The sequence below is a fragment of the Lytechinus pictus genome, chromosome 12, assembly GCF_037042905.1.
Source record: "Lytechinus pictus isolate F3 Inbred chromosome 12, Lp3.0, whole genome shotgun sequence".
Taxonomy (NCBI): domain Eukaryota; kingdom Metazoa; phylum Echinodermata; class Echinoidea; order Temnopleuroida; family Toxopneustidae; genus Lytechinus; species Lytechinus pictus.
This window is the reverse complement of record NC_087256.1, coordinates 17,184,515-17,245,462: the sequence shown is the minus strand read 5'-3', so window position 1 is coordinate 17,245,462 and position 60,948 is coordinate 17,184,515. Positions and strand designations below refer to the sequence as shown.

General features: G+C 37.2%; 4 protein-coding genes across 5 annotated transcripts; 2 read left to right on the top strand and 2 right to left on the bottom strand.

Moving 5' to 3' along the window:
* The first annotated feature begins 1,082 nt into the window (after positions 1 to 1,082).
* On the top strand, positions 1,083 to 18,024 carry LOC129272987 (ribonuclease H2 subunit A-like). Its single transcript, XM_054910058.2, has 8 exons — positions 1,083 to 1,320; positions 11,277 to 11,348; positions 12,290 to 12,416; positions 13,234 to 13,321; positions 14,039 to 14,176; positions 14,795 to 14,882; positions 15,587 to 15,710; positions 16,161 to 18,024. The coding sequence occupies exons 1-8, from the start codon at positions 1,134 to 1,136 to the stop codon at positions 16,300 to 16,302; spliced, it is 966 nt and encodes a 321-aa protein (XP_054766033.2). The 5' UTR covers positions 1,083 to 1,133; the 3' UTR covers positions 16,303 to 18,024.
* On the bottom strand, positions 18,000 to 33,864 carry LOC129273614 (rho GTPase-activating protein 19-like). 2 transcript variants are annotated; one of them, XM_054910678.2, is made up of 14 exons: positions 33,616 to 33,864; positions 32,964 to 33,056; positions 31,213 to 31,422; positions 30,718 to 30,968; positions 30,239 to 30,331; positions 29,268 to 29,363; positions 28,660 to 28,827; positions 27,066 to 27,092; positions 24,211 to 24,345; positions 23,297 to 23,368; positions 22,364 to 22,498; positions 21,804 to 22,106; positions 21,195 to 21,449; positions 18,000 to 20,734 (listed from the first exon to the last, which is right to left on the bottom strand). In XM_054910678.2, the coding sequence occupies exons 1-14, from the start codon at positions 33,830 to 33,832 to the stop codon at positions 20,705 to 20,707; spliced, it is 2,085 nt and encodes a 694-aa protein (XP_054766653.2). In that variant the 5' UTR covers positions 33,833 to 33,864; the 3' UTR covers positions 18,000 to 20,704. The 2 variants fall into 2 exon arrangements, with proteins under 2 accessions (XP_054766653.2, XP_063963812.1); XM_064107742.1 differs by lacking the exon at positions 27,066 to 27,092.
* A 7,577-nt stretch (positions 33,865 to 41,441) lies between these two features.
* On the top strand, positions 41,442 to 45,656 carry LOC129270480 (uncharacterized). Its single transcript, XM_064107700.1, has 3 exons — positions 41,442 to 41,749; positions 42,669 to 42,894; positions 43,430 to 45,656. The coding sequence occupies exons 1-3, from the start codon at positions 41,560 to 41,562 to the stop codon at positions 44,763 to 44,765; spliced, it is 1,752 nt and encodes a 583-aa protein (XP_063963770.1). The 5' UTR covers positions 41,442 to 41,559; the 3' UTR covers positions 44,766 to 45,656.
* A 946-nt stretch (positions 45,657 to 46,602) lies between these two features.
* Positions 46,603 to 50,355, bottom strand: LOC129270479 (uncharacterized). The gene is made up of 3 exons (XM_064107699.1): positions 49,960 to 50,355; positions 49,196 to 49,324; positions 46,603 to 48,799 (listed from the first exon to the last, which is right to left on the bottom strand). Exons 1-3 carry the CDS (start codon positions 50,168 to 50,170, stop codon positions 47,595 to 47,597), a joined length of 1,545 nt encoding a protein of 514 aa, XP_063963769.1. The 5' UTR covers positions 50,171 to 50,355; the 3' UTR covers positions 46,603 to 47,594.
* Between the last annotated feature and the right edge of the window lie 10,593 nt (positions 50,356 to 60,948).

The window sequence follows — 60,948 nt, the reverse complement described above, 5'->3', positions numbered from 1 at the left end:
CTCCCCCTCAAACACCTTGTTGCATTTATGTCTAAACATGATTTTATACAACAAAATACCGTCAGAAAACACTTTTTAGTCTGAGGAAAAGAATATTGCGATTTTGAGATTATTTTGTTTATCACCCTTTGTTTAATTTTATGTTTTTTTTTATTTGTCTTTTGGAGTTTGCAACAAAGTATTTTGTTTGATATACAAAGATTTTTTATCACTATATAATTTTTGTAAAGATTAATTTTTGACACACTCCACTTTGTGCAGAATGTTTGCGTTTTTTGGTGGTTTTTTTTTTACTCAAAAACTAGTTTTCTTTTATTCATTTAAAAAATCAATATGAGACCCCCCCCCCCCAAAAAAAAAGCCCATCCCTCTGCAAATCAGTGACCATTCTGAAGGGATAAGTAAATAAATGATGCGTTCGTCGAGATTTTTCAGCAATGAATAGAATTTTCACAAGATGGCGCCCTTATGATTTGTACATGTACTTTGCTTCACAATAGTACAAACAAAATATGGACAAATTATCACACTGGGAAGCAGATTTTTGTTTTAAAGTATTCTTTTATTGCTTCTTCCATTGAATACAAACATAAACTGACTTCATAAGTTTCATAACTTCCTAAAATTTATGATACATCATAATAACTTCACGAATAATACCGGGCAAGGTACCAGTAAGTACTTCATGAACTATTCATTTTCCAATTCACTGAAATAATATGATACAAAAGAAAAAAGAAAATAAACACACCCGCACACATCCCACACGCAAAAAAATTATAAAATAAATCTTTGTCCTTGAGGTCCCCTCCTTCCCAACCCACCCTCATAAATTCGAATAAAATCATGCAATGTATTTTTTAAAACCTGAACCCGGATGCCGGGCCCGGATGAAATTGACAAACTCGCTTTTTATGTTATATGTTTTTTCTGCATGTTTTAAAAATGTCATCATTGTTATTTTTCTATTCACTTAAATCAGCTTAATCCAAAGGTGAAATATCTCCCCTCCCCATATCCCTCCCCACTTACCACCTATCCCTCATCAATGCAAAGTGCATTGACTTTTTCAAACCGGAAACAGAGCTAGAGCAGAGCTAAAGCGCGCGGCAAAGTTAAATAATTGAGTAATTATGGAGGAACAAAACGACACTTCCGAAATTCCTATGGAGAGTCAAGATACAGCTGCTGTTATAGATCTGACGGAGTTTGATAAGAACAATAGTGGAAATGCCTTTATTCAATCTGAAATACCCCAGATTTGCAAAGATGAGCCTTGTTGTTTTGGAATCGACGAAGCTGGCAGAGGTCCCGTGCTTGGTAAGTACCCTACGGTACGCCACGGCGCACTTACCCCGGCCCAGGCCGGTAGACTGGCGCTAACCTCACACGGCTGCTCAGTGACAGTCAGACTAGCCTGGAGGCGTCTGGGGAGTGAAAGACTTATACTGTACGTATGGTCACTCCCCTAACGCCTGGCACTGTGTCCTATACTATCCTACACACCGAGGGAAAATGCAACTATAGAAATGCGCCAAACTGCTAGTTATGTTTAGATTCTAGCTTTAAAATTAAAACTTATGTACATGGGTAAAAATATTGGTTGGCAACGTTTGGCAAAAAATAAGTGTTGATGGATTTGAAATGACGAATAAATTAATATGAATAAGAAAAGTAGAAGAGAGTTCACTTACACTTGTTGACATCGCCATCTTTGAATCCTTTTAATTGCAACCTAGTTACGTGACGCGTATAGAGGGCGGCAAAATCATGAGCGGTGCTAGATTAAAAAGTGCTAAAATGTCCCGCTTCAACCACTGAACTAGAAATACGTGGAAGCCGTGTACACCTAAGCAAAACATCGCTGGCGAACTCGATAAGTCACATGACCGCCGCCATTTTGCTAGGTCAATTGTTCGAGAACGCGCCGCGCCGTAGAAGGCAAAATGCAATATGTTTTCTCTATGTATTTCTAGTTCAGTGGTTGAAGCGGGACATTTTAGCACTTTTTAATCTAGCACCGCTCATGATTTTGCCGCCCTCTATACGCGTCACGTAACTAGGTTGCAATTAAAAGGATTCAAAGATGGCGATGTCAACAAGTGTAAGTGAACTCTCTTCTACTTTTCTTATTCATATTAATTTATTTGTCATTTCAAATCCATCAACACTTATTTTTTGCCAAACGTTGCCAACCAATATTTTTACCCATGTACATAAGTTTTAAAGCTAGAATCTAAACATAACTAGCAGTTTGGTTTTAGGTGTTAGGGGATTAGTAGTAATTAAGCACACAACATCACATGACCCATCGGCGGGAGGAACAAACACAAGACCAGTCAGCTGTACAACACACATACCCAGCACACACACTACACACGCCATTCATCATTCCATACCCAACCCCCGGTCGTAGCGGACCTGTTATAAGAGTGCCTGGATAGAATACAAGAATAAGGTAAGGCTTTCTCCCGGTGTGAAGTTTATATGTGTATAGCGAGTGTATTATTATTTATGTTATCGGCCCACCTCTTTACTGGCGACGAGGATTAAAGCGATTTTTATTGTATTTTCGGCAAAACATTTTCTTTACTTCGCCACAGCCAACGCCGTTGCAGAATCTGCGTTGGCCGTGGCCGAATATAAAAAAGCCGCCGCCATCTTGAAAATTTTAGGCTTTTTATTAATTTGAGCTGTTTGACTCTGTTTCGTCCATAATATTAAATAAAACAAAAAGTAACATATTATCTTAGTTTGAGATTTAATTTTTTGGTGGAAAAAGTTTGATTTTTAGTTCCGTAAATATACTCTATTTTTTTACCGATCGGCACTGCCGTGCTGGCCTTGAAGGAATTCAGCGGCTAGCTCGACAGGAGCTAATCGGATTTTTTTGGACAAAACATTATACGTTGTACTGTTAGGGTAAATATCCACTCATTTTGTTGACCATATATTTAAAATTTCCCTCGTTAGGATATATTTTTGTGGCCACCGAGTGTGATTAACTTTGATGAAATTTTGATTGCGTTTGACTGTGTTTACTGATGTGGTGTGAATGGATTGCTGAATATTATTGATGTTGTGAGTTGATTATTTTATTACAAGCCTGAATTTGCTTTTCTCCTTTGACCGCCGCGCTGCTGCTGCTGCTGCTGCTGCTGTTAGTATTTTTTTGTAGTAAATATATTTCTGGGTGTTTTTTGGAGAAAACACCAGAAATTTGCTGCTGCTGCTGCTGCTGCTGTTAATTATTAGGAATTTATTATTTTTGGTCACGCGTCTCAGGAGATAAGGAAATTCAGTCTTGTATTAATTAGTTTGTTGTTGCTGCTGCTGCTGTATTGAATATTTTGCTGCTGTTGCTGTGCTGTTGTATTGTTGCTGCTGCTGCTGTATTGAATATTTTGTTGTTTTATTGCTGCTGCCGTTGTGTAATTGAATTGTTGCTGCTGCTGTTGTATAATATATTTTGTTGCTGGTGCTGCCGTTGAGTGAATGCTGTGAGCTGTGCTGCTGACATTTGTATTAAATTCATATTCAATCAATTAATTATAAATTGTATAATTAAATAAATTTTGTATATATTTAGATAAATTGTACTTGTAAATATTAACTTTTGTTCAAAAAACAGAAAAAAAATAAATAAATAATAAGAATTTATTTATTTGAAATTATTTCTATATATTTTTCATATCTTTCTTTGAACAAGTGAGCGTTCGATTGTTTGCATTTTTTCTTTTCTCTCCTAAGAATTAGGAATTTTATTTTTTAGGCAAGGTAGCCTCTGGATTTTAATTTGATTACATTCTCAGGATATTGTGAGGTTAGTTCTGTTAATTCTTTTTCATTTTTTTTCAAAAAGTTAATTTTGTCCCAGATTTATTTTGATTTTATCCGCAAGACAAAGTCTTCAGGATAATTTTTGGTTAATTACAGTTCAATTTTGGAATTTAATTTTTGTTACTGATTAATTTCTACATCAAGATGGCGAGCAACATTCCAAGAATCAAAATCAACTTTTGTTCGTCTGAGGAATTGATGAGTCTGCCCGGAGTGGGTATGGCCACCGCCAACCGCATTCTACACGCGAGGGAGGCGGCTGACCTTACTCCGGATACATTCATGTCAATACCTCACATACCGAAGGCGGAACTATTAGTTTACGCCTTTGACTATGAGCCAACAACAACGGCTCATAATGTGGACCGCAGAGAAGTGCGCTCTGAAGGAGACGAGCCTTCTACGAGCGTTCCAATAATTCCATCAAAGGAGCCCCCCGTGAGCCAGGCGTTTGAGGCTTGGCCACAGCACACCCGTGCACATAGCACTCGGGGTGCTGTAGGCCAGTCTTCTCAGACACAGGACGGGGAGGCCCCCTTATTTTTCACAGGGGGGAGGCCAGGTGGCGCTTTTACTCAGCAGCCTTCGGCCTCTCCAGAAGATAGGGCTAAGTCCCTCTGGGCAAATCAATTTTCAGGATGGAACGATGGCCTGTTCCCACCGCAGGGTCCCCACCAAGTTACCCCACCAGGACCCCAGTTCCAATGCGGTCCTCGTGCCCAGGTAGCTACCCCAGCAGGACCCCAGTTCCAATTTGGTCCTCATGCCCAAGTAGATTTGCATGGTCAGGCTCCCGGTACTCAGGGTGGCCGACCAGCAATGACCAACCAAACTACCCAGACACCTCCACATAGCTTTCCACAGGCCGCTCCAAACTTCTCGCAAGCACAGTATGATGAAATGTATGGCGTGATGTTTAGGATGATGCAGATGATGCCATTCGGAGGAATTGGACAACCAGCTCCTCCATACTGCAACCCTGCTGCCGCCTACGGTGGGTATTGCCCACCATGGGCTGGAGGCAGATATCCGCCACACTACCCTAACACTGTGGCCCCGCAAACCTCTCCCCAAGGACCATGTGACTTGCAACATGGGGGTAGCAACCCTGTGTATCAAGGCGCTGGACCCCAAAGAGATGGACATGGAGGCCCAGTATACAGTGGAAATAGAAACACCACAAGGCCATCAGCAAGTCCTGGATACTTGGGGCTGCCAATAAGAAATCAGCCGCCCCGCGTCACCAGACTTACTTCGGCCTCAAGACCTGTGGTACCAGAGTATGACGACAGAAGGCCCCCTTCTAGACCAACCTCTTTGCCGAAGACCATTTCGTTCGACGGCAAGGGAAGTTGGGCGGCCTTCTATTCAAAGTTCCAACTTTACACCGAAAGACATGGCATGTCTGATGCAGACAAGAAATATCAGCTGTGTCTGGCGTTGGAGGCCGAAGCCAGTAAGTTCATGGCCCTCATCCAGGAGAGCAATCCAAATATCGCCTTCTCTGACTTGGTTACCAAGTTGGAGAAGCGGTTCGCTCTCCAGGAGGAGCCGGAAGTTACTAGGATGCAATTTCAATCGGCTTTTCAAAGCTCGGATGAAGACATCATCAAATGGGCAGATAGGCTTATGACCCTTGCAGGTCAGGCCTTCGTAGGCCTACCTGACAAGTTCGTCCAAGAACTTGTAGTGGCAAGGTTCTGCCAAGGTGCCCAAGACAAAGATGCAGGGCATCATGTCCTGACTTCTCGGCCTGGGACATTAGATGAAGCCATGACCAAGTACAAATGGTTTCAGTTTACCCAGAAGACCATGCAGAAGCATGGCCCTAGGCTGAGAAACGAAGTAAGGCAGCTCTCTGTAGGAGAAGATAAGAATGACCTCAGGGTACAAGAGTCGTCTCCTCCGGAAGCTGCCACCAAAGGAAATTCTAGCCTTGAGGCTAGAATCAGTGCTCTGGAGGCTCAGAATGCAATGTGGGCCTCCAAGATGGATTCGATGGTTGCTGCAATCACGGATCTGTCTCGGAGTACTAAAGAACTTTTGTCGGTGTCAAGAGGCCAGCCGAGTTACTCCTCCGGCCGTGCCCCTGTCACACCTGAAAGACCAAAATATACCTCCGGCCGAGCTCCGGGTACATCAGACAGGCCGAGGTATACCTCTAATAGAACGCCGGATCGGTCAGAAGGAGGCAGAAGACCATCTTCGGGCCTTCCACCAACCGATCGGCAGCGAAACTTCGCAGGCTGCTTCAACTGTGGGGAAGAAGGCCATTTCAGTAGGGCCTGCCCCAGAGGGAGATCGCCTGCTCAGAACAGACAACTTAGGGCTGTCACCTTCGAGGAGGAGGGAAATGGACAGGGATCGGAGGAGATGGGGAATCCCCGATCCGATTACAGATCCCCACCATCTCCATTCCATTAAAGGACAGCCTCATGCCACAAGACCATGGTAGCTCACGGGCACCGGACTCACAAGCAAGTCCAGGGAGCCCAAAATTCTCTGAGGTAATAGGTGTTCCTTGGAGGAATCCACCATGGCCACCAGACATTCCTGGTGAGGTTAAAGATCAAGATATTGAAGTAGTCATTTGTAGAATTATGTCTACTTCAACATTGAGTGTTGGGTTGACAGTTGGCAAAGAGCCCATTACATCTGTTTTGGACACTGCGGCAGCTGTCACCATTATATCAGATAGGCTATTCAAACGCCTCCAGCCTCGGCCGCCCATCCTTAAGCGTGTAATCCTTAAGGGGGCTGGCCGAGACATGACAATGGACGGCATGGTGGTAGGGCCTATCAATATCAAGCTGGGTGCCCAAATACTCAGCGAGAAGATTTATGTAGCTCCGATAGCAGATGAGATGTTGTTTGGCGTTGACTTGTTACGAAAACACAATGCCAATATTAGCATCCCAAATGCTATCTTAACTATGAATGGTGAAGACCTACCAATCATACAAAGAGAAGATCCATAAAACAAGGTGATATGATTGGGAAGGCTTATAAGTCTTGATTGTAGGACCTGACGTAGAACCCTCAGAATATGTCCCATTGTGGATACTCATGAATCAGGTCTATACTCTTCATCTTCTGGATCCCTGGAGCCGCTCTATTGAGGGGCTGGCCCCAGGGGAACAGGAGTTGAGAAGGTTTCTACTTAAAAAGAAATAGATTGGTACACCTTGTCGATTGATTAGACAAAGATGTGCCATTAAGTCAAAGACAAAGGGTCCCAAATGAGGCTGTTGAATCTTTTCCTGTAATGTGCATGGAAACATCCTTCAACAAAGCCAATTCATTTGAGATCCGAATAGTTGACCCAGCTGAGGTGGCAGAGGAGCCGCCTTCTGACGATTTAGTCAAGATCATGCGGAACCAATTCCTCGAGCCCCCCTGCAGGTGGTTAACATACAAGAAAGAGCCGGCTGAAGAGACTCTGTTTCTCCTCCCGCCAGAGGGAAAGTTTTTTGTGGACAAACAGGGAACTCTTCTACCATTACAGAGAAGGAGTCATCTTGATGGAGAAGGATGAGCGTGAGGTCATGATGATTTCTGAATCACTACGACATTACATCATCCAGCTTAGTCATGATCCTCCTTCAGCAGGGCATGCTGGGATCGGTAGCTCTCAGTAATATACCGATACGGCATGTCGGAAGACACTCATCTGCATATAGCCAGGTGTGCAACTTGTAAAACAAGAAAGCGACCCGTTCTGGGAGGCATCCTATGAAACGTTTTCATGAGAGCGCCCCCTTGGAATGTGTCCATCTTGAATTCAGTATCGATCCTGGTTATGGCAGATTAAAGCAAGGGAGCTCTATTGCCTCAAATAATGGGGCAATGCTACTCCCTCGCACCTGTCTCTGTCTTTTACCTTCATTGTAAGGCTATTTATTTTATATACAAAAGTTGTATTTTATATGTGTTTATTATGCTTTATATATGTAATACGGAAAATAGACGCCTATGATTTACAATTCTTATTGAGTTATGCTTTTTGTTGAAATTGGAAAATTAGATCAGATAAGTAATAATATATATATATGTATGTATGTATCGATTTAAATATTTGCTTACTTTTTTACTTAGATACATAAACAAGGCAGAGACAAGGTAAGAATATGTTTTATGATTGATAGTGATGTACAATGTATATATTGATGTATTTATGTTATATCTATGTCATGAACAAATAAGAAAAAATAAGAAAAGAAAAAAGATCACAAAGAAAAGAAAAAAAAAGATCTCAAAAGAAAATAAAAAGATTACAGAAGAAAAGAAAAAGAAAAAAGATCACAGACAAAAAAAATGAAGGAGAAAAGAAAAAGAAAACAAAAGAAGAAAAGAAAGAAAAAAGATCAAAGAATACGAAAAAAGGAAAGAAAAAGATATGATCAAAAAAAAAAAAGGAAAAACAAATGTACGTTGATGTATATTTTATGGTTTTATGTTTAGGGTTACCTTATGTTAAGTATGTCAAGTTATGCTAAGTTATATAGAAAATGGGCCACCCAATTTTTTTAGGGTGGGGGGAAGTATGGTGTTAGGGGATTAGTAGTAATTAAGCACACAACATCACATGACCCATCGGCGGGAGGAACAAACACAAGACCAGTCAGCTGTACAACACACATACCCAGCACACACACTACACACGCCATTCATCATTCCATACCCAACCCCCGGTCGTAGCGGACCTGTTATAAGAGTGCCTGGATAGAATACAAGAATAAGGTAAGGCTTTCTCCCGGTGTGAAGTTTATATGTGTATAGCGAGTGTATTATTATTTATGTTATCGGCCCACCTCTTTAGCGCATTTCTATAGTTGCATTTTCCCTCGGTGTGTAGGATAGTATAGGACACAGTGCCAGGCGTTAGGGGAGTGACCATACGTACAGTATAAGTCTTTCACTCCCCAGATGCCTCCAGGCTAAGTCAGACCTCAGGCCCAAACTAACTAAAGCCTTGGCCCTAAGCCTTTGGCTTAGGCAAAGTCGGAATAGATATGGTATGCATGGTCATGAACTATGGTAGTTGATTGTATTACCAAACACTTTTCATGAATAAGATAAGATAAGATTCATTGATTTTATTTATAGTGTATTATACACGCTTAAAACAGTAGAGACTAGAGGCGCACGGCCAATATTTGGAGACTGTCTCCAATGTGGGAGATTATGTCCAATATCAGAGACTTTTGTAAAGAATTTGGGTATCCAATTTCAGAGACAGTCTCCAGTTTTGGAGTCCAATTTCCTTTGTTTACATTTGCTGCAAAAGGATTACCTTGGCGGCAAATAAAAATGTGATAAGCAGATTCCTCATGAAAAATTACCCCTTTTCACCGTCTACTTTAAAAATTCACCGTCTACTTTTATTTTGTTAAGGAATTTTGTTGTCAATCACACACAAAACAAATGGGCTTCTGACCTCAGTGAGACAAAATTTTGGGTGGAAAAAATCATACTTTTGTTGGTGTTGTTTCTTTTGTCCTTTTGCAAAGCAAGTCTCCAATGTGGGAGATTGTCTCCCCTATTGGAGAGAGTCTCCCATATTGGCCGTGCGCCTCTACTGTAAAAAGCCGAAACAGTTCACAGACTGATTTCCATTGGGGCCGTGTGGAATATAATATATAGTTGACATAGTAAACATTTTAAAACCAGTGTTTAACGAACAATATATATGAACAAAATATGTTAACCTAAACAGAAGCATCAATGAAATATTACAAAGGAATCATTGAAAGGAGAAGAAAAAAGGAAGAGGAAGAATGAAAAGGGAGAAGGAGAAGAAAAAGACAATGGAGAAGATAACAGAAGAAGAAAAAAGAATAATAATGATAATAAGAAGAAGACGAAGAAATACCATTCTCAAAAACGTCAATAACATACAACATGAAATATCTATCGGTAATTCGAACAAAGCAGTGCATAGATGGTAATAGTAAATGTGAACATGAAAAAGTAAAATGTCAAAGTAAATTCATGTTTCTAAAATGGACAATCGAGCACAAGAAAATGAATACATGATTTATCGTTTAAAGCTTAACACATAAAAATGACTGGAAAATTTATGATAACTAAACATGCACTGAACATAATTATAAAGCATTAAAAACTTGGTTAATACTGAAGCTTGCCATATATAAAGCAAAACATATGAAATGATTGGAAAATAATACATGTACTGGGAACAGTTAATATAAATTGTCTGTTGATGTTTGATAAAAACAATTAAACAGAATAATAGTCATTGTGATCCACATTACAAAGATAATCTCTTAAGACCTGCCTTGAAATTGTGTTTCGTTTGTGCCACTTGAATATTTGTGGGCAATGAGTTCCACATACTGGCGCCTCTGTACATAAACATGCACTTTGCAGATTCAGTCTTTATTTGCATTATTTCCAAATTGAGATTCCCACTTCTTGTGTTATGTGATCTTTCTTTAAGGGAAAATCTATTGATTATGTATGCAGGGGCTAAGTTATTGAGTATGTTAAACATCATATCAAACACATTATTCTCATGAAAACCTTTGGTCTTTTGGAAGGATATTGCAAACCCTTTGCAAAGTTTTGAGCGTATGAAATCATTTTCTGACGCGTATGGTGCGCGTGTTCGGTAATACAATCACTAACTAGATTGATTTTTTAAAACCCGGATTATTCTGTAAAAGTTATATTTCACAGCAAGATGATCTTAGCTCAGTTAGCTGTAACTTTAATTACTAGATCTAAACATTGACTCAAGGGCGACAGTATGTACATGTAGATTATAATTAGATCTCATTTGTAGACCATGTAGACAGGAATAACAATTTCTGACATGATCGTGAGACTACAATCATCTCTAGCCTTGAGGACTCCATGATGATATTTTTTAATATTTTGACATATACTTCTTCATCATGGAGCCTTGAAACTCTTTCCATACATGCATAAGCGAGACCTCCACACCCGGATGGATTTCCCTAGGAAATCCATATTCACCGGGTGAAATCGGTTTATAAGTGTGAATTTAATTGATCTTTGAACCTCCAAATGCCTAATGCGTATGAAGGGATAAAAATTATTTCACTATGAATGGCAAAAATGAGAGGTTTCTTACCAGACCGATTTCATGTAGATCCCTTGATCCGTTTGTCAACAAAGCAAATACGATAGGCCTGACCCTTGAACCGCTTCGTTATGACGTACCTTCTATTAGTGATGTTACAAATGCCGTTTTGAAGAACAATTTATACATAAAAATTATTATTTAATAAATACTAAAATTAGATACGTGATTATGAATAATAATTATGATAATTATTTATAATGACGTATTAAATTTTAGTATTTGTATAAATACAATGGAAATAAATCTAGGAATTTTTCATCTTTAAGTTCTTGTATTCTCTGCCTGATACCCAATTTCTTCTTGACAGGTCCCATGGTCTATGGAACAAGTTTCTGTCCACTGTCCTGGAAAGAACAACTTGGAGACCTTGGCTTTGCAGGTAAAACTTTAGATTTATATTGATTTGAATGTCTTCTTTTAAGATTAATCTGCCTCCTTCACTATTAAAGATTCTTGCAGATGAATAGCCTTGGTAAACTGGTGAATTTCTATCCCTGGTATCCCCTCCCTCACTCTGTGTAGTGGATTCTTATCATTCAAAGGTGGTGACTCTCCTCTACACATGTCCTCAATTTAACATCCTATCTAAGGGACAGAGTTTCCCGAATGTAACATATTCTGCATGATCTACTGGTATATAACAGGAGAGGGGTTCTTTGACACACAACAGAGTCATCATCCTGGGGTAGACACCCAGTCTGCAGGGTGCTACATAACTTTTTAGAAGCACTTACCCAGTCAGGCAAGTAAATCTTTAAATAGTTGAAATATCCTTTGCCCAAATATCTATTTCACTTGCCCGAAAAAATCCTTGAAAAAAAAGTTTTACCTTTTCAAAAGAAAGTTGGTCATTCTACTGTGAGAATTTTGCTTGCCCAATTTGGGCAAGTAGTTTTGGTCTTTACTTCAAAACACTTGCCCGACTCTAACTTTTACTTGCCCTGGGCAATCGGGCAAGTGCTTATGTAGCACCCTGCAGCCAGTATTCATCTTTATTACAATCACATTTTAAATGACTTGAATATCAATGCACTATTAAACCGTACTAGAAAGAGTCTGGTGTGTTTCTTTTTGTTTACTTGGGAAAGTATTTATTTAAATTTCATTTCAAGTCGTAATACCCAGATATCATATTTGATTCTCTGAAAGATTTCAACATCACTTCAATATCAAGTTCAGAATCAACATATATTTCTTGCAGCAGCTCTCACCTTTGTAAAACATTCATCAATCATCATCTTTTCTCCCCATACTTCTTAGTCTTTAACAAGGTGATATATTCTAATCTCAGAAGAATGGTTCATCTTTAATATATTTCAGATTCCAAGACTCTAAATGAAGAACAGAGAGAAGCATTGATGAAGAAAATCCAAGATGCTAGTGACCATATGGGGTATAAGATTGAGATCCTCTCACCAAACTTCATTGCAAATGCTATGCTTAGAAGGTGAGTTCAGAACCTTACCTAATGATGCTGAAACACCGCAATGTTTTAGCCAGCTTATGCCGGCGTACTTACAGGATATGACAAACTGTTTCAATCCTATTTCTTGATATCAAGAATTGTCATTTGTTTACAATATAAAATTATTTCATAATATTAAGAATTAAGGAATTGCATCATTCATATTAAGAAATAACATACAAGTGAAATACTAAACGGCTTGCTATACCTTGCCCCTGACCTAGTGTAACCTTCAAAATTCTTTAACTCACTATTACGGTATAAAAGCACAGTCACAGAACAATAGATTTGGCCCCCCCCCCCATATTAGTTGCTCAATGAAGGTTTTGTGGTGCTATTTAAGATATTACCCATTATTGTTTGTTGAAGGAGGGAAGTGTTAAAGTGTAAAATGAGAGCCCCATTTCACCCTTGACATTTTTAGCATTGTTATCATTGCTATTATAATGATCTCTATTGATTGGGCTCAGACTCAGAGCACCCCCCCCCTCCCTCAAGATCATCTTAATGACATGTTTTGAAAATTACTTTGGTGTAATTTTCTGAGTTGAGGTCCAAGAACTATTTTTTATTAATGCATATGTATGTTTTTCTCACTTTGAAAATGTTTCAGCTTAGTTGTTTTCATTATCAGCACTGCTGCTAAAATGTATTGCAGGCAAGAATACTTGAGGTATTCCTCTGTATTATCTTCATATAATCTTGATGAGTCAGTAGTTCATGTATTCATAAGCATAATTTGCTGTTCTCATCTTGAGTAGTATTGAACTAGATATTGATTATAATGTCTTTTAAACAGGAGTAAACATAGTTTGAATGCTGTATCGATGGACTCAGCCATTGGTTTGCTCAGGTTAGCACTAGCTGATGGTGTCCAAGTGAAAGAGGTAAGAAACAAAAGATTATTTATTATAATTCAAATATAAAACATAAATTTTTACATCTTGAATATCACATTAAAACAAAAGTTATTATAAAATTTCCCATACCAGTCAGCTTGTGGATCGGGACACAGCGGCAGATCCAGAATTTCCTATGGGAGGGGTCTAAATTTTCTTTAGAAATTTCTGACAAGCAAAAAAAAAAAGTCAAGGATAACCACATTTGTGACTTTCCTGTAAAAACTTATTATTGACAAGCAAGAGAGATAGGCTATCCCTCTATTTATATGGTACTCCTTCTCCTTGACTCCAAGGAGGGAAGGGGATCACTATCGTACAGATGGATGGAGGGGGGACTTTGGGAGCCATAGCCCCCTAAAGTTTTCATGACCAAGAAAAAAAAAAGAGAAAATGACGGAGAAAAGGGTGAAATATGATATCATTTTCTGAATAGTTTGTCAAACTTAAGTCTGTCATGAAATTAGATTATTGCAGTAAAAAGTAAAAGAAGAAAAAAAAATTCTCACTAACTTGCTTTTTAGAAATGTTGCTCCATAAGCCACATTTTTACCCAATACACCATGGGGTGTACTGTGTGAGTTATCATTCTTAGTGATCTTCAGGCCCAATGATTAAATCTCATCTCTTACATTTGTTCTTGATTGCTCAATGTAAGCTGTTCAAGGAAAGAAGGTTATCATTCATGTGTGTTTATCCTTGCAGGTATATGTTGATACTGTAGGGGATGCTAAGAAGTACCAGGATAAACTATCCGGTCTCTTCCCTGACCTTGAGATCACCGTCACACCAAAGGCTGATGCCAAGTTCCCCATTGTCAGTGCTGCTAGTATATGTGCGAAGGTTAGTATGCTGGAATGCTCCCCAGGGAGTGGAGAATGTGCATACACTGTATGGTGGCACTACAGAATCTAATGACCAGGGTTATATGATATATACCTCCAAAGCGCTTTATGGAGACATTGCTCGAATGTGATTTATTAAAGAAGAATATTATTATTATTTCTTTTAATGCACAAGTTTGTATGTAGGTATTCAATATATTTGTCTAATCCATTATGTATTCCTTTGGATTTTCAAATTTTTTTTTGCTGTTTTAATGGACTTCCATGCCAACAATTAAACAACCAAAGTGAACTCTGAATCAACCGTGCAGACCAGAAAGAACGTGAAATTGTCATAATTCATGAATTTTAGGATGAAACCGACTTCCATTGACTTTGTACACTGGTCACAAGAATTAGGCATTTTGTGCAGAATGTTGACTCATGGAAAGCTTTGAAGCATTTTGATGCTACACTCAAATGTCTTGAAAGTTGCGTAAGACTTTAAAGAAAAATTCTAATAAAAGTGCTTGTTTCATAATAATTTCATAAAATGTGTGATGGAGTCGTCAATCATATATTTGATCAACCTTATAACTCGAGCCTTATTTGATCTCTTTGTTATGCAATCTTGTAGGTCACGAGAGATAGAGCAACGACTGGATGGAAGTTTGTTGAGAAGAGTGATATTGATACTGAGAACTATGGCAGTGGATATCCTAGTGGTAAGAAAACAATTCAGTTTACAAAAAATCCTAAAGTGCATACCATATTCTATTTAACTGAATTATTATTTTTTTAAATACTATTTTGTAGGATTTATTAGAAGCCCCATCCCAACCAATAGCTTTATATAGACTCATACATGTACACAGTCTTCTTACATGTTCTTCATCTTTATTTTTTTTCAATTAGGCCTACCTATCTTTCTATGTCACTTTATAGTTGTACTATCTTCATAATTCAACATTTTTTAAGATCATATTTTGTTTAGTATGTATCTACTGCTTATAAAAATATTTTTGTTAAAGCACTATACATGTATGTATGTGAATATTATTGTTATTGTTGTTGCTGCTGCTGTTGCTGTTACTGGTTACTGGTGCCCCCCCCCCCCCTGATGTATCTACTGCTGTTTAGTATGTATCTACTGCTTATAAAACAATATTTTTTGTTAAAGCACTATACATGTATGTATGTGAATATTATTGTTGTTGTTGTTGCTGCTGTTGCTGTTACTGTTGTGATGATGATGAAAAGAACATTAGGCATATTTAATAGAAAAAGTTGAGAGTCAGAATGAGATTGTATATGAAAAGCTTTTTACCTCCTCAAAATCCCTGGGACCAACAACATATTTGAATGAAAGAGCCTGAAAGTAAACTATGTCCATTCATTTTTTGTTTTTCTCCTTGCTTAAACCCAACAGATCCTGCAACCAAGAAGTGGCTTGCTGGAAATGTTGATCCTGTCTTTGGATTCTCACAGTTTGTACGCTTTAGTTGGTCTACGGCAAGCACTATCTTGGATGACAAGGCCTTCCCTGTGCAATGGTGAGTGGCTCTAAAGAATGAATCTAATTTGAAAGCAAGTTATTCGCAAGAATGTCTGGTCCTCCCCAAAATGATTTTGCATTGATATCATTCGGGTAAATCAAACAAACATGATTGTAAAATCAATCTAGATTGTATAAGAAATATCGAACTTACAGCAGGGATACAGAATAAAGCTAGAGTATTTTTCATTGATGTAAATCTAGTAAAGTGAGCTGACTTTTTAGTTTACATTTTTTTGCATGTAAACTCAAATATTACTTGTTTTCATGGATGTGTGGGATGAATTGTAGAATATCACCACACAATTTTCTGTGAAAATGTTCAGTGATTTCATTTCCACAAGGAAACCATTTACCAATTTGTCCAGTAGTAGATCCAGAGTTTATTCATGCAAATATCAATAATGAGATAATAATGGAGTCTTTTTTGGTCTCTTTATGATAACAGGGAAGATGATGATGAAGAGGATGAAGCAGCTAAAGGAAGTGCCTCACTGCTGACGTTCTTCGCTCCGAAGAGTGCAGACCCTCGACAGAAGAAACACCAATTCTTTAATGAGAGAGACTTGAAACAAGTCACTGTAATGTGATTTGTAACTGGAGTACTAGTTGAAGAAGTGTCTGTCTGCTACTGTTCACCATTCTCAAAGAGTGTAGTCCTGCAATAGGAACATCAATTCTTCAACAAGAGCGACTTGAACAAGTTACTCTTCTGTGATCTGGACCAAGAGCGGGCTAACATTCTTTGGCCCAAGAGTGCAGACATTCGCCAGAAAAAATACAAATTCTTCGAGAGAGCGATATGAAACAAGTTAATGTGATATGATGTAGAACTAGAGCATCAGCTGAAGGAAACACCTTGAGTGCACACCCTCTGAAAAAGAAACTCCAATTCTTCAATGAGAGAGACAGATCACTGTGATGTGATGTGGAACTGGAGTTCCTAAATTTAACAAAATGAAAGGGTCATTTTCTGTGAAAGGGCAAAATGTGTGTCATTTACATAGACCTCCAAGCAATATCATGTCTCTTAAAGCGTGAGCATTTATATATATTTGGGGCTGTTCCTCAGACTTAAGTGTGAGTTATGGCCACCACACACCCTATGATTGGTCTCCAGCTCGATTTTTTAGTAATTTTTTTTTATATTGATGTGAACATTGGAACATAAAACATTTGTCCAAAGTAATGATTAATTAAATTTATGAATATTGCGTTAAGAGTGTAACATCGAAGGAATTCAAATTTGATTGTTAAGTCATGGCAAACATACAATATGCTACAATTTAAAGCAAATGTGGACCTTACTGCAAACTGAAGGCTCGCTGTAATCTTTCACAAAATTCAAAATTGATATTCTGGTAGTTATGTGGCTACATGACCCTGGGGAGCAGATGGTTTTCAGGGGATGCTGCGTATGTATGTAATTTACCATAGGCAGCACTTCTAAAAATCAATTTGACCAGGTTATTGCTCCCAAAATGATGATTTGGGATACTGGGAGCAATAACTGTTAACCTATTTTTTTGCTTGTCATCACCCCCCCCCCCCCCCCCCCCCCGACGACTACCATCTGAACAAAACCCCTGCACCCCCTATTTAAAAATCATTCCCAGGGCGCTGTATGACTGGTGCTTTGATGGCCCGTTAAATTAAAACCAAAATGAAAGGTTTTGGAAGAAACCATATAAATTTAATATTCAACCTGTATCATTTTGTAAGCTTTCTTTATAGTATGTATGTAATGGTAGGAATGAAAGCTGTTTTCTCTTTTGCTTTTTCAACTTGCGCTTATGGTGCTGGGGGTGGGGGGTGAATAAAAGAAATTATCACAATTTATGAAAAGCTCAGCTTAGAAAGTTATTTTTATGTGTCCTGAAAATAGTATGATTAAATACAATTCCCAATTGTCAATTCATCACGGAGGATCATGTAAAATAACAATCCAGAAATACATGTTCTACAATGTACAGAAACTATTTACAGCATATGACATCATCCATAAGTTGCACACTGCAACCATTTTCCCGATGTATACATACATGCAGTCAAATCTGCATAGGTTGACCTGTAAGTCGAATTCTTCCCAAGTCAAACCACTGGTCCCAAGATATTCAACTTAGACAGACTTCCCTGTACATTTACCATGTTTTCCAACCAGAAAATCTAGCTGTATATGAAGGTGAATCTGCCCAAATTGAAATTGTTTTTTAACTTCCATGGAATTCTATAGGTTGACTTATACTGTCATACACATGATAACAATACAAAGACAAGATGCTATAAATTGTGGTTAGCATAGAGTATATTTATTTGCATATATACAATACTTACAAAACAAGTCTGAGCAAAGTAAAATGCCCCATTACACATTAAGAAATATGAGCAAAATCGTACAGTGTACATGTGTTATTAAATAGTAATAGCCAGTCACAGTAGAAGTACAAAATTATAAAATAATCTTTCATATTTACAGCAAGAATTACAATTTCAGATCTAATGGCAAATCAAGGAAAATTTCACTACAGAATCTGGAGAGCGTTTCACCGTTTGTCCTCTGACACGTCCGTGACACAAAAATTACAGGACCCTGGTCTAAATAATTACTCTGACTTGGGCAATTATTTCATTTTCGAGAACTTAGGGAATATTATGCAAAATTAATCGTAGATCAAATCACAATTGCCAAAGGTATGCATTCAATATCTCTTGTATATACATGTATAATATGTGTATGAAATATTTTGGATGAAATAAAAAAAAATATATTAAAAACACCTTAATTGACTGAAGCGTTCCTTTATGTGATCCTTCCTTTATCATAAAGATGGATATTAAGTAGAGGATTAAAAAAAAATCTTCATGAAATGTTGGATATGTGATTCGAGATACTGTACAAGAGGGAAGGAAGGGGTAGGTGTCCTATTCATGTGCTCTAGGCCATGCATGTGTACAGACCATGGGGGGTGTTTCACACAGATTTATGCACTTAAATGCCGACGAGTACACGATATGAAACACGCAATCTTATTGATCAATACGCAGTAGTGCGTGTCCTTTTGGCATGATCTGACCAATGTGGTCATGCCTTTTATACCGCACACAAAGTGCGGCATCTAAGTGTGACTCTAAGTTATACTTAACTCTTTGTAAAACATCCCCCAGGATTGAGGTAATAATTAACTCCAATAGAAAATCTGTCACAAAATCTATTCCAAACTCAAGTCCAATTAATAAGTCTAATTAAAGCGAACAATTACCATTGGTGAAAGTGATATGACATATTTGAGGTGATGGGGGTGGTTCTGTGTATCTACTTTCTGAAGCAAAGCTGAGATATTAAAGATAGCATACATCTGCATTCATATCCCTGCGGAAGTGATAGTTTGTCATCCAATGAGACCAAATGGTGATTATTTGCTTTATATTCCATATCGGAAATGATCTCATAGAAAGAAAAATATATTCCCGTTTTAAAAAAATTCATCAAAACTGATTTATAATTTTAGCATTCCATGACCCAAACTTGATTTAAAAAAAATGAGATGTCTAAATGAAAAATTGTCCTCAACGTTGTATAAAAAAAAAGGTTACCATTCCATTACAATAAGTTTTGTACATCATCCTATTTACAATGTTATATCTATGACAAAAATGTACAAATTGGTAGGTATACATGGTTACATTAATGTTCTACATTTTGTACACACACATGTAATAATATGTTCAAAAGTATGCTTTGTTTTATCACAAGCTTGACATTAAGTGGATAACCCATTGTCCAACTTGAGCAGTCAATATTTGTCTCATACACAGTACTGTGAACCTCATCCAACTACTCTACAAGTGCTGATTTCTATCTATGATTTTACTATGTAAGTCAACACATGTCTCTCAGTCAAAACTAAATATCAGGATTTATGAATTATGAATTTTGTCATTTTCTTCAAACCACTGAAATAGACCACTGAAATAGAGAAGTTTAATTTTCATGACACACTGATCATGCGGTGATTCTAAAGTTACCAAAGTCATCCAAGAGCACACAGACTTTTAAAAAGCGTGACCCATGTCAACATAAGTGCGTGACAAGTCTTGTACACTTCTGCATGGTGGTAGAGTCCATGTCGTAATGATAAAAGCACATGCAGGTGCACACCGAAAATTCCAACTTATCCCTCAAGAACTATTCAGTTATGTCGTGGCATCTCCTAGCAAAATTTTCAGAAATGGCAAGACAAATCACCTCATGAAAGTTAATTTTACATATTGAATTTAGCTTCTTGTGAGAGGTTCAATATTTAAAAATAACCCCTGAAACTTACGACAGGATAACGCAAGCCACATATCATCGTGAATAAACTTTTAAAGGTTTGACTGGTCCACAAATTTGTGAAGCTTGGCAACACATCATATGCATCCTCCTCCTACCACTACATATTTTGGGTCACATTCCATTCATTCAGAACACGGAATGTTGCAGAACTTTGTGGTTGAGCTATTTTTTTTTCACTATTAAAATCTGAACATGTCTTAATGCAGCCTGTACCATGTGTGGGGAAAAGACTGTAGCACTGAATAAAATCTGAATGCATTTATATTTCTGCCTTTCATACAGAAAAGATCTAATGAAAATAATAATAATAGTTACATTTATATAGCGCTTCATACGTTGGTTTCTAAGCGCTTTACATTGTAATTATTATTACCCCGGTCATAGGATCCATCACTGTCCCACACATAAAGTGCACCATCTCTACTCCCTGAGGAGTATCCTGGCCAGGCAACCATTTATCGGTGTGCACGTGCTAATCTAATCACATTGACGTTCACATCCTACCCAGTACCCATTAACACCTGGATGGAGAGTGACAAATGTGGATAAGTGCCTAATGAGACAACAGTCTTTCATGATAGCCATGGATTGTCTGTTTCATTCTGTGCATGTAGATAGGAGTCGAGCTGATAAAGATGCAGTCTTTCCTGTTTTACTCAAACAGCGGTATGCAGTTGCCTTTTATCCTAATAAAAAAGGAGAAAAGAACAAACAAGATGGAAGTCAGCATTACTGATGGATAACGTCTTGGGTTAAAATCCCAAAGCAGCATTCGCGTCCTTCGGCAAGGCATATATGTACTTATACTACTCCCTACCAAGGTGTAATGAATGGGTTCCTGGAAGTAGGAGGGAATTTCCTCTTGGGGCTTGCCATAAATTTCAAAATTGGTAAACTATCCAGAATTTGAACAGTTTGTCTTCGTTTAAATTTGCATATAAAGTAGTTCAACATTTTAAGTAATAATACTGTAATAAGAAGTATATTTTATTCCAAATATCAGATCACAGACAGATATAGAATTTACAAACATTGGGTAAGAGGGTAAGATTATGTTCAATCACGGAATTATATCTAGTGATGTGGATTATTTTCATCAAATCAGTTACCAATATCCTTGTGACAAAAGAAAGATAATTAACTCACAACTATCCTTGGTTTTGGTACTGGTCTGTGTGAGGATGAACCACAACCACGACTATCAACAACCAACGGACTATCAACTGGTGTGCCATCACTCCGGCGTTTCCTTGGTTTGGTGACGGAGACCGGTGGGGTGTTAGTTCGAGGAGCAGGAACCGGAGTCCTTCTGGAATGTGATTGCCTTGATGATGTCCCTCGAACCATCTCCTTCGGGGACGGCTGGCCTCTGGGATGAGGAAGACCTCGCCTTGTGGAATTCTGTTAAGAGCAACAACAAAATCCATTTTCTCTTCATGATCAATTTCATTGTACATATTTTTTTCTCTCTTTACACCACAATGAAATGTAATAAATAAACAAATACTAGATATTACTGGACTCCTTATGAAATTCTCAAAATAGAGATGCAAGTTTAAAATCCTGTGTAGTCTTTACTTTCTTGGGCAGATAAAACAGAAAGTAAGATATTATAATTTCACATGTTCAAGCAAAACTGGGAAGAAATGAATAACAGAACAAAGTACATAACATATCAAGGATGGTGAGTGACTTTAAATCTTCTAACATACAGTTATTCTAAATTATGACTACAGCCAGCATTGTGATTATTACCTCTGTTGTATCTGTGTAGTCCAAGTCTTTTGGCGAAGAATGGCTCCTTGGGGGTGGGATATAGGGGGAGTACTTCTTTGGGGGTGCGGTTGGTGCCTTGCGGTTTGGGGTGATGTTATCACTCTGGGGCTTGAGCACTTGTCTCCTAGTACTACTGTTTGTTGGCTTGCTAGGGCGGGGCTCTCTACTGGATGGGAGGGGCTGCTTGGTCCTCTGACTCTGAGTTGCCGGACGGCCACTAGGGGTGGCGTTACGCCGGTGGGACCCTGGGGTGCGCGGCGCAGGTGAGGGGATGTTTAATTCCTAGGTACAGAGGAATAATAAGGTACAGACATAAAGTGAGTAGGAAATCTGTTTTAAAAAACAGATTCATTGCTATTGACATTACTTCAAAGTTGCAATTTTGAATATTGTGGTTTAAGTAAATGTGCTTCTAGTGTATGCTCCAGATTAATATTGTGATGATGCATTATTTGATTTTCAATCAGGATCATCATCATCATCATTATCAGTGTCATGATCTCAATAAGCATGATCTTAAGTGGAAATTGAACACTCACCTTTGTGTGTTTCATTGACATTCTAAACGGACTGCATGGTGTCATATCTCTCCTTCCTCTGGAGCTGTTGAGGTCATTCATGCCATGTACCAGGTCATCCTCGTACTCTGCATCCTCAACAGAACGTGACGTCGGCTAGGTTCAAAGACAAAATGAAATGATATTAGAAATGACAGGTAACACTCTACATGTATCATTACAGAACCTGAAAGGGGTATCATTGTTGCCTCCTCTTTAATAGCCATCAAGCCTCAAGGTCATTCATACCATGCACCAAGTCATTCTGATACACAGAATCATCAACGGGCGTGAAGACGGCTAGGTTGAAAGATAAAATGAGAAAGGTCATTGGTACTGCAGGGACAGCGCAGACCATGTGTCTGCACATTCACTTCTTTCCATCTCTCTCCATACACAGACACCTTCCCCTAACAGTAATTTTTGGAAAGTGAGTAAAGCGATCAATTTATCTCAGGGAGAGACCATATTAACCCCCAAAAAGCCTTTTTGTAACTTCTCAAAAGCATTTTGTACCAATTTTGTATCGGTTTCAGGATTTTTTTAAATTGATATAAAGCTATCTACAGGGATGCCAGCTGGTATTGATCAGAGAGCCTGAAAATCACCTAGAATACAACATGCTGTACTAAAAAAATGCTGAAACTATGGCCTGAATTAAATTGCCAGGGCCTGAATTCAGGTTTTGGCCTGAAAACTGGCATCCCTGCATCTACTTATATTGCTCATCCTGAAGTAGGTTTTTTTAATGATATGCTCACAAATCAATATATGTCAATGAGTACATTACAATGTATTTGAGTAACCCACACACAAAAACATTCATGCACACATGTTAACATACCCTCACATTTCTACCATTAGAATTTGAATATCTTTATCAGATTATAGAATTTGTAATGAATTTTTACTCACCAAAACTTTTTGAGGGGGTGGATTAGGAGCAAGCCTCTTCTTGCGACTGCTGAACGGAGTACTTAGCTGCTTCTGAAAAATAAGATTTAAACAATTCAGTTAGTAGGTTTTTTCATTAAAATTCAGAATGGGTAAAACAATTATGGCTTCAGAAAATAAAAAAACATGGTATAAAGGTATTCTATATTGTGCATGGAAAAGCTGACAATGATACTTTGCAATGAATCCAATGCTTTACCAGCAAAACTTTATCTACATTTCAAACCTGCTGCATATAATAGCAGTTTTCGGAACTGAATGCTACCCTGGGTAAATATACCTATATTATTATTATTATTACTATGCCTAGGCTAATGTACATGATGTATAAAAGAAATCTTTTTTTTAAATGATTTTCTTTCTATACTTGATGAATTTCCTACTTGATATTGTTTTTTTTTCTATTCTCCACTATGGTCACATACAAATTCAAGTATATGCTTGGGACTATAGAGAGACAGAACATACAATTCTTGATTATATCAAATATGCCAGGTTAGTTAACATTGTGCCCTTTTAAAATTATGCGATACTTTGCTTTGCAATGTACATTATTACTACAATTATTCAGTTGCGCAAGTCATGATATTTTCAATGACGATCAAGAAGGGGTGAATTTCATTCTGAATTACATAGATCTATAAGAATTACATTCAGTAGAGCTAGCATATCAAAGCACAAATGAAAGATGAGGCCATATCAAAAATGGGAGCCTGAAATGAATGATTTCATTTCTAATGTTGGGGGGGGGGGGGGGGTGGGGGCTCATAAAGATGTTTGTATAATAATTATTAAAAAACCCGGGCCACTGTATCCTAACTGATACACCAGTAAGCATATCTTTTGAGCCATATGTCTTCCAACATGAAACGCACCACAAGTAAATCCCCAGCTGATCGACTCCGTCTGTGGTGCTTGCGGTTGCGGGAACGCTCCTGAGTCTTGGCCATTTGGACCGCATCGTCCCTTACTTTGGTAGGTGTGCCGGGGAGATAGCTGTTCTGGACAAACTGGCATGGGAATGGCGGGACGGGGTAAATAGAGAATGAATATGACAAATTTAATGAGTATATACCAGGACAGATGTATAGTACATTCCTAGGCAAGGTCACAATACAAGATGGACAGATAAGCACCCTAGGTATTCTTGTATTACATGCTACAGAAATTAGCATTCCTTTATAGCAGATTACATGTGAAATATACAACAGAAAATTTGCCCTGTACTTTTGAATATGAAGCAACAAGGTAAACTACAATGGAGTAAGGGAGGCAAGTAAATTGCATGCCAATGTGATGAGGCAAGAGAAGATCAAGACCTAGAGACAAACATTGAAATCTGAAATAGATTGCAAATCAAGCTTCATTATGGCAGGTGCATTATTAATCAAATGTTTTATGGAACTATACGGATGGAACATCAGAAATCTGAAGTGTGATGAAAATAGCAATAAGATGCAAATAACTGAAATACATGCAACTTTTAGTTGATCAGACAAATTCACACTCCAAATAATCATCCAAACAATGTGGGAAATTGAATAGATTTATAGGTGAAAATGAAGTAAACGAATGAAGGTAAGATTTAAAAAAAAAATCATAATTTTTTTTAGTGATTAAAGCATGGCAATTGTGTAAAAAAAATTATGAATACAAATCTTTTCAGGGGTTGAATTTGTGAGAGAGAACAAAGCACTTATCAATAAACATAAACATTAAAGTTGTTGCAAAGAACGATTTTGAAATCTGGGATGAAGAAATGGAATTCTGACATCCACATTGATAAAAATCTACATTCTTGTACTTTTAAAAAGAAAACAAAAATGTTATTGGCTACACACAAATACGTCCATCCCAAAACAAGACTATCTTAATCAAACCAAGTAAAATTAGAACTGTGAAACTATATCATCTGAGTCAATTGGAAAATACCAGTTGCAATAAAAATTTATTTATACATTTTGTGAAAAAGTAACAAAGGCTACATGACCCAATGGCCATGCAATAACCTCACATTTCTTTCACTAGTATTTTAGCCTTTCTTTTGAAAATATAATATTGTGTAGAAATAATTTATCCTTTATGTCACAGAAAATAAAAATGATATTTTACGCATTATATGAAGAGTCAAACTTTGTTAAATTTTCAGGAGAAAATGCAATTTCTGTTATTTCATTATATTTAAACCTAAAGTAGAAAAAATGAGCTTATGACATCACCGGCCAATTAGAAGCTTCTGGTATCAACAATGCTTAGCGATTGCATACCTTATGTATATCACTGCTTCATGAAAATATTCAGAATAGTCAATCTAAATGTAAATTGCCTAAATGTAAACAATCTACAAAACAACAAAATGGTTAAAATCAATAAAATTCAAATTTACAAGAACAAAAAAGTGCTGGAAATTTAAAAATATGTGCGAGCACTGCAAACAAACTGTGTATTCTGCAATCCATGAGATGTAATCAAAACATGGAAACTTTGATCACTTATTCACAACAAATCAATCACGTACATCAAAAGGAAAAGTACAGAAAATCCAAAATGCAAATTAACAGGTGCAATATGTGATCTTTAATTTGTAACTGACATAAGGACACTGTTCAATCCCTTATTTGTCAGTTACTAGATCATATAACTGTGAAGAAAAGAAAAACATGGTTATTGTACACATGAAACCTGATAAACAATATAAATGAATTGCCATCAATGGTCCATGGGTAATTCTGTACACAAATATCCAAGATGGTAAGGAGGGGAATATCTTGGATTCTTGAGGAGAAAAGGGATCATTAGAAATGAGAATACATGAAACAAACTTATTGGGAATGAATGGTGAAAACAATATACGTGTATTTTCAAAACATGAGAGGCATTTACATTGACAGAAGAGTTCAACATGACATGAATGATTTGAGAATGCAACTGCAATTTATGTTATCTTTAAGCCTTGACTATGGTTAACAGTACGGCTCCATTACTTTCCCCAGTTACTGACATACATGTATCTAGTCAACTTTGCCTAAATCGAATCTACAGCATGGCAGTGCATATCACATCAAACCAAGGACTAAATTTGCTATTAACAAAGATTTCTTGATTTTGATTGGATGTTACCATTGCATTTAGAGTTAATGATATAGTATCCATTGATGGAAGATGATGTGTAATAGACCCTAGGCTTGAGATAAATTTGAATTACATGTCCATGTATCAGAGGAACATTTTTTGTACATAAGGTGTAAAATGTATTAGAATACACAAGTAAAGAACTTTTTAGAATAGACATCTGACATATTGTTCAACCCAGAATATTTGACTTAGGCAGAGTTCACTTAGTTGGAAAACAAGTTCAAAGTAATAGCACTAATTTAAAGGAATGCACTGTGAAACAACTTACTGGCAAGATATACCAAAATCATAATCATGCGTGGATCCAGCCGGATTAGACACAATACTATTTTAGGAGCCATATTGTTTTAGTACAATAGTCGGCCTCTCAAAACTATGATGTCTTATCCTGCTAAATCCACGCCTGGATATAATTGGTTTTGCTGTTTGTCTTCTTCATTTTGTGGTGACCTAAAATCAGTGCTACAACCTTGAAGTTAGAGAGACATGGTATGGTATGGGGTAGGGTGGGTGAACCATGGGATGGGATGGCAAGGGACGGATGGACAGACGGACAGACAAACAATCAATGAAAGATATAACCAAACCATGATACCTTGTTAACCATGCTTCTACATTCATCCTGTATGGAGAAAAATAACAACAAATGACGACAACAAAGACTGTTTCAAAATCACAAAGTCATGCAAGAATCATGCAGTAGAAAACTAGAACACTAGCGATGCAAGATAATATAGGAGAGACTAAATATTGTCTACTCAGGGTGATAAAGATAAATATGTGAAATATCTAAAAGATAAGGTACAAGTAATCTAAAGAGTATTAGCTCTATCAGCCTCTTGCAAAATTTAATTCTATTGAATGTTGATGAGAATTAGGAGCTGGCTTTTGTAATCAGAGACTATTAAAGTATGCAAGGAAAAAAATATATGACCCAATCCATCAAATCCAGGCACTCATCTGGAACTAAAATCTCTTGGAATCAAAGAAGGCTCAAGACAAACAAAGAGAAGCGTTCATGGCCAGTATTTCTTTTTTTTTTACTACAGTAGCCATACATGTTCTTACAATAAAAGTATAAAACCACATTTAAAAAAATGTATTCATAAAAATTCTCAAACAAAAGAAATTTAAAAAAGATGGTTGCTCTTATCATTTTTACACAAATTTTCAAAATTACATTTTACTCTACGGTCTACCCCCTCAAAATAATATTAAATTAACTTGTGAGGTATTCCATCCAAATGTGTGGATAACCTAAAATTTCATCTTTGTCGACAAGAGCCTGGTTTTGCTGGATCTGGTCATATATATTGAAAATCTAGGTTCTTTTTCACAATAACAATGACATATCAAAATACATGTTACAAGCTTCTCAAATAGAGGCATTTGATTGGCTGAAAGAACATTTGCAATTAAATGATTGCATTTGCTATTGATAACAAGGTTTATAACAAAGAGCCCAGGGGTGAATGTAGCATGCAAGAAAAAAATTAATAAATAAATGGAGGATATATTTGCAAACATGCAGAGTATACAATGGTTTGTGAAAAGGAAAGAGATGATACACTACTAAATCACACACAGGAAATTATCATTGTAATTCTATGAAGGAAGACATTGGGGAATGATGGGTTTTGATATAAGTGCTAGTATTTCCTGAGGGAGTTTCGTGAAACTGGATATTTATTTATTTGTATATTTATTCAGGACTTTACAATTAACTTGAGTATGGCAACCCATATGGGAAACTTTATCAGTTATAATCAAATAAGTTCAAATAAAATGTTCTAAATGTTAGAGATTTATGATCCTTATTTAAATAATCAAGATATTAAACAATAAAGAATATTGGGGCAGACTTTGAATGGCATTGGTGGTTAGACATATATAGGAAATTTTGATTATAGATAAAGAATTGGGACACCCCATTTAGCTTTCCATAATCAAGCCTTTAGTAAAGTCATGTATAACTTTATAATCTGCCTTACTACACAACCCCTCCTGGTAAAATGCTGATGATAATGATGAGAACAAGTATGCATAACATCTATCTAGAAATATTCTAGGCACACAATTGCTAACACTACTCCAGGTTAAGCTCGAGCTGCTGATTCCAGCGCCCAGAGCATTCAAGGAATTAATCCTTCCCAATACGATTATAATTCTCAATCTTGTCTATACCATACCTGCTTCATGAGCTTGCGTTTCTTGGAGCTCTCTGGCATGGCCTGAACGTCTGCATACAGCTGAGCCAGGGCGTCCCGAGTGTAATCTATTTTATTGTTGATCGTCACTGATTCTGTCTCTGGGTGGCTTATGGGTAACCTCCTATCTGATTCCAATTCATCATCAGACTGTCAGAGAAGCAGATATATCAATTTTGAATTGAATTCCTCAAGAATAAAGTTCAGAATTTTTTTCTTAGTACAATTGATATGCTTTCGTAAGTGTTTGGTTTTCTTTAATAGAACTATGTCACAAGATATAAATGACTGATAGAAAATTAAAAACATTGTTTTCAAAATGATGCCAAACCCGTTTAACTTTCCTTCCTGAAAGAAGATGATGGAGCAACCGCAACCACCGTCCATATATTTCAAGTTTATCAATTAATTTATTAGTTAATTTGAAAATTTGTTTAATACACCTTTGGCTATGAATAGAACCAGTAAGGCATTTCACTCACAAAGAGGCAGACCAAAACTCATGCATAACCCTAAACCAACTGCAAGAAGGGGGGGGGGGGGTGCACAAAAGAAGATAATTAATAGACTTATTGTATGTGGTAAATTACCTGGGACCTTCGATGGCACAAATCTTCTTCATCTTCTGGTAGCTTGCCTCCATTTTTGACAAACAATTCACACTTTCTCAGCATATGGTCTGGAACCTGCAGGTGAAGATTGATTATAACATCAAGTCTGTGTACAAGCTTTTTATTAACTCGGTGTGGACCAGGAGCCACATTTGAAGGCAAGTGGCTCCTAGGTCCCCTTTATTTTTTGGATGACCAGGGGCCACATTGGTGGAACCAGGAGCCAATTTTTTTTTTGGAAAATTCAGTCAATTCGGACGCTTTTAATCTGTCTGTGTATGGTTTTTAAAAAGTCTCCAATCACAGAGCTGCAAACTGTAATATGAGTACTATATGTTTTTGTTTTATTCTTCTTATTTTTTTGGGGGGAGGGGTGCTGAAACAGAAACAAAAATCATTAAAAATAAGTATCAAGAACATGGATTACCCAGGCAGACTGATGTAATCCATTATCAATTTGTTTTTTTCCACTGAAGGTTGCAATAAAAAAAATGCATTGTCCTGTATCATCTTCTTTATTCCTTGCACCTGACAAACATTTTTCTTACAATATCTACATCTACGTAACCACATTCACAGAAGACATTTGCCACAATTTTGTGAACAAAATATCTTATTGATATCAACTGTACATTTATTCAAAGGAACCATACAAAAAATTATATTTCCTTCAAGGGAGCTATATTTCTGCTTTAATATCTTCTTTGCTGAGCCAAATGTTAATTTACAAGAGCTATTTGAAACTTGGCTCTTTGGATATTTTAGGGGATAAATAGCCCCCAGTCCCATGCATATTTTGTTCACTGCAAATGACATAATTGTGTTTCTTAACTACTTTTCTTAAGTTTCAGGGGCTTTAGAGAATGTATGCATTTTCCAGGGGATTTAATAGCCCCCTGATCCCATACATATTTTTTCACCGAAAAGGATAGAATTTGGGTTTTTTTTACCTTGAAGATGCTGGTGTAATAGCTGATCATGAACTCAACAGCATAGTTGAGTTTATTGATGTATGTTTGATCCTTCAAATCATTTGTGGTCAACTGTGGGATAACAAAATAAGTTAAAGAATTAAATTAAAGGGCTTTTATCAAAAACTCCTAGAGGGAAATTTGACTCCTACACGCTGCTCAGCCATCGACAGATGCTCTACTTGACAGAAAAAATAATGTTTTATTATTAATGAGCATGATTTCTTCTTTTTTTGTTCATTTTCAAGATTTGTTTATTCCTCACCTCATAAATACATAGGTGGCAGAAGCAATGAGACATTGAAATCAAAAGTAACACACATTTCATATGCCAAGGTAACACTGGCAATGAAAAGAAAGAATATTCATATACACTGTACGTCCAACTTTGATACAGGGATATGAAATGGTCAAAAACCCTGCCAGACCATCTCATCTAATCTCTAGTGATTACTTACAAATCTAGGCCAGAGGACATGGGGTGCAAAGAGGATGCCAAGACTCGAGGCATTCATCTTATTCATCTCCTCATTGGCTGCTACGGTGTGAAGCAAGTCCATCACATCCCGGAGGAGTTTATACGTGCAAGGTTGGAGCATCAGGAACAGGTAGCGGAGCGCCCCCACTTGACAGGTTGTCCGTGTCGCTCTCAGCCTTCCAAGCATCTCGGGCGTTTGGTGCGGAAGAATCTCAAGCTTGTATGTGAGCTCTGTATGTAAAGACAGATTGTGGTATTCTTGATATACAACATGAATGTTAACTTCTCCAATTCTAACTTCAGCTTTATCCAATATGACTTTCTGTCTTTCCCCCACATCCGCCGTATAGGAGTGATCACTGTTCTTTACTATCTGTTTATGACTACTTAATATATGTTCTGTTGTAAAAACATTTTATTTGTATTTGTGTATTGTTGTGTAGTCTTTTGTTGCTGAATACAAAATATTTCTTACCTGCAGCCTGTATATGGGCTTCATAATGTCTGTCTGTTAGGAGAGGTTCAGGGAGCTCACTCAGGAAGGTTTTGAGGACACATGCTGCATCATGGGGAGTAAACTCTGAGCTCTCAAGGTCTACTGTTCTCCCCATGCTGAGGAATTCCTTGAGGCGCTGCTGACGGTGGGAGTTCCCGGGGATGCGGAACAACCCTTCAACGTGAACATCTATGAAAGAAAAGATGATAATAGCCAATAAAATGGAAGCTACATAACATTTTTTAAGTCTGGGGAGCATTTTATGAAAGGACTTGTCATTTTAACATGTCATATCCAACAAAGCCAGTTTTATCCAACAGTCAACATAGTGCCAGTGCTATTCAGTAAATCATAATCAAGGAAAGCTTTCAAATCTTGTCAGAAAAAAAACGTTGATGAAACACTCCCCAGGTATTACATTGTAAAGAATTGATTGTGGATGTGCAAAATTGGATGTTTATATGTGCTTGGTGCCATACAAGTGCTAATTTACAACTATCATAAAAAAGATAATAACAACTTGAGTTTTATTTACCCTATCTATGGTGGGAGGGGGGGGGCCCTTGGAGGCTCCCCTCAACGATTCGTGCAATATTTCACCGTGTGAAATTTTTTGACTGCGCCGCTTCCTGACTTTATTTTCAAGTCTTGCGCATCTTTTGAGACCAAATTTGTTTTGCTGGTCTAAATGGATTTATTTTATGCTATTTATGATCCCAAAGAGTCCCCAACAAAGTTTATTGAAAAAACAATGAAAAACGAAAGGTAAAAAACAAAGAAATTGCAAAAAATATATATACCTAAGAAATTGATCTGATTTTTCAATTTTTCATCTACATTTGCTAAGAACACCACAAAGAGTTTCTACACCAAAAATTAGAACATTTGGAGCTTTATTTAGGGAGTTACAGGAAAAAGTATGATTTTGCATACTAATTAATTAGCATAATCAATTAGTAGCAATTGGCATGAAATAAATTAATATAGAATTTCTTAGATTATGTCCTAGACAACCTGTGTGCCGAATTTGCCTATTTTAGGCACGATCACGCCACTGACGGCCGAGATCTCCCCCCCGGGCCGTATGATCTCCCAAAATACCCCGGCCTACATGTAGATAGGGTTAAGATTGTTCATAAATCCTGTATTCAACATTCAAAGCTATGATTTTTGCCAATTTGTAGGTCTTTGTGATGTTTTATATTGTTAAGCAATGGTTTAAAATAGAAATATTTATGTGTAACTATTATTTTTTCATCTAATCTACTTTAACATTGATTGGTTATTTTCAGAAACTAGGATGAATATTCTCATTGAATTCAGATAATATTGGTATAACATGGTATAACATAGAAATTCACTTTTGGATTCCTCACTTGAATAAACTACATATATTACATGAAGCTAATACCATGGTCACATTTGTTCTACGGCGGCCGTACGGCGAGTCGAAAACAGCCGTTTTAACATTTTTTGTCAAACTACATATAGGTGGTTTGAATCAAAATTAATAAAACGGCTGTATTCGACTCGCCGTACGGCCGCCGTAGAACAAATGTGACCATGGTATAAGATATCTCCTTTCCCAGAACCCTGTTACACAAGACACAATCAACTGCAATTTCTGCATAGCTATCCTTCTATGACATACCATGTACAAAGAAGATGCTATCAATTGTAAATATCAATTGTATCTCTATATGATACAGGGCCCATATCAATGAACTTACGATCTTTTAAATAGTCAATGAGCTGTCTGGCTTTACTGTAACTTTCCTCACTCAATGGTGCACCAAATATTGTCAATTGAGGCTGGAGGGCAGCTATAGAAGAAAAGAAATCAGATGCATAGTTTTACAAAATTGATATTCTCTGAACAGATAACCCTTGACACAGCTTTGCAGAACTCCAAGCCCTATGAACTAACAATAAAGATTTATTATCAGTTTGGGCAGGAGGGCTGTTAGAAAATCAATAAAACAATTACTATTTAGAACTGGGCCCCGTCTTACAAAGAGTTACGATTAATCCAATCAATCTTAACTATTGAAATCCATGACCATCAGTGTCATAATATTTTATACAGGAAATTTGCACAATGTCCTTTGTAAAGAAAGAGAAGCACACTGAATTTTTAAGAAAACAATGAATGCAATATACATCATTATTAGAAAATATTTTCATCAAACATGCATAATAGACGTTAACGTTGCTGGCCGTCCATAGTTGTGATTGATTGGATCAATCGCAACTCTTTGTAAGACGGGTACACATACATGAACTGGTACCTGAACTAATATTAATGGAAACACACAAATGTTAAATTATTCTTCAGCATATTTCAATGCTTGATTTAAAAACATATTTTACAAGTGGTCCCACCTGCTTTCTTCTTATGCCTGGTGAATTTCCTGATGATTGTCTTCCCTTGCCTGACATCCACCTTCCCCATGAGGACCTGACCAAGGCCATCAGTTCCGCTGAAATCTAATCTGTGGGATAGCTCAATGCAGCACCAGTCATTCAGTGTCTCGGGGTACTTGTGTCGCATCACCTCGACGTAGTAGAGCTGGTTACACAGAACTTCTCGCCCACTCATTTTCTTAGTAGTCGTCCTTCAAACTTCCTGATGTTTAAGGGAAAATTAGACTTTAGAAATGAGAAAATACTTAACAAAGCAGGCTTCCTATTCCACGTGTTGGTACCATGAAAGCCACAAACTGTACATAACTGTTAACAGAGGTGTTGTGGCTCAGTGGATACATGTAAAGTCTCCGGACTTTGAACCACAAGTTCCAGAGTTTGTATCCCACCGCAGTACTCGCATCCTTTGGCAAGGCGTATATTTATATTTGCCACTCTCCAACCAGATGTAGGTAATGGGTATCATATAGGAAGGAATTACCTGAATGCTCGAGCACCCGATACGCGTACATGTAGCAATGCTTAAGCCGGGGTAATAGTATGCAGCGCTTAAAAAGATTGCATTAAGCGCTATTAAACCTACATAGAGGACTGTACTTTTCGAAGGGTGTTCATCCGGTTGAGTGTAATGAACCTGTTGGACGACAATTTTCAGCAAGACAGCATTTTAAATTAAGAGGCTTTTTTTTTTTTTTTTTTATAGGAGGAAATTATAATTTGTTAACAAATTTTCGGCATTACTCCTATTTGTTTAAAGGGGAATCCAACCCAAATAAAAACTGTTTTTATAAGGAAAAGAAAAAACAGACAAGTTGATTGGCGAAAGTTTGAACAATATTGGACAAACAACAAGAAAGTTATGAATTTTTAAAAGTTGTAAATATTGGTAATCACTATACCCATGGAGACTTCAAATTGGCCGCTTATGTGATGTTATAGTGATGTAAGGCAAGGACTACTCTTCCATGTACTCCATTACATATTATGACTAAAATGTCATTTTTCCCAAAAGTTTTATTTCAAATTATATTTTTCTTTCATGAGGACATAAAACAATATACTTCCTGGGTTATATTTAGATTACTGCCCTAGGGGAATGGGTACTTGGGAGAAAACCACAAATCCCTGATAATAAAGTACATGGCCTATGGGAAAATTGTCCTTGCCCCTTGTCATAATTTACTTACTCAGTTGCCAATTTGAAATCTACATAGTATTAGTGATCTCAGTTTTAAAGCAGCTATAACTTCCTTATTGCTTGTCCGATTTCTTTCAAACTTTCACCATTCTGTTAAATTTATTTTTCTCCTTCCCAACACAACTTTTATGGCCAAGGCTGGATTCCCCTTTAAGATCAGTATGATCGATCTGTAATGAAAATCATAAGATCAGTATGCTCGATCTGTAATGAAAATCATAAGATCATAAGTCAGAAAAAATTGGAACCAGTGGGATTCGAACCTGCCATCTACTGCTTTCCGGGCAGCGACTCAACCACCAGGCTATTCTGGTTCACGGCTAAGCCATGATGAACTGGAATTCAAATACCCTCGATCCTCTTCTTTCTGACTCATTAATATTCAAATGCCGTCCGCCGTGGACAATAGATAGTAAATTAAGAGGCTTTTTTTTTTTTATAGGAGGAAATTATAATTTGTTAACAAATTTTCGGCATTACTCCTATTTTTTTAAGATCAGTATGATCGATCTGTAATGAAAATCATAAGATCAGTATGCTCGATCTGTAATGAAAATCATAAGATCATAAGTCAGAAAAAATTTGAACCAGTGGGATTCAAACCTGCCATCTAAGACAGCATTTTATTAGGAAATGACTGCTTTTCTGTTGTTTTCATCCTTTTGCAATGCCAAATGAAGTGTCCAAATATTGCAGATTATCTTGTCTCCTTATCATGCCAATGGTATTATTGGAGTCTCCAATATCGATTTTCAGTCAGCCGTGCACGCGCACCTCAATGTCGACATGCTTGAGTCAAATTTTGGTAGGGTGTCTGAAGCCCCACTTCAAAGTGTCTACAGAAAACAGGGGAAAATGGCACAATTTTGGGGGCAAATTCAGCCTGCAAGAAAAATATGATCTGTATGGATTTTCAAATGACAGGATGTATGAAAAGATAAAATTCAGTGCCTTCTTTTGATGCTAAGGACAAATTTATAGGATATTTAGAGATAAATTGGAGATAAATAAAGAGATAAATTGCAAACCCTTATTTCTATGTGTTGAGATTGCCAATAACCCATGCGCTACCTATTGAATAATTTCTGTTTGGCACAATTTTGTTCACACTGTCGCAATATTACATTATGATCTGATTTTCAAATTAAAAAGTGTTAAGGATTAACTGACACTCGGTGGACAAGACTTTTTCATCAAGAATAAATTCTTAACAGCTCTCGGAATCTAAAAATTTGGATTTGGGCAAGTCCAAGATATAAATGTCGGAAATGAAGTTGTATCCCATTTACATGATTTAGGGCTAGGCCTATATCTAGATATCAGGAATCTCAGGGGAGAAAATTTCAGATTTGTTCGCGGTATATGCACATGAATGGGACGCAATCCCTGGCTCCGCGGAGAGTAAGCACAAGTTAGTGAATAATTTTTACTCTAGGAGCATCCTGGCTAATTATCCCGCCAAAATTAATTCAGCATGCAAAGAGTTAATAAGCAAGTTTGACCCCTTCCAAATCCGGCGCCGAAGACAATTTTGTTCGGAAAATGGCTTTAGAATATTTACATATTAGAATAAGACAGTCTTTTCAAACATTAAAATTGCCAGAGTTCTTGTAGTAAAAAAAAAGTGTGTGGCTGCTTGCCTTTGTTTTCTTTTAGTTTAATTAAACTAGGTAAGTTTTACTATACTAGTTTCACTTACAAAACTACAATGTAGATCAAAAGCTTCAGTCTCTGTTATATTGGTTGTTCTGCTGAACTCCGTTGGCTCCACTCACCAATTTACAGACATGACAGAGACCGAAGTTCTAACTCGATCTGTGTACAGCTACAGGGACACATTGCCAGTCTATACAAATTACAATGTATTTTTTATGTATTATTAAGTTCGGATAAACAGTCCAGGGGTGGTATTCTGAAAATTGTCTTAACTTTTCTTGTAAGTCAGCAAGATGACAGCTCGCTAAAATTCTCTTTAATTGGTATTCTGAAAATTGTCTTATCTCTGTAAGGACGTCCCCTATTTTATCTCTGACACGCCCAATATTTCATCATCAACCAATCATATTTAAAGCTTGTTATATGCTTAGGTCAACCAATAGAAGCAGCTCTTCTGAAAAATAATGAAGCGCATTGGTGAGATGAGGCATAATATCCGTGCGCCTCCGACGCTTAATATGCTTGTGCTCTTCTGTGCTAAAAATACATGTGGCTCTTCTCAAAGACATATTTTCTCTGAAAAGATTTATCGTCTCGAACACCAATTTTTTTAATTGCTAAAAAATCTACAAATATCGCATGCAACAATAAGTTACAATAGCCCCCTACCTCTTGTAAATTTTCTTGTATTTTGCAAGAAAGTTAAGAGAATGCAAAGATAAGAGAATTTTCAGAATAACTTTTATCTCAATATGTTATCTTGCGCAAGGCCAAGGGGATATTTAATTATTTATGCACTGTTTTTAACTTTACGCATAATTCTAGCTCTGACATCATACCGCTCAGCGAAAGTTACAAGAAAATTTACAGAAAAAGATACAAGAATTTTCGGAATATGGATTTTATTGTAACTCTAATTCTAAAGGAGTAAAGTTTATAAGAATAGACTCTATTTCTTTTAATAGGGTGTCTGAAGCCACACTGAAAAGTGTCAGCTTAAAACAGGCTGATTTAGGGGAAAATATGGCACATTTTTTCTGGAAATTCAGGCTGCTATAAAAACGTGATCTGAATTAATTATTAACTTGTGTTGGCATGTATGGAAAGAGAAAATTAAGGGGCTTCTTTTGACAGTAAGGACAAGTTTATAGGATTATTTGAAATGAGGATTTAGAGATAAATTGCAAACCCTTATTTGTGTGTGTGTTGAGATTGCCATTTCTCCATGTGTTTTCTATGGGAAAATGAAATTTTTGTTTTGCACAAATTTTTTCACTTTGTCACAATTTTTCATAGTGATCTGGTTTCCAAATCTTTATAAAAATCATACCATCAGAAAGAGCATAAAAATTCCTAAATATTAGGCACTTTATGGACAAGTTTTTGGCATTAATAATACATTTATAACAGCTCTCGGAAGCTAAAAATTTGGATTTGTGTGTGTCCATTTTTTAACTACACAGTCTATAGCAGGGAAATGCTGAAAATTTACCTAATTTCATTCTTCTTTTTTGCAGCCAATAATTGGATTTAAACAAAAAATGTTATATTTCTGTCAGTCTGATGGTTATTTCTCTTCAAAATCACGAAGAAAATGGGATATTTCTTGAAATAAGAAAAAAAAAAAATTTCTCCAGACACCCTAGCCTAGCCAGGCGGCTTCTTGAGAGTAAAAATCATTTACTAACGTAGGCTTACTCTAAACGAATCCAGGGAGTCCTCCCTATTCATCTGCGTGTACCGCAAAAAACCCTGAAACTTTCGCCCCCGACTCCGAGATTTCTACTTTCCTTCTAAAAGATCTAGCTCTAAATCATGTACATTTCTACGCTCTCGTTGTTATTTTTAAACAAAAATTCATCAAAAAAATGAAAAAATATTGTGAAAAGACGGAAGAGACTTGCCCGATGCTCGCGTTCGTAACGTTGGGGAAGTACAATAAGAAACAAGATGGCGGCGTAAACATCGGGCAAGTCTCTTTCGTCTTTTCACAATATTTTTTCATTTTTTGATGAATTCTTGTTTAAAAATAACAACGAGAGCGTAGAAATGTCGGAAATGAAGTTTTATCCCATGTACATGATTTATTCGTACACAGACGGCTCGCTATCGTGCAGCCACCATTAGGGGACTTACAATGCAAAATCCCCCCGTTGGGGCTCTTCAATTTTTGTCTGTAATGAATCAAACTTTTGAAAATTAACGCGTCCGAAATGCAAATTAATATTCCCTCTTGGCATTAATTGCCAAAAAACGGGGAAAAATCAAGTTAAAAGTAGGGTGTCTGAAGCCACACTGAAAAGTGTCAGCATAAAACAGGCTGATTTAGGGGAAAATATGGCACATTTTTTCGGGGAAGTTCAGGCTACTAGAAAAATGTGATCTGAATTGATTATTAACTTGTGTTTGGCATGTTCAGGGGCTTCTTTTGACAGTAAGGACAAGTTTATATGATCACTTTAAATAAGGATTTAGAGATAAATTGCAAACCCTTATTTTTGTGTGTGTCGAGATTGCCATTTCTCCATGCGTTTTCTATGGGAAAATGAAATTTCTGTTTTGCACAATTTTTTTCACTTTGTCGCAATTTTTCATTGTGATCTGGTTTCCAAATCTTTATAAAAATCATACCATCAGATAGAGCATAAAAAATTCTATTGGACTCTTTATGGACAAGTTTTTGGCATTAATAATAAATTTATAACAGCTCTTGGAAGCAAAAAATTTGGATTTGTGTGTGTCCATTTCTTAACTATAGTACACAGTCTATGGCAGAGAAATGCTGAAAATTGACCTAATTTCATTCTTCTTTTTTGCAGCCAATAATTGGATTTTTTTCAAAAATGTTACATTTCTGTCAGTCTGAAGGTCATTTCTCTTCAAATTCACAAAGAAAATGTGATATTTTCTTGAAATAAGAAAAATAATTTTTTTCTCCAGACACCATAAAAAGGAACAAAAACAGTGACTTACCTCGGCTGTCGCGCAACTTCACCTCCCTGTTTTATCCGAACTTATATACATAAACATATGGCCATTGAGTCCACTCCTAGTACCAATGAGGTCCAACATTACATGTATGGACCTCATAGGCGACATCAGTAGTATTTTTGATTAGAAATCTCTGAGAACAGGATATTTATATATTATATCACAAGTACAAGCTATATTCCTTTCTCTTATTTAAATTATAATTTTATAGTGTAAATGCATCGTTAGCAACAACAAAAAAATGAAAGAAATGAAGGGGAACTTACATTTTCACGGCTTTTTCCTGATTTTCTGGGCAGCTGCTCTTCTCTTCTGACTCGCGATCGAAGCTGATATGAAGATCACGTGATTCGCGTTCTCGTCAGCTGATCGGTTGGTTATTCTTTTCGTCAGACGTTAATAATATATATTTTATAATGCTAGCATTCATCGCTAATTTAGGTGAAAGAGATTGAAGTTAAACAGCGCCAGGTCTGAATCATAATTATTTTGGAAGAGTGTATTTATACACTCGATCTCATACCTGACGTAGACGGCGCTATTCAACAAATGCACAATCATCATCATCATCCGTTTAAGTACAGTCCACCAGGTTGGTGTATTATCGTACTTGTAAAAAAAAAAAAAAAAAAAAAAAAAATATGCGCAGTCTTAGCGCAATTGGATTTTCTGCACCTCAGCCTTGAAGCTGGCTACTGAAGTGCAGTTAACTGTAATGGCAGGGAGAATATTCCACAGTCTAATGGCATCGGGAATAAAAGTTTTCTGATAAGTAACAGTGCGAGCATGTGGGACGTGTAACCTCATCTGATGACCACGAAGCGAAGTGGAAGTAGCAGCCTGGTTGAAGTACTGTACCTTTGGTACATCAACAATTGTGTTTACCAAGCGATAAACCATCACCACCTTGAACTGGGCTCTTCTCTCTTCAAGGGTGGGCCACTGTAGCTGTCGTAGCATATCGGTGACACTACTAGTGCGACGATGGTCTCCCATGGTGAATCTAGCATATCGTCGCTGCACCATCTCCAGCTTCCGGGTGTTGTCCTTGGTGAAGGGGTCCCACACTTCACATCCATATTCCAGGACAGGTCTGAGGAGAGATTTGTAACATAGAACCTTGACGCTTCTTGGGCATGAGTGCAGGTTACGTTGCAAGAAGGCACGTGTAGAGTTGGCCTTCTTGGTGACCATGCTAATATGGTGGTTCCACTTCATGTTCTGATGAATATGAACACCAAGGTATTTTGCAGAGCTGACCTTTTGTAAAGGTTGATCATAAATGGAGTATGTCATGTTTAGTGGATTCCGCTTGTTGGTTACTGAGATAGTTTGACACTTCTGAGGATTGAATTTCATAAGCCAGTCTGACTCCCACTTCTGCAAGGAGTCAAGATCCTCTTGAAGTTTGTTGGCATCATCCTGAGATTGGATCTTGCGGTAGAGTAGGCAGTCATCTGCAAACAGTTTGGTTGTTGTCTGAGATGAAATGCAATCAGGCAGTCTTCAATATAAAAAATCTTCAAAATCTTCAATATAAAAAATAAAACAGAAAGAACGCCTTGAACACAGGCCAAAATGCCTAACGATTTCTCCGCGGCATTAACAACTATCGTAAAGGGCGCTCCATTTATCAATAAAGATGGATGCTAAGCTGTCTATGGCGACAAAATTTGCCGCAAATATTTACGAAGAATTGTGAGAAATGGTCTGAAAATGCAACAAAAGAACCGGTGAGTACCGATTAAACATTATCAATTTATTTAATAGAACATATTTAATGACTACAATGTAACAATTTCTAGATAATATTGCTTAGTTATAAGCTAGGGCGGCCCAAATGCGCGTGAGTGGAGTCCCAGTTTATTAGCACGGGTAAGTATTCTCGAGGTCGGACATCCGGGGATTTTCACTCGTGAACGTAACTTCCGGTTAGCAACCGATCGCGAAGGTGCAAACAAAGCCTACCGGAAGACTCGCCGTACACAAGCTGGGTGCGCATACTGTTATTGATTTAGAAGAAATATAGTTTTTATTTGCCTTTTTATTAATCAAATATGGCATATGATTATTCTGATGGCCTACCTGGTGATTCATTAAGGCGATATAATCAGAAATTAGCAGTGATTGGACTGGATTCATCAAATTGCCCTTACAAGCACCCAGCTGACTCTTGGCGGAACGACCCGTCCGACTGGCCAGACGTTGAGTATCCAGACGTGTACAATTATCTTGTACACACACCAGGTAAATAAATAACAATAAAAAATGTGATGATGATGATGATGGTAATGATGAAGACACACACACAACTGTTTGATATTTAATAATAATAATAAAAGCTGGACGAAAAACCCCCTAGCCTAGGCCTAGTAGTAGGCCTAATTAAATTAGTGGAGAAGTTTAATAAGGCCTAGGCTAGGTTGTTGTGTGTCCGGACGATCAATTTTAGAAAGTCATTTGGAAAAATTTACAAGCGAAGTTTCATCAATTTTTAGTACAAAATGTAAGGAAATATCATGGAGAACAAAATGGAAGATGATTACAACTATTGAATTCATATTTATAGGCCTAGTGTAATCCAAAGACAAAAAAGGAGGCTTCAAAAATATAAAGTGTCCGGACACCCGACCCCCCATCCTACTATTTGCAATGCAAGTTGGAACTGTGTGGGGAATTGGCGGCGGAAGCAACAAATTTAGGGGGGAACCAGGAAGAAAATTGACACCGTCGCCTATGGTGTGGGGTACCTATTATAAGCAATAATTACAAATTGAAACAATATTATTTGTTGAAAGTTTATATAAAAGGGGGGTCGGGCTGACCACATGCATTTTAGTTAAATGACAAGTGTATATCTTTCTCTTAATTAAGCCAAAAAGGTGGGGGCTGCAGCCTGCGGTTCCGTGGCTCCTGGTTTGCGTGCAAGCATGTTTTACTTTCTGAAAAAACTCGCCATTGAAGCAACATACAATTTTTTTCATTTTTCATATTGTTCTTAAATCTTAAATTTTTGTTTTACTTTATTGCAGGTACTTCAGCCAATCTTTTAACAGATTATGCTGCCAGTTGGAAATCAATTGAGCCTTCACAATTACAGAAGTGTCCTTTTTTATTTCATTTTTTTAATATTAATATTTGTTTGTTTCCTTTTTTTTTTCAACAGGCATTTTCACACAGCAAGCCATGATGAACTATCGCTCTCTGGAGGCACATCGTTTCTTTACATCAGGATGGGTGCAGACCATTTTCCACAAGAAGGTTGGACATCACATGCTCCTTAAAGCAGATGTCAAGCCGTCGTGGAGGGTGACTGAAAGTCCTCACCATCCATGGATTGCAACAACCGTGGATGGAGTCGTTGTTGCAGCACACTGCGACTGTATGGCTGGGTAAGTACTTATTTTGTGGTATGATTACTTTAACTGGGAAGGCTTTGGGAAACATTTGCTGCTAAGCAAAAAAAAATTAAAAGTTTGTCTATACTACACCTCATTTTGCAGTGGTGTAGCCGTTTTGTCACATGCCCCCCCCCCCCAAATAATTCTGAAAAACAAAAGAAAACATAAAGGACATTAAAAAAAAGAAGAAATACATGAGGGGTGGTCCCAGTAATCTTGTGCCCCCCCCCCCCTTCAGTCCGACCATGCTTCACCACTGTCATTGTGTATCTGATCGTTCTGGCAATATCATGGTCAATCTTGGCACAAGACGAACTCAATTTTGATACATCCACATGTACTTTCAATCCCCTTCTTTACTTTAAAAAAATAATTGAATGTGCTGAAGATAACAAATTCTGCTGTTTTATAAAATTTATCCTTTGTTTTAAAGTCTGTACTTTTTTTCTTATTTTTAGTTACAAAAAGATACTACGGTTGTTTCAAGGTCTAATTGTCATTTTCTCTATCTATGCTTATTCAACAGGCTTGGAGAGAGCTGCTCCCACATAGCAGCTCTTCTCTTTAAGATGGAAGCTGCAGTGCGCATGGGGTACACGTCTACAGCCTGTACTGAAGACCTGTGCAAGTGGAATTCATGCTTTGTCGACAACATCCAGCCATGTCCAGTCGCCAGTATTGAGTTTTACAGTGAGGGGGCCAAGGAGAGGCACAGAACACCGCATAAACGCAAGAGAAAGGAGTCTGGTCCAGCAACCCCAGAAGAACAGAGCACACTTTTGGGGATGTTGGCTGGTTGCACAGAGCCGACCAAGGTTATTGGACTGTCTGCTTTCAGCCAGTACGCACCCAACTTCATCCCATCTGCCACTGCACCTGAGAACCCATCACTACCACCTACACTCCGTAAACTCTATGATGCCAACAACATTTCACTCAGCGCCCAAGATATGTCTTCACTCTGTGACCGCACCTTTTCTTCACTCTCCATCACTGACGCACAGCTTGAGCTCATCGACCAGTCTACACAAGCACAGTCATCATCACTCATCTGGCATGATCAACGAGCAGGTCGCATCACTGGATCCACCGCACACCAAGCACTCCGCACTTCACTCGTCAACCCGGCACCATCACTCATCAAGAAGATCTGCATTCCACATCCAGAACCCATCAACGCACCGGCACTGATTTGGGGGAGGGAGCACGAGTTGCGTGCCATTCAGACATACACCACTCTTTTTGAAGAGGATCACTTTGATGACATGGTGACTCGGGCTGGATTCATCATCTTCAAGGATCATCCATTTCTTGGGGCCTCACCAGATGGAAAAGTATCCTGCACTTGCTGTGGAAAGGGCATTGTGGAGGTGAAATGTCCGTATCGCCATCGCATGCAGACTGTGCAGGAAGCTTTAGCAGACAAGGATTTCTGCCTAGATGCCGAGCTTACTCTAAAAAAGTCCCATTCGTACTATACCCAAATTCAGCTCCAAATTGCAGCCTGCAATGTAGAGTACTGCGATTTTGTGGTGTGGACACCACGGTCAATTCATGTGGATCGGGTAGCAAAAGATAATGATTTCATCGACGCCATGGTCCAGAGGCTGACAACACTCTGGAAGACAGCCATCCTTCCAGAACTCCTGACTCGACGTTTGGAGAAAGACACTACCCCCCCCCCACCGGTGCCTTCATCTGAGGACAAGTTATACTGTGTGTGTCGCAGCGCAGACGGCACAGGAGAGATGGTGAGCTGCGACCGATGTGATGAGTGGTTTCATCCAAAGTGTCTGAAACTCACGAGGCTTCCGAGATCAAAGACATGGTATTGCCCACCTTGCCGAAAAATTAGAAAGTAGCCAAAGAACAACAAAACAGTTTATATTTATGATATGAACATTACTTGCCTTTTTAATATTCATTAAGAGAACATTTCCATCAACTCTGCCAGTATTTTGCAATAAATGTCATAACAGTATTTCATATTTGTATCTTTGTTATGTTACATGAAGATATTTTGATTTTTTTTTTAAACACGATAACATTGTCTTTATTTTTGTTCATATTTATGTGCCTAGACTTTGTTTTTGATTGTGATTCAGTCTTTCTTTTGCCTCTTGTATTTGACTAGATTATAAAATGAACAACAAAATAGTATGTTATATTTATGACAAGAACATTACTTACCTTTTTAATATTCATTAAGAGAACATTTCCATCAACTCTGCCAGTATTTTGCAATAAATGTCATAACAGTATTTCATATTTGTATCTTTGTTATGTTACATGAAGATATTTTGATTTTTTTTGAAAACGATAATATTGTCTTTATTTTTGTTCATATTTATGTGCCTAGACTTTGTTTTTGATTGTGATTCAGTCTTTCTTTTGCCTCTTGTATTTGACTAGATTATAAAATGAACAACAAAATAGTATGTTATATTTATGACAAGAACATTACTTACCTTTTTAATATTCATTAAGAGAACATTTCCATCAACTCTGCCAGTATTTTGCAATAAATGTCATAACAGTATTTCATATTTGTATCTTTGTTATGTTACATGAAGATATTTTGCTTTTTTTCAACACGATAACATTGTCCAATTCTTAAGATGTACACAACAATTTTAACCTGTCTTTATTTTGCAGTTCTTTATGTGCCTATATTTTGCCTTCAGTTGTGCTTAAAAGTCTTTCTTTACCATGTGTAATTGACTGATATAATAACAAATGTTACTTGTTAAACCAAAAAGAAGATAATTGTGAATTGTACTTCATTTACATTAATTGTTGGAGGTATGAGTGTGTGGTGTTTAGAGAGAAGTTGGGGAGTGAGGTGTGATTGCAGGTCTTTTTTTTTTCTTTTTTAAAAAATTCCATGGTTAGTTATGTTATATTTATAGCATATTTTCGTATCATATCATAAGGTTTATTTCCAATTTGTCTAATGCCAATTCCTCAAATTGCCAACTCGTCTACTATCATTTGGTCTGTCATTTGGTCTACCATCAATTCGTCCACTCACCACATGGACTACTTTCATTTAGTCTAATGCCCTTCCGTCTAATAACCAATTGGTCCGATAGCCATTTAGTCCATATACCAGTTGGTCTAATTGAATTAAAGTGTTAAGCAATATGAATGACAAAATGGATAGTAAACCAACTGGTTATTAGACAAAATGGCAGTAGACGAACTGGTGATTAGACGAAGTGTTGATTGGACCAAATGGTTGTTAGATGAAATGTTGATGGATGGAATGGCATTAGACTAAATGAAGGTAGACCATGTGGTGAGTGGACGAATTGGCAATTTACCCATCATAACATCTACTTATTTCAAGTCAAAATCATATTCATAAGCTGAACACAATTCAAATAGTATTTGTTGCAATAGTAAGTAACAGGGTTGGCACGTTCAAAACACCTGTCTAATTGAAAATAATGTTTTAAAAAAACATTGACTTGTGTTGAAAATTTGCTTCGATGGGAATTTGAATGAGTGTGTTTAGATTTTTTTAAACTAGTTAATTTCTTTTCTTCTTTTAACAATCTCAACTCAATATCTATTACCCATTTCTTTCTCTTTCTTTTTTCCATTATTCTCACCCTCTGTCTCTATTTCTCATATATTTCTATTCTCCCTATTACCACTTCTTAGAAGACTGATTGAAATTAAAGCAGTATACGTCAGTTTTTAATTCTATTATTCTTTAATTCCTTTTTATCACTTCCATTGATTTGACAGGAAAAATATATCATTTGCTCAGCAGTTCATAATTTATTTTTAAAATTTACTCATGAAAATTTGTGAAACATTTTACATTTAAGGAATAAGTAAAAGAAATAGTTCAAGCCATGTGCTTGTTGTGGTGTAACATGTGACATGGTTAATGTTCACATGCATCATGAGAGAACAGCAACATGATAGGAGTAAAAAGAATTTAGTAGATTTAATTTTGCTGAAAATGTAAATCTCACTAAGTCACATATTTCATGAGTATATTTTGTGGTCAAATTTTTAGCATTGTATAGGTGTAGACCTATAAAAATCCTTCAAGACTGGAAAAGTAGCTATAAGGATAGGTTCACATTTTTAAATTATTAAATTTTCCATGATTTATGAGTAATAATTTTTTGGAAATGTTATTTCTATTAGAAATTAAGTGAAAATCAAGTAGTGATCCATTGACAACTAAAAAACTGTGTATAGCTTAAACCAATTAGAGGAAATTCCATCATTTGTTAAAATAAGTTTTAATCCATTTTAACACAATAAAAATCATTTTTTTTAAATAAAAAATGTACTTTATTACAATCCTGGTAACATTACAAAAAAAGGACATGGAAAAAACCTGAGTCCTTGTGACAAATATGTCTCGAAATATCTCTCAAAACAGGAGTGATCTGAAATAAATATGAATCATTAAACCATTGACAGCCGAGTTGATTAAGCTTAAAAAAGATTTATAGGCTTTTTTGGAAGGTATACTTTGGCTACGATAAAGGGACTGCGCTACAGAGTTATCTGAAATGTACGGCTGGAAATCATGGGAACAAAATGCACTTTGTAATTTGCGTGACAAAGTGAACACATGTCAGCAGAAGTGGAAACAAAGATTTCTTCTTTTCAATTTCATATTGAAAGCAACATTTTCAAAGAGCGTTGCAAGAAACTGACCACAATTACTCTCTGTATACAATGCCTTCACCTAGGTTGATGAGGGCAGCACAAACTCGGACTATCTTATCGATGCTTGCAAGAGGCTTCTTATCCGCCTCATCAGTGATTTTTTGCAAGCTTTGAATGGAAATGGGGCCTTGAAGTATTTTGTACCTATTTTTGAGAAGCCCGATAACACGCTCAATGTGAATTCGAACAGAGGAAATCTTTCTTGATGTTTCCACCTCTTCTGCCGACAGTTGTCTCTTACCCTTTGTAAATGAAGGTAAAAGCAAATTAACACCACATGCTGCGGCAAATTCATCCTGGAGGGTGAACCCCCGATCAGCAAGAATTTGGTCACCAGGCATATGAAATTCATAAGTCATAAAATTGGATTCTCGAACAACTTGAACATCAGAAGCCCGGCCACCATACACTTTTGATACATAATTTATGTGTCCCAGAGGGCTACATGAAATAAATACTTTTACAGTGCAGTGATGTTTATAGTTACTCCAACACTGAGCCCTGGCCTTCAACCTCCTCGGTGCATCAATGAAGATCTCAAAACAATCAACTATTGAAGTCAGTCTAGGAAATTTATTCTTAAACACTGGAGGTATTGTTTGAAATATATAATTGCGATCCTGGAACTTAACAAGAAATCCCAGCTTGGCATGCATGAGGTCAAGCCATTTCCAAAAGTAGTCAATTGCAGTAGTCTTTTTCATGCCCTTCACGGTTGCAATAAACTCGAAAGTTAAACCTTGGCGCAATTGAACAAGTACCACAAAGAACTGTTCCTGGAGAGGCAAACTATCCTTGTTGATGGCATGTGCAGTAATAAATGTCTTCAGAAAAAGAAAGACCTGCATAAATACACACCATGACAGACCTGTCATGTTCTTACATTTCTTGTCATCATTCTCCACCGACTTTGATGACAAATTTGAAGCTAGCAGAGAGTCCTCCAGTCCTTGCACCTTTATCCTTGCCTCGTCACGTTCACGACGTAATGCTTCCATCTCCAGAATCGAAGATTCTCGTTCAGTTGGCTGAAGCGGTGCTTGAAAGCCGGGAGGAGCTGGACCGGCTTCTTCTTCGTCATCAACGGGCACTGCTTCCTCTTCTTCTTCAATGGGCACCGCGATGTCGTCATCAGGGGGATCATCCAGTACATCCTTGACTTCATCTGGTTTCCGAGGTCTATGATGAGCTTTTTCGCCTAAGAATGAAAAAAAAAAGATGTATTCAATCTTTATATCTATTCTTTATTTTTAATATATTGGAGGAAAAAATGATTGCCTGATTGACTTTTTAAATCACAATTTATTGGGTGCATCATTGTTGTGAAATGAAAGGAGGCTTGTATACATACCATAAACTGTACACATTGAACTACATGTAGGTAAGTATAACAAAAAATAAGACAATATTCAGGGACAGAGTAAAAGTAGCAGTTAGGCCGTATACTCAAGAAAATACTACTCAACCAAATATTCTTATTGAATATTTTTCTAATCTTTAAGTTGATTTTGAAGAATTAAACAAATATATTGATGCCCTTATATTTCATAACAGTCTTTCTGGCTGTATCCAGTATAGTGTAAAAAAATCTCACCTCGTTTCCTTTTTCTTTCTGCACGTTCATAGCGATCTAGCTTCCTCTTGGCAGGTGAACCACTCGATGGCCGTTGTGGAAATACTGATGGGACGTAGTCTGGGTGGTCTTTGGAGTTGTGTTTAGCTCCTGAAAATATACAATAAAGATAAACAAGTAAATACTACAGTAATTTACAATTATAATTTAGCCCTTACCGCCACAGCTCTGGCAGCCTCTGCACACTTGAAATTGAATCTTCGTGCACGCACCCCGGGCACACACTGACACACAACCAAACAAACAAAACTCACACAAAAGCATAGATCTTTATTGTAATATATTTTGGCATCCTGAGCAATCGGGAGGGAAGTGGTGAAAATGTGACGTAAATTGCAGATTAGGAAACCCCACGAACCCCCAATCAAACTTTCTAGACAAAAGAACATCAGAAACTACAGTACAGAAAGTGAAAAATCTGAGTGGAGCCGTGGGAGTAAAGTGTTATTTACCCAATATTTACTACTTAATATTATTTTATTATTATTATTTAATATCAATATTAGATCTAGATCTCATTTTAGGCCTAACAAAAAAAAGTTAGTACTAGTTCACTATTAATACTAGAGTCTAGAAGTTATAATATATTTTATTAAGACTGTAAGAAGTTCAAGAACTTTCCCTGAAATTTTAAGAAAAACAATCTGAAGGAAGATTTATTCAATTGTTCTCTCATTTCTAAACTTGAAGGGCAAATCATATGAAAAGTTTAATTAAATAAGTACCTGAGATGAAGTGAGAGGAACAAATGTAATTGTAGTCAGACTTTGGTTCCCACAGCCGCCCAGGGGCCTCCTCCTGCGCCCGGCTAATCGCGGTCAACCAGGCTTGGCGTCTCGCTGGCTCTGTGACTCGGTTGGGCAGCAAGTAAAAGGATAAAGCTGGCCATCTTGCCTTGTTCTTGGAACATCCGTACACACAACATATTTTCACCATTGTCCATCAATTGAAATCAAAATGAAGTACAAAATGCGATGAAAATATAATGGAGAAACAGTTAAAATCAACGAGTTCAAAAAAACGTCAGGGAAGCTGCACAGCCAACACGTGCGCTCTCACTCTTTGTTTGCACCTTTGCGATAACGTTGTTAGGAAAATCACGTGACTGTGACGTCATGCCGACCTCGAGAATTGGGGTGTCGCCTAGCCCTAGAGTGATTGAGTCCCCTGTACAGATCGCGCTAGAAGTAGAACTTCGGTCTCTGTATTTGGTGAGTGAAGCCAACAGAGTTCAGCTGAACAACAACACTCAACAGAGACCGAAGCTTTTGGTCTAATTTTTAAGACAATTTTCAGAATACGGATTACGGCCCCAGGCCCAGGGAAGTAGGCCACAGGCACAAGGCCTAGGTCTAGGAGTTGCACGACAGCCGAAGACGAAGTCATTTTTTTCCCGTTTTGGTGCATTTCACTTTTCAGGCCAAAAACGGAATAAATTTAAAAAAAATTAATTTTTAATTTTAATTTTTATTTTGAATTTGGTCCAGTTCTTATTTTAAATATTAATTATTAATAATGAAATAAAGACAAAAATCGATGAGCCCCGTCGGGGGAATTGCATTGTTAAACCCCTAATGGCCGCTGCACAATCGCCAGCCATCTGTGTACGAGGAGAAATAAAAAAAAATGTTTAAAAACTCCTCGAAACAGAGTCAGAGCCCAGTGTCAGAGGGCTGCCTGCTGTCTATAACAAAACATAACACAAGAGTCAATTGGTGGGACGGGCGTACCACTGCCAGTATTAATTTCTCGAGCTCTCAGTCACACAAAGCACTCACAAGTCACATTTTCAGCGAGACTCACATCATTTTTAAATCGGCAGCTTTTCAATAGAATCAATAATTTTACCAAATCTATTTCATAACATCACTTACCAGTCGATTTATCAAAAATCAAATTAACTTTGTGAAAACGAGGCGGAACTGTGGCCGAAAAATCAAATTTCGCACGACTGGTAGACTTCGAAAATACAATGAGATGATTGGTCAAATCACACGTGACGTCATATTGAAGGAACTTGAGCTCGCCGCGCTCGTGACGGTCGAGCTGGGGAGCGTTTCATGAAAGGACTTGTCGGACGTTTTATCCGACAAGTCCCATTGTATCCGACAGTTACCATAGTAACAGTACCTCTCAGCCAATCAACATCAGAGAAAGATGTCAGATCTGGGGGGCGTTTCATGAAAGGACTTGTCAGACGTTTTATCCGACAAGTCCCATTTTATCCGACAATTACCATAGTAACAGTACCTCTCAGCCAATCAACATCAGAGAAAGATGTCAGATCTGACAACTTGTCGGATGAAAATGTTGATGAAACACTCCCCAGACAACTTGTCGGATGAAAATGTTGATGAAACACTCCCCAGAGCTGAGGGAGCGAGCGAGAGAGGTGTCCATGTTCGAAATGTAACAAAGTGTGTGTGTATTTGAGTTTTGTCAGACGTGTATCAATCAGATATGATTATTTACGTCTGGGACCGACCTTTAATTAACGTCACCATCCGAAAGACGTGACCAGGGCTCGAACCTCGAACCTCTGCATCAATTTGTAACTTCCCCACATAGCTCGGATTACAGGCGCACGCCACAACGCCCAGAATCCGGGAAACTTGTTCAGGGGGTTATTTTGCACAAAGAGAAAATTCGTTTAGGGGGTGTTTGGAAATGATTTGGTCAAGCATGTGTACATCAATATACATTTGAATGCCCCCGGGCACACGGTGTCCATTCTCATTGCTCCTCCTTCTCCTTCTCCTCTTCTCCAAGAATAGATCTAAAAGGTCTCCCCGCTATACCAGATTGTATACTGAATTTTAAGTTAAAACTGCTAAGTTTCACAGTGACATGAGAACGATTAATGAAAGAGGAGGGGCGGCGGAGGTGCTGTTTTTGAGAAGAAAAAAAACAGCCCCCCCCCCAAAAAAAAAAAAAAAAATGCTAAGGAAAAAAGCAGCTTTTGAAATTTCCCTCCAAAATGAAGGTAATATTGGTCAGAAAAGAAAATTGACAGACAAAAAACCCAACCTGATTTCCAAGGGGGACTGCCTATATTATGCATGGTGTATAACATACACACCCCAGACAGATCTTGGACTTGGGTCTTCAAAACCCCCAGGCATCCCAGCTTCACTGCAGGGCCATGAAGTTTCACGGTCGAAAATAGCAAATTTATTCTCTTGCACTATTACAGCCCGTAATATGATAAGGATAAATTCATAATCCTCACCTGCGGGAAGCTATATAAGCAGGTTGACAGGTCTAATTGAAAAAAGAAAAAAAACATATATCAGTCTTAGTCCCCCCCCCCCCCATGTAGGCCTACACTTTTGGATGCACATGCTACCCAGGGGCGGATCCATCCTTCGCCAATAGAGGGGGCCCACTGAACTAGAAATACGTATTTCTAGTTCAGTGGGGGGGGGGGGGCGGAATTTTTTTCAGCCATATTTTCCCCGATCGACCGCTCGAAGATGATTTTTTGTTTGTTTCTTTGAAGGGGGGTAGTCCTATAAGTCACTTCTTAGCTTTATTCTTTAAATCAACATAAATATATAATATCATAATCTTTATTTTATAATGCGAGCGCGAAGCGCGAGCAAATTTTTTTTGAAATTGTATGTATTGTTTCCTAAAATTGGAACATTCTGAAAAAAAGATGTGCCTGCAATAATTACTACGAACGCGAAGCGCGAGCATCAATTTTTGATACACGTTTTGAACTGATCGGAAAGGTAGGCTACCAGTTAAAGACTGCTTGCAGTTAGCCATGAAGACATTACATATTTCAACAATCAAATAATGCGAGCGCGAAGCGCGAGCTGAAAAAATTTGACATTTCTACATAAAGAATGGAAAACTTTAATCAATTTTTGTAATCATGAACAGGATAGCTATATAACTAAACGATTGATGCGAAGCGCGAGCGGGAAAAAATTAGTTTTAGACCTAGACGAGACACTCTATTCATGTTTTGTAAATCATGAAAAGGATTAGTAAGAGGGATCTTCCTACATTAATAATGCGAGCGCAAAGCGCTAGCAGAATATGTTTGTATACGTTTTGAAGTGATCGAAAAGTGCCTTTCAAGGACTGCTTGCACTTAGCCATGAAGATGTTACATATTTCAACAATCAAATAATGCGAGCGCGAAGCGCGATCGGAAAAATTCGAGATTTAGACCTAGAACGGGACACTCTATTCATTTTTGTTTTGTAAATCATGAAAGGGATGAGAAAGGGGGATCTTCCTACATAATTAATTCGAGCACAAAGGACGAGCAGAAAATTTTTGATATTGTGATCTGAAACTGGATAACTGAATGAACATGCGCGCACGTGTTCAGATTTAGACCTAGAATCTAGGCATTCTAAAGACATCTTTTATCATGAAAATAAAAGCGAGCGCGAAGCGCGAGCTTAAAATATATGATATTCCGATCTGAAAAAGGGGGTCAATTTCAGCATTATATTTCAAACACTTTGTAGTATCCCGTAATTAGTAACCGTCTGGAATGAAATTATTGGAAATGGTTTTTTAACTGATTTAAGTAGGTATGGGTGTCAACATTTACCAAAAAAAAGTTAGGAGGAATACGGGTTGGGGAAAGTGCTTTTTTTCAAGGTCAAAGGTCAATGACCTTTTTTAATATACTGTATCATGGTATCTCCCAGATAACATATTACAGGTTGGTGATCATGGTGTCAAAATGCACAGATTCTCACAAGAAGATCATATAAAATCAAATCAAATACCTACAATGCTCATTCACCCATGAAATTCAAGGTCAAAGCCTTTCAAAGTTCAATGACCCTTTTTTACATTATATACCATATACGGTATGATAGTATCTCTGAGATGAAAAGGCGCAGGTTGGTGATCTATACCCCTTTCATAAACCCAATAAAACACAATTATGCGGCTAATAGCAGCATAATTTGGTCGTAAAATCAGAGGAGGACAAGAGTTATCCGCATTATTCTGATGCTGCTATTATCCGCATAATAGCGGCATCGGGACAAGATTTTGAGTTTATGAACGTATTTCCAAATAATGCGGATAATTGCCATGGTGCGGTCACAAGGTCACCCTTTTCCAACACAACCGCATTGGAGGGGGCGTGTCCAGTTGTCATGACGATTATCCGCCTTTTTCAGGACGGGTGCTCGTAAAAATAATTTATGGAGTTTGTGAACGCAATTTTTATTGAATTATCCGCATTACTCTTAGGCGGCTAATTGGAGGATATGTTTTATTGGGTTTATGAAAGGGGTATTGGTGTCAAAATGCAGAGGTTCTTACAGGAAGATCAAATAGAATAAAATTAACTACCCAGATTGCACATTAAACAATAACATTCAAGGTAAAAACCTTTGAAAGGTCAATGACCTTTTTTTTTTACATTATGTATCATACTGTATAATAGTATCTCTGATATGAAACGGCACAGGTTGGTGATCGTTGAGTCATAATGCACATATTCTTACAGGAAGGTCAAATAAGATAAAGTTAATCACCTAGAATGCATATTAATCCATAAAGTTCAAGGTCAAAGGTAAATGACCTTTTTACATAGGCTATATATCGTATAATGCTATCTCTGAGATAAAATGCTGTATGTTGGTGATTTTTGGTGTCAAATGGCAATTTTTTGCAAGAAGATAAAAAGGCACAAAATAATCATAAAGAATAATCCTTCACCTTTGATATCCAAAGTCAAAGGTCAAAAGTTAATAAATATTTATATATCCATGAATGATTCTCCCCAAAAAGAAATTAATCCATTATATTCACATTTTATTTGTAAATAATATAAAGAAAGATAGCTATTTGTAATGAAAATGTTTAATAATTTCATTCTGAAATAAGGATAAATTATGCCCATGAAAAATGTATTTAGGTGTTAGAGGTCAATCAACTATGTCAATAACGTCAGGGAATTTACGTAAATAGGTCGATCACTTGATTGTGGCATGTAGGTATAGTGATTATAATGGGAAAAAGACTGACCTGCGTGAAAAATGAACACAAATTTAATGGTTGAATCCTTGACCAATGATGATGCCAAAATACAAGTTCGAGGTGAAATTGAGATCAAATAGCACTTTTTAATATATATTGTAGTAATGCATTGCCAAAAGTATCAAAAAAATAGTGTATGATATAATTTGAAATGTTGAAGTTGTCTAAAGTAGCAGCATTTAGATATGCATTTGATAAATCTAAATCAAGGTATTAATTTATCTGTAGCAATAGGTCACTAACCTCAAATGCTACAATCAATACTATAAACTATAACTTAATATGTAAATGGAAAGAATAGGCCAAACTCTAATGGCAAGCATCATCCGAGAACATTTTCATATAACCAGGGACAATGATGAAAAATTAAAATAAGGCACTCATTAGAGCTGTAGCTTTAGTCATAGTAAATGAAGTTAAGTGTCTCAACTTCAGCAAAGAGTACTGAAACTCTTGAAAACATTCTGACATTTTTAGGACTTTGATCTGGCCCATTCAATGAAAGTCTGGCGTTCTACCAAGGGATATTAGACCAGGGTCTATATTATTACTGATATGTTGCACAGCTTGACTATAAAGAACTGGAAGTTGTGCTGTAGGAGTTTTGTTAGGTCGATGGATGTGTACTTGTAAGCTATTATCTCCTTTTGAATTTCACTATTATATGCCTAATTTGTGCACGATAACAATCAGTTGTTCTGGACCAAATACATGAGCCTTGTACAAACTGATATTTAGTAGAAATAGCATCATGGATGACGTACGACAGATAGCAGATATGAAGTTTTGTCCTGCAGCAGCATCTTAAGATATTCTGGCAGCTTACAATGAGAGGTAATTAATACTAATATGGGAATTCATCTTTGATGAAGTTAAGATACATGCCATTTACTATGACAGAAGCTGCAACTTTAATGATTTCATCTTCATCATCGTCCCTCTGCTGTTTGGAAATGCTCTCAGATGATGCAAGCTGTGACATGAGAGTTAGACCTATCCTATCAATTTTCAGAAGATTAAGCTAATAGTTTATAGTATTTATTATAGCATTGAGGTGAGTAGCCAATCGCTGGTGAGAAAAAGACACAACAACCTTGATTTCGATATTATGATGCATTAAATACTGCTTCTTAAGTTAAAAATAATTTCAAATTACATACTTGATTTCTTTTATATTTTTCGTTACCTTTGGCAACGCATCGCAGTATATGAAGAAGTGTTATTTGGTTATCAAGTTTTTTAAACTTAATTTCCACTGATATTTTGGAAAGAGTTCATTGACCTCTGACCCCTAAATACATTCTCCGTGACCTTTCCTCTGATCTTGGATTTTAAGGGTGAAAGTTTACTCTTTATACTTATTTTGGTGTTGTTTAATCTTCTTGTACAAATCTTTGCATTTTGGCACCAAGATCACCAACCTGCGGTGTTTTATCTTAGAGATACCAATGTTATTATCTTATGTTAAATAGGACATTGACCTGTGTCCTTGAATTTTATGGGTGAATGTGCATTTTCGATGCTTAATTTTATGTTATTTAATCTTCGTGTAAGAATCTGTGTATTTTGACACCAAGAACACCAACCTGCGCCGTTTTATCTTAAAGATGCCATTATATAATATGGTATATAATGTATAAAAGGTCATTGACCTTTGGCCTTAAATTGTATAGATGAATGTGCATTCTAGGTACTTAAGTTTATTTCATTTGATTTTCTGGTAAGAATCTGTGTATTTTGACATCATCTGTGCCCTTTCATCTCAGAAATAACATAATACAGTATGGTGTTTAATGTAAAAAGGTCATTGACCTATGAAAAGCTATGACCTTGAATTATATTGGTGAATGTCAATTCTAGGTACTCAAATTTATTTCATTTGATCTTCTTGTAAGGATCTGTACATTTTGACTCCATGATCACCAGCCTGTACCTTATCATCTCAGAGATACCATTATACAGTATGGTATATAGTGTAAAAAGGTCATTGACCTTTGAAACGCTTTGACCTTGAATTTTATCGGTGAATATGCATTCTAGGTAATTAATTTTATTCTATTTCATATCCTGGTAAGAATTTGTGCATTTTGACACCATTATCATCAACCTACGCCTTTCCATCTCAGAGATTCCATTACACAGTATACATGAAAAGGTCATTGACCTTGGAAAAAAGCACTTTCCCCAACCCGTATTCCTCCTAACTTTTTTTTGGTAAATGTTGACACCCATACCTACTCAAATCAGTTGAAAAACCATTTCCAATAATTTTATTCCAGATTGGCTACTTTGGGGTCTAATTTAGGGATACTAATAATTGACCCGTGGTTAAACTCATTTCCTTGTTTACTTGCTCCATCGATTCCTCCACTGATGAGTGACTTCATCCAGAACTTGTGAATTTTGGGAACGGACCATTTTCATTTCCTGCTATTTAATTTGTAATGGTGAATAACCAGTCACTGGCTTCTGTCATCCACATGTCATATACAAATAGTTAAAAATTAGTTTTATTGATACACAAGTGTACATACACGGGAGGCACCACCAGAGGGGGGGGGGGCAAGTGACGACTGTCAACATTTTTTAGCGATAAAAGACAACAAAGGGAAAATTGTGGAACTGAAGAGAGAAAAAACTATATAAGAGCAAATAGGACTACTACGTTTTGGAACACTCCAAGAGTCGATTTCTTTCAATGAGGGAAAATGAAGAAACCCACTCATAATGCCATCTAGAAAACTGATAACTCGCATGTCGCTATATCATTTCTACCTAAAAGCATTTTTTTTTTCGTGTGTAGAGGTTAACCTATCCTCTCGGATAGGAACATCATTATGGAACATGGCCCTCCTAGTATACGTGTTCCGATCCTCAGGTTTTCTTTCAGGCCGGGTCAATTCTCGACGCTTTGATTTTCAAAATTAGTTTGTATTCGTTCTGCTTTGCGCTAGTGAAGCCAGAACAACAAGGGACAGGGTCGTGTCTTGCATGCTGTTTCAATTACGAGATATTCCAATCATGAATAAGAATTAGGCTTCTATTATTTACAATGATTAAACCCTTCAATTTATTCTTTGGCCGTGTGTGGGCGTTTTTAGCATCGCTGCGCACATTGACTACTGTGTTTGCAAAAGACAACACGAACGAAACGAACGTCCCTTTTTTTTTCTTCATTCAATCGAAAAAGCCGTTAGCAGACGACATTCTGTCACTCGCTCGCACTTTTCAGTATAGTGCGAACCCGCGAACGTGATAACAAACTCTGATAGAAATAGAAATCATATTCGGATATTTAGCTGATGGACTTCTTGCCTATGAGGAAATAGATCTTATATTTAACGTTGATACTGCTGTAGAGTTTATCAATAAAATTCATCTGATTTATTCTTAGCATTCAAGCGCAAGTGCTATCAAAAGTGCTGCAGACAAACGCTTGTGATTTATCAGCTAAAATTAAAAACGCAAATGCACCGTTGACCGCCAGCGGTTTGGATTCTGAGTCAGTTGTCTTTCAATTGCGACAGACTGCAAACAAGGGTCAACGAATTAAGAGGAGTATTTAAAAGGGAATAGCTCGAAATCGAAGATGAGTTCCAATGCTACCAAAGAGTCATCGACGTCGCCCTCGGGTGTAACCATCACAGCGACGCAAGAGAAGGTACTCGAGCAGACATTCAAGCAGGATCGTAACTGGGATGAATTCACGCTCGAGCTGGTGGTTGCAGAAAGTGAACTGAGTCAAAAGGATGTTGAGGTGAGGATGCTTGGCCAGAAGTTTGAACACCTAGACCTATATTACTCCTTATACTCTCAATAAAAAATGAGGTTTATATCATTATTAGTACATGGATACTGTTCTAGGCAGTGGCGTAACGAGGCAGAAATTTTAAGGGGCCAGCAGATGATTGGGGGAAAAATTCTAAAAGTTATGAGCGAGCAAAGCAAGCGAGCAAAGTGTTTGACCCTTTTTTATATGAAAATAAGATTTTGTGATATATATTCATATATGATTTGTCATGTTAACTGACATGATTATTCAGATAACATTATCATTTTACTATTTTCCTTTCCCTATTTTTTTCTTGATCGATTTTTATTTCGGAGGGGGGGGGGGGGGGGTCCATGGCCATATGCATCCATCTGTACGCCAGTGGCTCTAAGCATGGAGCTATTACAATAGCTCCATGCTCTAATCTATTTTATGTTGGTTATATAATATCAAGTACTCTTATGCATATTTAGACGGTTACACTTTCCGATTTGCCATAAGGAAGCAAATAAGATAAGCCGGAGAGCAGGAAATGTATTCATCGATTTATCTTTAGGCCTGCAATGATAATACTAGTGGTATATATCATGTATATACAGGGGCCGCGGAACGGTTTTCAAAGTGGGGAAGGGGCTGACCATGCGAAAATAACAATCATGGTCATTTTTATGTTATAGTACACGGTTTTGGAAAAAAGTGGGGGGTTGAAGCCCCCCCCCTCCCCCCGCTTCCGAGGCCCCTGATATATTCATCTACTTATATCTCTGTGACTTTATATGCATTTGCAGATTGAAAATCAAATTTAGATTCCATTGAAATATAATTATCGTCGTATATTGGAAATACTATCTTCTAAAGCACGAATCACTTTTAATGTGCTTTCAATTGGACTATGGATGTTATTACCCTGACATTAATCATTGCATTGTAATTTTCATTATCAACGTATTATCAAGGCATCGTCGTTATACATATTTTTAAAGATTAAAACATTTTATTAGAATAAAAACCATTTCATTCCCTTTAGCATCATACACGTGCATGAAATAGAGGCTTACTTTTAACTTGAATATTTCATATTTTTACTTATTTGATACATGGGCACACGTGCCCCATATGTTTTATCCATCGATCGTTTTAAAGTGTCCTGCACATATCCTCTTTGGGAATGAGTAATATATAGTCATTTATAAATTTCCTCCTTTTTAAGGACACGAATATAAAACAGGTTCAATGCCATGGGAAGTCCTAATTAGCGAGATTAGGGGACTTCTTATACCACCAGGGTTGCCGAAAGAGATCAATTTTACACCATGCACTTCTAAAGTCACTCGGGTTTTATAAACCTTTTAGGGATAGAAAACATATTTTTCATAAATGATGAAAATTACACCTTATACAAGTAATTCAACTGTTAAAGAAAATCGCGGAATTTATGTGATAGGTTTGTTTTAATGTATATGAGTTCAACCTATACTGTGTATGAAATAACATGCCAAATACTAGTGAAATCAGTTAATCAGGTCAACTTCAAATAGGCCTATGCATTTTAAACGCCCTAAATTTATTTATCTATTTATTTATTTATTTATTCATTAATTGATTGATTGATTAATTAATTAATTTATTTGTTAATTTATTCATTTATTTTTATTCATGATACATCAATGATGAGCATTTAAGTGTTAGGATTAACCAAAGAAACGGAACGAAAAGAAAAATTGACCATCAGGTCATCTTGCAACATTTTTATGCAAATATGTCAAGTAGAATAGTCCTAAATATTGACATTTTTTAACAGTTGGATTGTTTAAGGAGGTCAGTGTCCACAGAGGTTGTAACGTTTATATGCGATCTATGATCTTCTTGTGCTCTTGAAAACAATTATAATTTAAGATTTATTTCATTTAAAACACACAGG

What these genes read in the sequence shown, in the direction of transcription:
- LOC129270480 (XM_064107700.1), top strand. Translation starts at nt 41,560, where the DNA reads ATGGCATATGATTATTCTGATGGCCTACCTGGTGATTCATTAAGGCGA. An exon ending in TTATCTTGTACACACACCAG is followed by an intron (nt 41,750 to 42,668) that starts GTAAATAAATAA and finishes TTTTTTCAACAG; the next exon opens with GCATTTTCACACAGCAAGCC. An exon ending in CACTGCGACTGTATGGCTGG is followed by an intron (nt 42,895 to 43,429) that starts GTAAGTACTTAT and finishes CTTATTCAACAG; the next exon opens with GCTTGGAGAGAGCTGCTCCC.
- LOC129272987 (XM_054910058.2), top strand. Translation starts at nt 1,134, where the DNA reads ATGGAGGAACAAAACGACACTTCCGAAATTCCTATGGAGAGTCAAGAT. An exon ending in TGGAGACCTTGGCTTTGCAG is followed by an intron (nt 11,349 to 12,289) that starts GTAAAACTTTAG and finishes AATATATTTCAG; the next exon opens with ATTCCAAGACTCTAAATGAA. An exon ending in ATGGTGTCCAAGTGAAAGAG is followed by an intron (nt 13,322 to 14,038) that starts GTAAGAAACAAA and finishes TTATCCTTGCAG; the next exon opens with GTATATGTTGATACTGTAGG.
- LOC129273614 (XM_054910678.2), bottom strand. Translation starts at nt 33,832, where the DNA reads ATGAGTGGGCGAGAAGTTCTGTGTAACCAGCTCTACTACGTCGAGGTG. An exon ending in CAGCTGGGGATTTACTTGTG is followed by an intron (nt 23,369 to 24,210) that starts GTGCGTTTCATG and finishes CTTATTTTTCAG; the next exon opens with AAGCAGCTAAGTACTCCGTT. An exon ending in ACTACACAGATACAACAGAG is followed by an intron (nt 21,450 to 21,803) that starts GTAATAATCACA and finishes TGCTCTTAACAG; the next exon opens with AATTCCACAAGGCGAGGTCT.
- LOC129270479 (XM_064107699.1), bottom strand. Translation starts at nt 50,170, where the DNA reads ATGGTGAAAATATGTTGTGTGTACGGATGTTCCAAGAACAAGGCAAGA. An exon ending in TTCCTCTCACTTCATCTCAG is followed by an intron (nt 49,325 to 49,959) that starts GTACTTATTTAA and finishes GTATATTTTCAG; the next exon opens with GAGCTAAACACAACTCCAAA. An exon ending in AGAAAGAAAAAGGAAACGAG is followed by an intron (nt 48,800 to 49,195) that starts GTGAGATTTTTT and finishes TTTCATTCTTAG; the next exon opens with GCGAAAAAGCTCATCATAGA.